At 42.0% G+C, this 62,045-nt stretch overlaps 2 protein-coding genes and 1 pseudogene across 2 annotated transcripts in view; 2 read left to right on the top strand and 1 right to left on the bottom strand.

Moving 5' to 3' along the window:
• The first annotated feature begins 7,937 nt into the window (after window positions 1-7,937).
• LOC125343135 lies at window positions 7,938-26,180 on the top strand (annotated as a pseudogene).
• Window positions 26,181-35,211: 9,031 nt separating this feature from the next.
• LOC125343134 (chromobox protein homolog 3-like) lies at window positions 35,212-35,727 on the bottom strand. Its single transcript, XM_048335406.1, has one exon. It carries the CDS (start codon window positions 35,725-35,727, stop codon window positions 35,212-35,214), a length of 516 nt encoding a protein of 171 aa, XP_048191363.1.
• A 15,376-nt stretch (window positions 35,728-51,103) lies between these two features.
• Jade3 (jade family PHD finger 3) overlaps window positions 51,104-62,045 on the top strand; it is a 91,207-nt gene continuing 80,265 nt past the window's right edge. Inside the window, exon 1 of the mRNA XM_048336288.1 lies at window positions 51,104-51,157. The gene's annotated coding sequence lies outside the window, so the exon portion shown is untranslated. The remainder of the gene's footprint in view (window positions 51,158-62,045) is intronic.

Below are 62,045 nucleotides of genomic sequence, written 5' to 3'. Positions count from 1 at the left end.
GTCTGGATTCAACTGTCAGCACCGTCAAAAATTAAGAACCATAAAGCTTTGCATAAGCCCAAAAATTCTGTTCAGGTTAAATGCTCAAAATAAATGCATGAGAAGATATTCACAAAATATTTTTAAGCATCTATAGGAAAGATGCTCTTCCACGTGAGCTGTGCTCTCAGTCCAGAAAATAAGTCTTTTACTAAGTAGTATTTCCCCAGGTGCCAGTGGCTTACACCTATAATTCTAGATACTCAGGAGGCTGAGATCTGCAGATCATGCCTCAAAGCCAGCTAAGCAGGGAAGTCCAGGAGACTCTTATCTCCAATTAGCAAACAGAAAACCGGAAGTGGCACTGTGGCTCAAGTGGTAAAGTGCTAACCTTGAGCAGAAGAGCTCAGAGACAGCAACCAAACCCAACGACCTATCAAAAAAAAAAAAGAAAGAAAGAAAAGAAATGAAGTATGTTCTCTCTATAGAGGAATAATAGCGCAGATATTTAAAGTATTGATTAGGCAGAGGGCTTGGAATATGGCTTAGTGGCAAGAGTGCTTGCCTCATATACATGAAGCCCAGGGCTCAATTCCTCACCACCACATATATATAGAAAACGACCAGAAGTAGCGCTGTGGCTCAAGTGGCAGAGTGCTAGCCTTGAGCAAAAAGAAGCCAGGGACAATGCTCAGGCCCTGAGTCCAAGGCCTAGGACTGGTAAAAAAAAAAAAAATCCAACTACCACTAAGATGAAAAATAATAAAGTTGTTTTTTTTTTTAAAAAAGAAAGGCAGAGAACAGTATAATATACAAATCTGCATTTTCAAAAGCAGGAATAACTAAATATTAATATCTGATTTCCATGATGCCTCTCCAAGTAGAGTCACTTAGGAAGTGTGATTCCTACAGCAGCAAGTCCTAACAACACGAGTGAAATGTTGTCTATCAGAGAAGCTTGCTGGAAATTCAGTTCCTGAGACATTATTGGGGATTGGTCACATGGGCACACCTGCCAATCATTTTGCAAATTGTCAGACTCCTAATAGGAAACCACAGCAGAGCCACACTGTTTGTACACATGGCTGGAGAACCACTGAACAGTCCTTAAGTCCTACTCAGATTTGCTGCTAACATTCTCCAAATCTAAGTTCCACACCCATACAGAGATTTGTGTTGCTATGGGGCTTTTCAAAGTAGAGCTGGCAAGCCTGCTGTGTCAGCCTGTCTGTGCACAGCCTGGAAATCAGGAGACTTCTTATCCCAGGATGCACATTTGTGCAAAAAAGTTATGCAGAGTGAGCCCCTCTGACCAGTTCTGCAAATGGGGAGCCTCTCTGAAAATTCAAGTTCCTAAATGTTCACAGAGGTTTTGCTATCTTACCCTTAGTTTACATAACTTCCCACATAATTTTATGACTGCGAAATTATCCTAACAGCAACATGAGACAAAGACAAACTGCAGCTTTTTATCTTCCACCAACATTGTTTTTGCCAGTCTTCCAGCAGCTTGAAATCAATGCCTGGGCACTGTCCATGAGCTTCTCTTGCTCAAGGATAGAGTTCCACCACTTGAGCCAGAGAGCCACATCTGGCTTTTTCTATTTATGTGGTACTGAGGAATCCAACCCACAGCTTCATTGGTGCTAAGCAAGTGCACTGTCACTAAGACACATTCCCAGCCCACCTTCCATCAACTTTCACACAAAAGTTTGCAGCATAGAATCTGTCAAGGCCCAAAAATCAGTCTGGCCATCAGCACACAGATTGTATTCCATCTATGCAAAGTTGATTCCAAAGCTAATATTTCATCAATACAATTAAAACTGTTTTAAGATATTACACTTCAGAAAATTCAACATTCAATTCTGATTTTAAAAATGACTCTCAAGGGCTAGGAATGTGGCTTGGTGGTTGAGTTCTTGCCTAGCATGCATGAAGCCCTGGGTTTGATTCCTCAGCACCACATACACAGAAAAAGCCAGAAGTGGCACTTTGTGTCAAGAGGTAGAGTGCTAGCCTTGAACAAAAAGAAGGCAGGGACAGTGCTCAGGCCCTGAGTTCAAGCCTCAGGACTTGCAAAAATATATGACTCTCAGAAAACAATAACTCAAAAAAGAAAACTATGAATAGAGAATTACTTCCTCAATTTAAGAGACTTCACAGTTAGGCCATCCTAACTATAGTTAGAATGGAGAATGAGTAAAAGAATAAGTAGAGACAGTTGCCTTGCCTTTCATTTTTGATGTGGTAAATACTCTACACCCACCTCCCAGAGTGCTTGTAGGGAGGGAGTCCCTCAGGTGCCAGGGTCTGCCATATGTACCTATTTCCTCACAGCCAGTGAAATTTTGGAGACCCTGGTGATTGCTTGGAGATAAAGCCTGCTGACTTTGTACTTGCATTCCAAATTCCTTGAGTGTATTTCTAGAGAGAAGATCAGATGTGGCTTCCTCATCTTCTGTGCACCACCTCACCCCTCCTCATCTCATCAGCCTCCCCGAATTGTCTACTGCAACATTTCAAGTGTTCTGCACTACAAATGGCCAGAGGTGGACAATGTCTGCCAGACAGAAGACTCTCCCACTCTGTGCTGACCTGGAACTGCTTCCAAACTCAAGGGCTCTCTCTCCTCCCCCTTTATGAGGGAGAAGTGCCTGGCCCTGAGTTTTTTGTCACTGTACCAGCACACACACAGACATACACAGACACACACACACACACACACAAACACACGTCCACACATCACTTCTTATACTTACACTGCAGAGAATGAAATACATAGATGCTGAAGAAAATATATACAGTATGTGTATGCTGAAAATTCCAAAGTGATGATGGAATGTAAGATGGCTTAAATTCAAAGAATTTAGATGCACTTTGCTTGTGAATTAGAAAACCATACAGTAAAGGTATAAATTCTTCCCTAATTGACCACTGGTTTCATATAATTCCCCTTCAATAGTCAAAGAAGATTAAATAGATCAAATGCCTATAGGCAAAAATATGAACCTCTATGGTGAAGTTTATTACAAAAACTAATTCAAAAGGGGGCTGGGAATGTTGTTTAGCAGTAGAATGCTTGCGTGGCATGCATGAAGCCTTGGATTCAATTCCTCAGCACCACATAAACAGAAAATGGCAGAAGTTTCTCTGTGGATAAAGAGGTAGAGTGCTAGCCTTGAGCTAAAAGAAGCCAGGGACAGTGCTCAGGACCTGAAACCAGGTACCAGAACTGGCAAAAAAATTAATTCACAAAGGAGTGAGGTAAAATTTACTTTATCTTGTTATAAAAATGTCAAGATGAATCTTACTGAAATCTGTCTAAAGGAGAGAAGAGAGGGTTAAGAAAGAATAATATCAGTGAGATCTAAGACAGATTTTTTAGAAGAGAAACACAAAGCCTCAGTGCTCTGTGCCTCTGATCATATAAAATGATCTTTATCAAAATGAACCCCAAGAAATGGAAACATGGGGATTTTTTTCCAGTCTTATATCTTGTTAGTTCCATTTTCTATCTCTATTGAAGGTGAGAGGGACACAGAAATGGAGAGAAAAAGTGTGAACAAATGAAGCAGTGGTACTCAGTATTCACTATGTTGATAATGAGCTATACAACTTGAGGGTGGGAGGGAGACAAAAACTGGGAGAAGGCAATGGAAGGGGTGAAACTGTCCCAAAAGAAATGCACTCATTGCTTGACTTGTGAAACAATAACTACTCCGCACATCACCTTTATAATAACAATGAACAATAATTTCGAGAAGAAAGAATAATATAAGCCAGGTGTTCATGGTTCATACCTATAATCTTTGTTGCTCAGGAAGGACAAATCTGGAAAAATGCAGCCTCCAACAAGGCCTGGGCAGAAAACTACTATACTCTATCTCTTTAACAAAAATCCCTCAGAAAGCAAGTCTGGAAATTTTGGTCAAGAAGCAGAGCTCCAGCCTAGTGAATGTGATGCCCTTAACTTGATATGTGTACTACCAAAACTAAATACATACATAAATAGAAACAAAAGGAAATGGAATTTGAGCAGAGTAAATCCATCACGTGTATGTATGTCAATGGCATGATTGTACAATTCATTTAAACTAATAAAAAATTTAAAAATATTTATTTTATTATAAAAGCCAAAATGAGTTATAAAACTATAAATTAAAACATTATAATTTATTAAACTAGAAAAGTTCAATATTTCTAGAAGAAAGCAGTAGACAAAATCTTCAGATTAATTAAGTGTAGATTTGTAGATAAGTCACCAAAACACAACATAACAACATAAAACTTGATCATTGAGGTATCTGAAAAATGAACATTTTTGTTCTGAAAAACATCTTTGGTAAGTAAATAGATAGACCAACTACAGAACAAGAAAATAGTTTCACATCTCACAGACAACTTGCAAAGATGTTTAACATCACTGGACATAATCGAAAAGCCATTTTAAACGTCACCACACATCTATCAGTATGACTCCATGAGGAGAATATCAAACACCGAGAGAGATGTGATGAAGCTGATCTCGCATTCACTGCTAGTGGGAAAACAAAGGGGAACTGTCTGAAAAGGTTTGTCAGTTTTTCTTATTCTTTTTTTCTACTTTTTCCTTTGTTTGCTTGTGTTTGGTTTTGGTTTTGGTTTTTGTTACTGCACCTGGAGCTTCAACTCCAGGCCTGAGCCTCTGAGTCTTTTTTCCCAAGGCTGGTGCTCTACCCCTTCAGCCGCAGCTCCACTTCCAGAGCTTTAGTGGTCAGTTGGAAACAAGAGGGAACCCTAACTGAGATGGTCAAATCTCAGTCTCCTGGGTATTTAGTATTACAGGTGTGAGCCACTGGCGCCTGGATTTGCTATTTGCTTTTGTTTTCATTTTGTTTTTGTTTGTTTGTTAAAAGATAAGTCTTGATTCCTGTCCAGGGGTGCACTTGTGCTGTGCTCTATTTTAGGCTCCCCTACACACTGAGGATAACAGCATTTGGCCACTAGGTGGCGGCTTTCAGTTGAATTCTCTGAAAATTTTCTACACTGACTGGCCTTGAACCATAATTCCTCATCTTGGCTTTCCAAGTAGTTTGTGTCTCTGTGTGTGGGGAGTGTGGTGTGTGTGTGTGTGTGTGTGTGTGTGTGTGTGTGCAGGACTTTAAGTGCTCACTCAGCTCTTTTGTTAATGGAACTACACCTCTAGTCTGGTTGGAGGGGGCAGTTAATTAGAGCTGGGATTCATGCTGAGTTTTCTTCCCCAGCGAGCTTCCAATCTCCATCCTCTATGTCTCAGCCTTCTGAATAGTTAAGATTACAGGCGTGAGTCACCAGTACCTAGCTCATTTTATTTGTAGGAGATTAAAATGAGAAGCATATTTGAGAGGTGGTGGCTCCCACCTGCAATCCTAGCTAGCTCCACAGCAGGCCAAAATCTGAGACTCCCATTTTGAAACCAGCTAGGAATGAATGTCTATGACACTCTTATTTCTACCTAACCAGCGAAAAGCCAGAAGTGGAACTGTGGCTCAAATGGTAGAGCATTTGCCTGAGCAAAACATTAAAGAGACGGTGTCCTGCTTCTGGGTTCAAGGTCCAGTATTAGCAAAAAAAGAAAAGAAAGGAAAAAAGTAAAGGAAGGAAGCAAGAAACAAATTGAATGGGAACAGTGAAAATGTGCTTTAATGGGCAAAGAGTTGAGCTGATACATCCATACTACTGAATGCCATCTAGGAGTAAACAGGTAAAAGCTGATGTACTTAAGCAAATATCAAAGAAATGTTGCTCACTGAGTAAAAGGATATAAAGCAGTATGATTCCAGTTGTCTAATCTTTCCACATGAGAATATTACAGAGATGGTGAACATGTTAGGATTGCCAGGTGACTGTGAACCTAACTGTAGCAAAAATGATTGTGTTGAGAGCCCAATAGCTATACCCTTATGATCACATAAGATGATGCTAAGTGAAATGAACTCCATGTTATGGAAATGATTGTTATATCACAGTTGTAACTACTTTCAACGTCCCATGTGTATCTGTAGCTTCTACTATTGATGATGTTCTTGTATCACCTTCCTGTGGTTGTACCTACACTATCTCTGTAATCTTATCCGAGTATATTGGAAACCGTCTATACTGGTATTAGAACTAGGAAACTGAAAGGGAATACCAAAATCGAGAGACACAGGATAAAAAAAGACAAACAACTACAAAAGCAATACTTGCAAAACTGTTTGGTGTAAGTGAACTGAACACCTCAGGGGGGGAAGGGAAAGGGGGAGGAAGGAGGGGGGAATGAGGGACGAGGTAACTAACAGTACAAGGAATGTATCCAATGCCTAACGTATGAAACTGTAACCTCTCTGTACATCAGTTTGATAATAAAAATTTGAAGAAAAAAAGAATGATTGTGTTGGAAGCTACAAATGAAGAAAAATGAGTAGAAGTATGTACACAGATGCATATAGTATTGAGTGAATTCTAAATAAGCTCTGTGAATTGTCCCAATGTCACTATCTTGAATTTGATATTTTATTCTAACTATATAAGATATGCCCTTTGGGGAAAACTAGGTGAAGTCAATGTGGTACCTGTCTGTAATAAACGTTTTGTTTTGGTTTTTTTTACAACTCCTTCCGAAATAAATTCAATATAATGAAGTGAGGTAAGTCTAAAATACTACAAATACTTTAGCATGCACCTAGCAGCATATTATGAAATAGAACTATTATCTTTAATATGAAAAATAGGCAAAAGACAAAAGAGCCTCCATTCATGTTTATTGAGAAATGGTTAATGAAATCGAGTATATGTGAGTTCATCATACTTCCATAAACTACATTTACAAACCTCTCTCTCTCTTTTCTCTCCCCCCTTTCCTTGCTCTCTCTCTTATCCTCTCTCTCTCCCCCTTCCTCCCTCTCCCTTAGGTTTGAATGAAAATTTTTCCAAGTGATTCTGATAGTTCCTATAAGATAATCCAACCTAATCTCTCCTCTTTTAATCAACCGATTAGGATTTTGTTTTCTAATATCAACAACATATCCACATTTCAACATCTGCATCAGTGACTCACTGGGAGAAGACTGACAAACTGACACAGAAAATCACTCCCATGGTCAAGCAGTTTGCTTGCAAAGGGACCCTTGGGTTGCTAATTGTCCCTTGGCTTTATTATAGGCTCTCCAAGCCTAAAGGTCCTCAGTCAAGAGTGCGCTTCGAGATTTTATGCACCCACCAGCCTTCTCCCTACCTTTCGAGTCGGCCAGTAGCAGGTGGAGCGAGGTTGGAATTCCACACTGGGGAGGAATCTCCACTTCGTGGAGTCCCATGCCTGTCGCAGCTGGCGGCTCCTCAGGAAAGTCGCCCACCCCCGCCCCTCAGGAGGAGAGGAAGAACTCACCTGAAGCAAAGTGAGCAGCTGTGGCCTTGACGAAGTGGGCGGAGCCTGGAAGCTGGAGCCACTGGGGACCCAATTCAACCCTCCAGGAGAGCTGGAAGCCTACAGTGCTGATGGCGGCCGGCAGGCGGCGTGCGAGTACGTTGTAAGCAGCGGGCTGGCGTGGGGGCGGCGTGCAGGCGGCAGGTGTGCAGTGGGCAGGTGTGCAAACAAGGGCACGCGGCAAGCAGACCTGCGGGCGGAGGGAGAGCGGGAGGTGCAGTTAGTCAGGTAGCAGTGAGCAGGGTCGGCAGCAGATAGTGGCGTGATCATGGGGGTGTGTGTGTGTGTGTGTGTGTGTGTGTGTGTGTGTGTGTGTGTGTGTGTGTGTGTGTGTGTGTGTGTGTGTGTGTGTGTGTGTGTGTGTGTGTGTGTGTGTGTGTGTGTGTGTGTGTGTGTGTGTGTGTGTGTGTGTGTGTGTGTGTGTGTGTGTGTGTTGTGGAAGTAAGTGTGGAGGCCAAGGAAGGAGATGGAACAGATGGAACTTGGAAGCCCATAGGGACCAGTGATACCTTTGATTTCGCTTGAGCCCCTGATGTTTCCTTTTCTGCTGCAGCTGCTTCTGCTGCTGTCACCTGCCAAATCCTGCCAACAACTGACAGAACGACAGTCACACTGGGAAGGCAATCAAGAAGTCAAGCGAGAACGGAATATGAGCGGGTACTGGAGTGTGTGTGTGTGTGTGTGTGTGTGTGTGTGTGTGTATCAGTGGTATCTAGGTGGATCTAAGGAATAGGTAGGGGCGAGGGGGGAATATTAGGGGACAGGTGCAGGGAAGGAGGTAAAGTATATGGGCACCACAGGGTTTGTCTATCAGTCCTGAGTGGACCTGCAGTGCAGGTTGCTGTGGAATTCCATGAGGAACTCTGAAAGGCTCCAGGACTCATTCTGGGGAGGTACACATCACAGAGGGTGGGCATGGCATGGGTGTGGTTGGGGGGCCTATCAATGGGCCAGGAAATTGGGGGACTGTGGGAAGACAATTCTGAAAGTCACTTACCTTCTCTTAGCCAGCAAAAAGCTGGAAGTGGGGGTGTGGCTCTGGTGGTGGAGCCCCACACTTCAGTTAAAACAGCAAGTAAGAGCACAGGCCCTGAGTTCAAGCCCCAGTACTGGCACAAAATAAAGAAGACCACTACCTTACAACATTAATATACCCTTTTTAAAAACCTTATTTTGCATTATAAATGGTGAAATCATTTGGCATGGGTTCCATAGAAAATCTAGAGATTGGGGCTGAGAATATGGCCTAGTGTTAGAGTTCATGCCTCGCAAACATGAGCCCTGGGTTCGATTCCTCAGCACCATATATATAGAAAAGGCCAGAAGTGGTGATGTAGCTCAAGTGGTAAAGTGCTAACCTTGAGCAAATAGAAGCCAGGGACAGTGCTCAGGCCCTGAGTTCAAGCCCCAGGACTGGCAAAAGAAAAGAAAATCTAGAGATTCACATTCAAGGAAATGTGCACATGTTACATATATCCGCAAACATAACAATCTACAGATAAAGAACAAAACTACAGGACTACTTACAAGAAGGGAATGGGGGCAGGCAAAAGATAGAAGATGAGTAATTTTGAATAATATGGCAAATACACATAGAAACAGCATAAAGAATTTCAATGAAAGTTGTTATCACTAGTTGGCAGGGTGAGGAAGACAAAAATTAATTTATTAAAATACATCTTACAGACAATAGTATAAATAATGTATTTAAATTTTGTTTCATAAGAAACTGGTAATTTCCTTTGGTCCTAGAGCCATGTGTTTCAGCATTTTCAGGTCACAGGATTTAGTGTTTTGTTTGATTTCTAACAATAATAATTGTGAAGAAAAGAAGGACACAGCATGTGGAGATATAGGCAGCTTCCACAACTTCCAAGATTTTTCTGATCGAGAGTGAAGCAATGGGACCAAGGACCAGCTGTTTTCAACTTTTATATGCTGGATTTAATTGTAGGTTTTTGTGCACATGGTTTTTTATGAATGCCAAAGGTATTAAATTCTATTTAAAATAACTTGTTGAATACTGAATTGTTGAAACCATAGTTCATTTAAATTCAGTAATTTTAATCACCTTTATAGCTATTGCATTCTCTTCCAGTAAGCTTGAAGTTTTCTTGCACTTCATAGAACATTCTTCTTAGAAAAGCCAAATGACAGCCACATCATGATTTAATCCTAATTAAATGTTCTTTCAAATCTAAAAATTTCAAGTATGCAGCTTTCCTCAGTTCTCCACAATAATTGTTTGAGAATATATCCCATTGCTTATTTATGACTTCGATGGATAACTGGCTACTTAATAAATTAGAAAGAAACTTAGGCCCTTTCCTCAAGAATACATGATTGTTGCTTCCTAATTGACTTATTATATGGCTAATGAGATCATAGATATGGAGTTGGCATAATGCTTTGTAAATCTAATTTTGGGGAACTATACTTGGTATTCAACTCAGGATCTCATGTGTGCCAGACAGACACTTTTATCACATGACCCACATGTCACACCATTAATCCAGTCAGGGGAGAGAGTGCTACATGCTCCAAACTGTCTATTCTTGGACCTGCTTCCTAGGCTGCCCACACTCATTCTGCAAGGGAAACTGTCTAACAGGGGATCAGATGATCCTAAGTAATCACTTTAGAAAGTGTCACGGGGCTGGGGATATAGCCTAGTGGCAAGAGTGCCTGCCTCGGATACACGAGGCCCTAGGTTTGATTCCCCAGCACCACATATACAGAAAACGGCCAGAAGCGGCGCTGTGGCTCAAGTGGCAGAGTGCTAGCCTTGAGCGGGAAGAAGCCAGGGACAGTGCTCAGGCCCTGAGTCCAAGGCCCAGGACTGGCCAAAAAAAAAAAAAGAAAGTGTCACTAGGTTGATCATGTGAGCATGTACTGAGTAAGCTATCCATAGCCATATGGCAGCTAATAGGGAAAACAGTTATCAGAGACTGTTTTGTGTTGTTTGTTTGTTTTTTCCAGTCCTGGGGGGACTCGGGGCCTGAGCACTGTTCCTGGCTTCTTTTTGCTCAAGGCTAGCACTCTGCCACTTGAGCCACAGCACCACCTCTGGCCGTTCTCTATATATGTGGTGCTGAGAAATCGAACCCAGGGCTTCATGTATATGAGGCAAGCACTCTTGCCACTAGGCCATATTTCCAGCCTCAGTAATACCTATATTGAACATATATATAGCCAGTCCTGGGGCTTGAACTCAGGGCCTGAGCATAGTTCTTGAGCTTCTCTTGCTCAAGCCTAGCACTCTAACACTCGAGCCACAACGCCAGTTCCAGCTTTTTCTGTATATGTGGTGCTAAGGAATTGGACCCAGGGCTTCATGCATACTAGGCAAGCACTCTACCAGTAAGCCACATTCCCAGCCCTATATTGAATATATTTATTGAACGATTCACAATCCAGTCCTTTGTTATATTTAACCAGACTTTGATCTCATGTGTCAGTTCTTCCTTCCAGTGTTGTCCTTATTGGTTTTGGAACAGAAAAAGAAATCCCTAAACATGAAGCTTCTTTTTCTTTATTTTCTGTTAACTTAGATACTTGTCAGTAATGCTCCTAGGAAATTTATGAATATCCATGGTGGTCAATGGAATTAAGTATAAATGCAGAATTCTTTTCTGACTTAAATTCTCATCTGATCTGTTTTCATATTCAAGACTGATTTTATTCACTTGGGAATCGCAATGCACTAAGCCAAGATTTGTTCATGCAAGGACAAATGTAAAATAAAAGAAGTCCACTGCTCCTGTTGGACTTGTAGGGGGGGGGAAGAATGTGAGCCATTTGAGCTCCCCCACCACCACTATCCTGTATGTATCACCCTTGTTTTACATGTGACCACTTCAAACCTAGGCATCACCAGAACCTAGGCATCTGTCCAGAATTGGCCCAAAACATGTTCATTATGGCTTCACGTAACTTTGGCAGTGCTTTTTTGGGGGGAGGTGGGGCACATTGGGTAGTAACGTCTTTTGTCTTTCCAGAAAGATAAATCTAAAATTTGAAATCAAAATACTAAATTCACCCTCTTCATTTAGATTTTCTTTCTGTTTCTTCAGAAACATTGATATCTCCTTTGGTTGGCAGTGATGTGCTTTTGAACTCAGGATTCTATGCTTCTTGGCAGGTACTCTACTGTTGAACCATCCCCTCCAGCCCCCTCGTGTCCTAGTTCTCTTTCAGTCAGGTCCCTGAAGCACAATGAATCTTAGACTTCTCTCTATTGAGATGAAATATCACACTTTTCCTTTTGGGCTGACCCCTAACTGCCATCTTCCTAAATTCAGCTACTAACCCACCACAGGATGACAGACACACCATTGTACCCAGATATATGTTACAAGGAGTTATGCACTCTCTGGGGGTGGATACTGGCCTTGACCCATGATTCTCCAATTCTCAGCCTCCCAAGTATCTGTGTGAACCACTAGCACTCAATTACATTGGTATCTTTAGATGTAACTTATTTATTTTTATCCTAGAAAGTCACTCTTGGCATTTAGTCAATAGCAGAAGAACAGGATTCTGGTGGCATATGACCATTCCCTTTCCCTTTACAAAATGAATAGTAGCAGAAACAGGCTAGTGACTCATATTTGTAATCATAGTTACTCAGGAGGCTGAGATCTGAGGATCACAGTTCAAAACCAGCCTGGGCAGGAAAGTCTGTGAGACTCTTATCTCCAATTACCCACCAGAAAACCAGAAGTGGTGCTGTGGCTAAAGTGGTAGAGCTCAAGTCTTGAGTACAAAGAGCTCAGGGACAGTGCCAAGGCCTCTGAGTTCAAGCTCCACAACTGACAAAAAAAGTAAAAAAAAAAGAAAAAGAGAAGCGAAAAGGAGAGGGGAGGGGATGAGAGGGGAGGGGAGGGGAGGGGAGAAGAGAGGAGAGGAGAGGAGAGGAGAGGAGAGGAGAGGAGAGAGAGGAGAGGAGAGGAGAGGAGAGGAGAGGAGAGGAGAGGAAGAGGAAGAGGAGAGGAGAGGAGAGGGGCTGAGAATGTGGCTTAGTGATAGAGTGCTTGCCTCGTATACATGAAGCCCTGGGTTCGATTCCTCAGCACCACATATATAGAAAAAGCTGGAAGAGGCACTGCAGCTCAAGTGGTAGAGTCCTAGCCTTGAGCAAAAGGAAGCTAGGGATAGCGCTCAGGCCTTGAGTTCAAACCCCAGGACTGGCAAAAAGAAAAGAAAAGAAAACCATGTGTATAAATGTGTTTAGATTTGCAGGCTCAGATGTTTTTTAACTGATCCAAGGATCAAGTCTTCAAATGAAAACAAAACTGTGCTAAGCTTTCTTTATCTGTTTTGGGTGAGGATGTGTTAGTAAATTTCTTAAAATTAACATACATATGCAGGACAAATGAAACTAATTGGAATGCTGTAGATAGGGCAGTATTTGAGGCCTATATGGTACCCTTCATACTAAATGTGACATCACTGTGGTAAGTGCTGTTCTGATTGTTTTTCTATTAGCATCAAATATAAGGAAAAACGTCAGCCATAAGACATATATCAGGTGCTCAGACTGTTATAAAGCCTTTCTTCTCCTTTGTACAATTTGTGTCTATACATGTAGTTTTGTATGTGTGCACTGGTCCTGGGTCATGAACTCAGAATCTGAGCACTGTCATTGAGATTTTTCACTCAAGGCTAGTGCTCTACCACTTGAGCCACAGCTCCAATTATGGCATTTTGGTTGTTAACTGTAAATAAGAGTCCCATGGACTTCCTTGCTCAGAATGACTTTGAACAGATATCTTCAGATCTCAGCACCTGAACTCAAAGTAGAGGCATGAACTACCAGCACCTGGCATAGGAATATAATTTATTTTCTTTTTTTTGCCAGTCCTGGGGCTTAGACTCAGGGCCTGATCACTGTCCCTGGCTTCTTTTTGCTCAAGGCTAGCACTCTGCCACTTGAGCCACAGCGCCACTTCTGGATTTTTCTGTTTATGTGGTGCTGGGGAATCAATCAAACCCAGGGCTTCCTGCACTCTAGGCAAGCACTCTACCACTAGGCCCCCAGGAGTGTAATTTTTAAATTGTAATAATACAAACACAAGTTCCATTATCAACATATATTTTAAAATTTAAGTCATTTCTTAAAATGAATGCGAAATTAACGGCACAGGAATTTCACTGCACACATACTTCATACACCCATTACATTTATTCATCCTCCATTTGCTATGACCTTCCTACCCCTTTCCAGCCATATTACATGTTCCCTAGTAATCTCTCTTCAAATATACACTCAGAACTGGGTGCTAGTGGCTCAGGCCTGTAATCCTCGCTGATGGATTGTGGTTCAAAGTCAGCCTGGGCAAGAAAGTCTGTGAGACTCTTATCTCTAATTAACCACCAAAAAAATCCAGAAGCAGCAGTGTGGCTCAAAGTGGTAGAGAGCTAGCCTTGAGCATGAAGAGTTCAGGCACAGTGAGTGCCCAGGCCCCTAGTTTAAGCCCCATGGCCCACAAAAAAAAACCCAGGAAAATACACACACACACACACACACACACACACACACACACACACACACACTCAGGACTAGAGTGGCTGGAACATAATATACTTTTTATTTAAAAGACTTAACTGATATATACATATATAATCCAATATCTACCCAATTGACCAAACATATGTTATTTGGCAGTTTAGAATTATACCCTGCCTCTTTGGCTAGTGCTCCATTATGTGAGTCATGTATCCAACTTGGCTTTTTTTTTTTTTTTTGCCAGTCCTGGGCCTTGGACTCAGGGCCTGAGCACTGTCCCTGGCTTCTTCCCGCTCAAGGCTAGCACTCTGCCACTTGAGCCACAGCACCGCTTCTGGCCGTTTTCTGTATATGTGGTGCTGGGGAATCGAACCTAGGGCCTCGTGTATCCGAGGCAGGCACTCTTGCCACTAGGCCATATCCCCAGCCCCCAACTTGGCTTTTTAATGGTTACATTAGAGATAGAATCTAGTGAACTTTTCTACCCAAATTGGGCTCAACTCACAATCTTCCAGAGCTCAGCGCCTCTGCAGCTAGAATTATGAGCTAGAGCCTCCAGCATCCCTCAACTACATAACAAATTTTAAAACCTGAACTCATACACACCAGTTTTTGACTACAATAACTTTGTAATAAAACACACACACACCACCACCACCACCACTACCACCAGCAGCAGCAGCAGCAGCAGCACACCCATTCAAAAATATATAAAACATTCAAAGCTTACATTTATTCCTAGGATATGTTCTCTGATGAGCAGTACCACTTTCCCCTGAAACTGTTCCCACAGATTGCACTGGGAATTCTCAAGGAAAGTGTGATTATTACTGAAGGCTTTTTTTCCCCAATTTTTATTATCATACTGTTGTACAGAGAGGTTACAGTTTCATACGTTAGGCATTGGATACATTTCTTGTACTGTTTGTTACCTTGTCCCTCATACCCTCCTCCTTCCTCCCCCTTTCCCTTCCCCCCCCCCCGGAGGTGTTCAGTTCACTTACACCAAACAGTTTTGCAAGTATTGCTTTTGTAGTTGTTTGCCTTTTTTTACCCTGTGTCTGTCAAATTTGGTATTCCCTTTGAATTTCCTAGTTCCAATACCAGTATAGACGGTTTCCTATATACTCAGATAAGATTACAGAGATAGTGTAGGTACAACCACAGGAAGGTGATACAAGAACATCATCAATAGTAGAAGCTACAGATACACATGGGACGTTGAAAGTAGTTACAACTGTGATATAACAATCATTTCCATAACATGGAGTTCATTTCACTTAGCATCATCTTATGTGATCATAAGGGTATAGCTATTGGGCCTTGTGATGCTCTGCTATGACTTGCCTAAACCTGTACTAATTATTCCCAATAAGGGAGACCATAGAGTCCATGTTTCTTTGGGTCTGGCTCACTTCACTTAGTATAATTTTTTCCAAGTCACTGAAGGCTTTGTTTCCCTGTGAGGCACAAGATTCCTGAACACATGCATACTTTTACACTTTTTCATTCTGATGGATTTCCTGTCACAAGTACTGCTCACATATAAAGGGCTTTTCTCCAGGATGAATGTTTAGGTATCCTTTAAGATGGCAGTGTTCCCTGCAGGATTTCTAATAGCAAGGGCTGTAATAGACCACTTACGTGGTCTCTATTCAGTGTGATGTTTTGTGTGTACAACAAGACTATTCTTCATTCTATAGGATTTCTCACAATTATCACACTTCAAAGGTGTTTCTCCCCTTGTGTATTCTCAGGTGAGTCTTAAAATTAAACAGTCTGCTAAAATTGTTTCCACATTGGCTATATAAAGTAGTTTCTCTGTCTCATCTGTCTTTTCTTATGTTTGTTCATGTAGTCAACAGTTTTGAAAAGTTTAGCACACACATTGCAGGAATGCACCTTTTCTCCAGTATTTGTTAGTTTATAGCTGGTAAGATGAACATGCCTATGAAAAGCTTTGCCACATTCATTTTGTTTGGTTCCGAATAAATTAGTTTGTGTTATTTCAGAAGACATCTATCTCTAAATGTTTTTTCCTACACTCAGGGCATTTAGAAGGTTTCTCCCTGTATGAATCCTTATAGGTCATTTAAGGTAAGACCTTGAGATGAAACATTTTCCACAATTTTTACATTTTTGTTGCTTTTCCCTCCTGTGGTTGCTTATATGCAACTTAAAAGGTGAGTTAGAAAGGAATGATGTCTCCCACTGATTACACTGTAATTTCATTCTAGTAGAGATTTCTTATGCTCCCTAATTTGTCTGAAAGAAACTAAGAGTTTCCCACAGTCACTATATTCATAACATTTTGCTCCTGTCTAGTTTCTATCCTACTCAGCTACAAAAGTGCTCATGCCAGAAGGATCTGTATTTCCTTCATTCTCTTCAGATCCTTCCTCATTATGAATTATATTATGTGGCCCACCATGGGAAGATTCTCCAGGATCAATCTCAGAGTCATCCCATGAATGGCATTGTCCTCCACTACCCATTTTTCTACTCTGAGCAATGGTAGATTCTGTCGACAGGGCTTCCCCAAAAAGGTTACATTCAGGAGAATTGTGTCCATGTGTTGACTCTTCATTGCTGTTCAGTGTTTCTGGTTGCAAACTATTTTGAGTAAGTTGTGCTTGTTGGGATGTAAGGGGAGTCATCCTACCTGAACAGAAACCTAGAGGAATGTCTCTTTCCATTTTGTCCTGTTCTTCTTCAGTCTGGCTAAGCATGATGGGTGTTGGCTGAAGTAAAATACTACATGATACAAATTCTCATAATTTCTCAACATCACATTCCTATCCATGTTTGTCTGTTCTGGACTCAAACCCACTTGTCTTTGGTAAAATCTAGGGCCCATGCTGAAAACATATTGAGTTGCATGAGCACAAAGGCATGGTTTCTCCTTCTGTGACCATCACCTGCTTTATATTAACAGGTTCAGCAGACAGAGAAAATGCAGTGGGTGGAGGGATGTCTGCCATTTTTTTGAGTCAGAAAGAAATACACTCACACAGCAGCTAGGACAGCTAGGACACTAATACTATATGCTTTGTATGGTCCATTGTGGTAAAGTCCCAAATGCAGAAAGCCAGTGGGCATCAAGGGCAGGGCTCAGCTCAAGCTGCTGCTTGTATATATTCCAGGGTGTTTGCCTTTGGGAAAAGGAGGCTCTCAGCACATGTGCAGGTGTATTGTGCTGTGAGTGCACTTTTCTGAGTGAGTGTGCACCCCCTAAATATGAAGACATACCTCCCACCTTAGCTGCAGAATCAGAAAACATTTAAAGATATTTGGGTTTAGGTTTTAAAATGCTGTTAAAATACAGTAGCTGCATACATGTCAGCCTCTCTGTTAAGCGTTGTATATTTGCAATCTCTCACCATTTAAAAAAGACATTACTAATCTCCATGTTATTATGAAGAAATTGAAGTTTGGACCAGTTAGCTAAGATACCTGTGGCCAAAAAGATGCTAAGCTGAAAGTCTGGATCCAATGCCAGAGTGAGCAGTTTCACTCCAAAACACCCACCTGCAACTACTCTGCTATACTTCTGAGCAGTAACAAGACTCAAATCTCGGGGCTGGGAATATGGCAAAAGTGCTTGCCTTATATACCTGGAGCCCTAGGTTCGATTCCTCAGCACTACATGTATAGAAAAGACCAGAAGTGGCGTTGTGGCTCAAGTTGGCAGAGTGCTAGCTTTGAGCAAAAAGAATCCAGGGACAGTGCGCAGGCCCTGAGTATAAGCACCAGGACTTGCAAAAAAAAATAAAGACTCAAATCCCATCTGTGTACTAAGCACCTGCGAGTATTCTAGCAGGGACTCTCTTAGTACTTTACATATACTGTCACTCAACTTCCATATCAAAAGTGTGAAAGCCATAGTGGCTGTCCCACTATACTAGTTAAAGAAGCAGAAACTTCGGTCAAGAATCTCCTTTGGAAACAACTCTGAGATTTCATCTCACCCCAGTTAGATTGGCCATCATCGTGCATTTAAACAACAAACATTGGCAGGGATGTGAGGGAAAAGGACCACTATTACAATGTTGGTGGGAATGTAAACTAGCATAAACACTCTGGATAGCATTCTGGAGGTTCCTCAAAAAAAACTACACATAGGTCTTCCCTACAATTCAGCCATGCCACTCCTGGGCATCTACCCAGAACATCACAAGCCAGGATGCCATAGAGACACTGGTACATCGATATTCACTGCTGCACCATTCACAATAGCCAAGTTATTGTAACAGCCAGGATGTCCTACACTAGATGAGTGGATCCAAAAAATGTTATACCTATACACAATGGAATTCTACACAGCCATTGGAAAGAATACTATTATGCTGTTTGCCAGGAAATAGCTGGACCTGAAATAAATCATGTTAAGTGATATAAGCCAATATCAGAGACACACGATGTATATTTTCTCTCACTTGTAGAAACTAAATTCTAAATATACTGGGACATAATAACTTATACAGGACTCTAGGCATTCACATACAGTGAGATCAAATGAGAACATTCTTAGGACAGGAACACAAAAGCGTGATGTCAATGTGCATCTGATCATATAAAATAATGTTTGTCGCTGGGAATATGGCCTAGTGGCAAGAGTGCTTGCCTCGTATACATGAAGCCCTGGGTTCGATTCCCCAGCACCACATATATAGAAAATGGCCAGAAGTGGTGCTGTGGCTCAAGTGGCAGAGTGCTAGCCTTGAGCAAAAAGAAGCCAGGGACAGTGCTCAGGACCTGAGTCCAAGCCCCAGGACTGAAAAAAAAAAGTGTTTGGGCTGGGAATGTGGCCTAGTGGTAGAGTGCTTGCCTCGTAAAATAATGTTTATCAAAATGAACTCCAAGAAATGGAAACAAGATTTTTTCTTTATTGCTCTTTTCTTTTCTTTTTTTATTATTTATTCAATATTCATTTATCTGTCTTTAGGAGGGTAAGGGGGCACAGAAATGGAAGGGCAGAGGGTGAACAAATGCAGCAGTGATACTCACTAAAATGAACTATACAACTTGTGGGTGAGGACAAGAAGGAAAAACTGGGAGAGAGTGAGGGAAGGGGTGACATTGTCCAAAAAGAAATGTACTCATTACCTGATACATTTAACTGTAACCCTTTTGTATATCACCTTTATTTATTTTTTTATTTATTTTTTATTTTTGGCCAGTCCTGGGCCGTGAACTCAGGGCCTGAGCACTGTCCCTGGCTTTTTTTTTTTTTTGCTCAAGGATAGCACTCTGCCACTTGAGCCACAGCACCACTTCTAGCCATCTTCTGTACATGTGGTGCTGAGGAATCGAACCCAGGGCCTCATGTATACGAGGCAAGCACTCTTGCCACTAGGCCATATTCCCAGCCCCTGTATATCACCTTTATAATAACAAGAAAAACTGGAGAAAAAAAAGAACCTTGTTGTTCGGAGTCACATGTTTGAAGTGAGGCATTGGGGAATCTATTAAAGAAAGAAATCAACTTGACTTAGGATATATTTGACTAGGGTTTTGTGGGCCAGTATGAATCCTGCCCAGATAACCCCTTTCCATGAGGCCTCAGGAAGAGGCTCTTGATCATTATCTAGAGCTTTGACCTCAAACTCCAGTAGACACCCATGGGGACTAAGAATGGTGATAGCTATCTCCTATGCTGGAGAAGCCTGAGGCCAGCGAAGCCCACATTCTAAGTTTGAATCCTCCTTTATGAAGGTGATGAGAACAATGAGTGCTAGAGAAAGAGAAAGAAATGCAAAGAACACTTATCCTGAAGCATGAATGCTTCTGCTTCCAGGCATACTGACTACAAAGGGAAGGCTGAGCAAGAGGGCATTTCCAGACAGTAAGTGGAGACAGTCCCTCATCCTTTATTCCTCTCAAAGTTATACCTTCTATGACTGATTCAGCTGGCTGCTGTGGAATGTTCCCAGCCCAGTTGAACAGTCCTTTTGGGCAAGGAGCTGGGGAGAAGAGAAAAGAACTCCTCAGCTACATTTAGCACCAAAGACCAGCAGTATCAGAGTTTGTAAGTATGTGGGGTGTGGGGCTCCCCAAATTCTGCCCTCTTCATCACTACTACAAAGGGAGAAAGGTACCAAATGCTCTTGGGAGTTTATATCTAAATCAGGAAATTACAAAGCCTACAGATGTTGAATATAAGAAGTATTGAAGGTGAAGGAACAGACCAAAGATGGGAACAATAACACTAAAATAAGCATAAGGTTCAAAACCAGACACCCAAATTTATCTCTGCAAACGGAAGAGAAATGTTGTAGGTTACAACTCCAAGAGAAAGCCATAGCCTGGGCTGGAGATACAGTCTAGTGGCAAGAGTGCTTGCCTCATGAACATAAAGCCCTGGGTTCAATTCCCCAGCACCACATATACAGACAATGGCCAGAAGTGGCACTGTGGCTAAAGTGGCAGAGTGCTAGCCTTGAGCAAAAAAAAAAAAAAAAAAAAAAAAAAAAAAAAGCCAGGAACAGTGCTCAGGCCCTGAGTCCAAGCCCCAGGACTGGCCAAAATTAAAAAAATTTAAAAAAGAAAGCCATAGCCTGTGGGTCACACCAAAATCCTAGCTACCGAGGAGTCTGAGATCTGAGGACAGAAGATGGAAGTCTGCCTGAGCAGCAAATACCCAGAGACTCTCACCTCCAATAACCAGAAAGAAGTAGGAAGTGAAGGTGTAGTCCAAAGGGTAGAGTGGCAGTCTTAAGTTAAAAAGCTAAATGTGAGCTTGAGGCTCTGAGTTCAAGTATTAGTACCAGCACGCACATGCACATGTGTGTGCACATACACACACACACACACAAATGAGAGTGGAACAGTGTGCAAACTGCAGAAAAGTACAGAGAATAAGTATATGTGCAATTAATTTTGTTCTGTGGCAATGCAAAAGAGAAGTTCCTTTTCATAGACTTACGCATTTTGTATCCCATGCATCCTTCCCCGGCTCCATGTAGCTACTGAGGAGGCCGCTATCTGAAGATTGAAGTTCAAAGTCAGCTCCAGCAGGAAAGTCTATGAGACTTTTATCTTCAGTTAACCACCAAAAAGTCAGACGTATGCTGTGGCTAGAAGTGGAAGAGAACAAAGCTCAGGAATAGTGCCTTGGCCCTGAGATCAAGCCCCAGGGCTGGCACAAAAACAAAAACAGGAAAAAGCTGAGAGTGGCGTTGGTTCACCCTTGTAATCCCAGCTACACTAGAGGCAATCTTGGGAGAAATGAGGTTTGAAACTAGCAAAAAAGAAAAAAAAGGAAGAAAGTTATAAAGGCTACATCTTAATGAAAAATGATGGATGTAGGGGAACACATCCCAGCTACATGACAGGCCATAAATAGGGAGATGATAGTCAAGGCCAGCCCTAGGCAAAACATAAGAGATGCAGTCTGAAAATTAACTAAAGAAAAAGGGCTGGAAGGCTTGGACAAGTGGCAAAACACTAGGCTAGAAAGTGCAAGGCCTTAAGTGTAAACCCAGTGCCAATAATAATATCAATACAAATAATGGGTAGTATAATTATGAAAGATATGTGGCTTGAAAGTTCTCCAGCAGTTAGAAAAAAATAATCAATTATACATTTCAAAGGTCCAGTAGAAAAAACCACATGAACTGTTTAAAGGAATTAAAATATTTTTATAAGTATTGGCATTTCCCTTACACACATGCCCACAATATGCTATAGCATTTGTATGAGGATGGGGCACAGTCCTACTGCTTGAACTTGGTGCTGGAGCATTGTTGCTGAGCTAGTGTTCTACCACATGAACTGCAGCTCCACTCCCTCCTACTTGGTGGTTAATTGGTGATAAGAATTTCAAGGACTTTCCTGGCCAGGCTAACTTTGAACTGAAATCCTCAGATATCAGCCTACTGAGTAGTTAGTATTACAGACATGATCTACCAGTCTATAAGCCTAGCTTCTTTACTGGCTATTGGATATGGAGTCTCATAGGCTTATATCTGGAAACCTTCGAACTTCAACTCTCTAGTTCCCAGCCACGGAAGTAGGTAAGATTCCATTTCATTTTATATCCCACACATCTTACTCTGGGTGCTGAAGAGCTTGTAATCTCAAAACACAAATTAACACTAGACAACAAAACAAATACAATAAAAGAAAACAAGTCCAAGGAAAACTCTTGATTATGGCCAAAGGAATAATACTTTCCCCCAAAGTAAGGAAAAACAGCCCAGAGAAAGAAATTCCTGTTTGTTCTTCTTGATGCCTTTACAAAAGGAACTCAGAAGTAAGCTCTCTACCACTAACATCAGGTATGTAGTACTATTTGCTATACTTTTTTTTTTCCAATTTACTCTCTAATTTTCCCCAGGTTACCTTAGATATGCTGATTGTATTTGTAACTCTACATTGTGATTCTTTTAGATTAAGACAAGGTCTGAAATATCTTTACCTCAAGAGTAGGTATGATAGCAGAGTAAGTAAGCCAGAAAAATATAAGGCTAAAACCATAGAGGCCCTAAGGAAGCATAAATCCATATCACCACAGATTAAGTATGGTATAGAAACATCCATCCCATTTGGAGGCTGTATCCAGGTAGAATTGTGACTCCTCTTTTCAGATGGCCCTGATCTTAATTCAGATGAGAGACCCAGTAGCACCAAGAAGCCTGGAATCATATTTTCCTAATGCTATTATCAACCAAGAAACAGCCTGAACCCCAATTATACCATATATGGGGGGTATATACTACACATCTGCTCTAATCAGATTGCACAAGAGGAACCCAGACTGCTTGATCCCAGACACTACAGAAGCAGGTAACCAAAGTTAGCACTTTAAACCTGCTCCCAAAGATGGACTTGGCATCCCCCACATACCAACTTGTAGGCATCACCAGAGACCAACACATGATCAGACCTCCACACTCAAGGGTGGGGGTGACAGCTGCAAACTGAGGCAATTCCCTCCGCCTCAATGGTCGCAGAGCAGAACTCCTACCTGGTTAAGACCTCTAGCGCCCCTGGTGGTAGACTACAGAAAATGCAGGCCGGTTCGGAGAGGAACACAAAAGCACAATGCCTAGGTACATCTGATCATATAAAATAATGTATACCCAAATGAACTACGGGAAATGGTAAATGGCAAAGATTGTTTTTCATCCTTGCACTTTTTGGTTTCTTTTTGTCATGTTTTTCCTGTTTATCTATCTTTGGAAGGTTAAAGGGGGGGCACAGAAATGGAGGGACAAAGGGTGAACAAATGCAGCAGTGGTACACACAAGATACTATTTTGAAAATGAACTACATAACTTGCTGATGGGGACAAAAGGGAAAAACAGAGCAAGGGAAGGGGTGACATTGTCCAAAAAGAAATGTACTATTGGTCAGGCACTGGTGACTGACAGCTTTTGTCCTAGCTACCCAGGAGACTGAGATGGAGAATCATGGTTCAATGACAGCCTGGGCAGGAAAGTCCATGAGACTCTTATTTCCAATTAACCACCAAAACCAGAAGTGGAACTGTGGCTTGAAGTAGTAGAGCATTAATTAGCCTTGAGCATAAAAACTCAGGGACAGTGCCCAGGCCCTCAATTTAAGCCCTACAACAACAAAAAAGGAATGTACCCTTTACCTGATGTGTGATGTAATTGTAATTCCTCTGTGCATCACTTTTGTAATAATTAATAAAATAAAATGCATGCAAGGACTCACAATCCCCAGTACAAATCCTTTTCCCTTCCCCCTAGGAAGAATTCAGAAGCCTGGATTTGAACACAATCTACCATCAGCGGCTCCTGCCTCTCACTTTCCCAATTAGAATGAGGAACCAAACATAGACAGAAGGATAGGAAAACTGGTGCTTTAGGGTTCGTACTCATGAGCCAGCACTGAAGCAATTGACCTGTAAACTACTAATACTTATAAGTTGCAATACACTTTGAATAAGATCTCACCATTTCCTCAAGCAGCCTTGGGCTTCTAGTCTAGCAAGAGGCACAACAGCACATTGTGCATATGTGTCTGTCTGTCTGTCTGTGTCTGTGTCTCTGCTGGTCTGGGTAGTGGATCCAGGGATTCTCTCACTCTCACTTATCTTTCTTCCTCTTGGTGGTTGTTCTATTACTTGGGCTAGGACTGCAGGACCACAGCCACTTTTCTGGAGATGATGAAGCTGTGCCTCTGCCTGGATTGGCCTCAAACAAATATCAATCCATGGTAACTTTGGTCCCCAAATAGCTAGAATAACACGAGTTGGTCATCACAGCCACCAGAAACACAGGCCTTACTGAAACATAATGCCACCCTGTTACTACCCACTCAACAAGAGTTCAGCTTTCTTTAATAACACCACTGGATCACAACGGTCTAGGAGAGACTAGAATCTTCCATCCTTTTTTGGAGGCTGAAGCCTGGTAGAGGAACCTTGTTCCCGGCCTCAGAGTTCATTAGCTGGGATTCAGTAAAATTAATAGCAATTATGATGACAACAATAATAATAATAATGACCCAGTGGCACCAGGAGACCTGGGGCCATACTTTTCCCCTCCACTGCTTGGCAGCAGCACCCATAAGCAAACTGTAGCCTCAACTGCAACAGTATGAAGGGGGGGGGGATGTATTCTGCCCAAATGCTGACATCACTGGAAACTTCAGGAGGAATACTGTTCTCCTGAATACTGTTCTCCTGACAAGAGGATCTCACAGAAGACCAAGGAAGGTACAGTTAGTACCTTAAAGCTGTTTTCCAAGAAGCACTTCTCATACCCCTTTTCTCTGCCTAATGGTGTCATCAATAAACTAACCTGAGGATCAGAGTCCTAGACCTGGCCATGCTGGAAAGTTTGGGGTGGAATTTCATCTCTGCCAGTGAAGAAGAACTCGTGGATGGTTAGCACTTCTATTGCTACCAGCAAGCATCAAGAGACAATGCAGGAGGAGACTCACCACCATCACTGCTAACCTGCTCCCCCACCTTCCTGATACTGCAGAGGATTTAGAAGTCTGCACTTTCACAGTTTGCCAACAACATCTTGTGCCCCTTGCCAATTAGAATAACAGAGCCAGGGTCCGGTGTCTCACGCCTGTAATCCTAGCTACTCAGAGGTTGAGATCTGGGAATCCGGCTTCAAAGCCAGCCTGGGCAGGGAAGTCCATGAAACTCTTTTATCTCCAATTAACCACCCAAAATCCGGAAGTGGTGCTGTAGCTCAAGTGCTAGGGCACTTGCCATGAGCTGAAGAGCTCAGGGCAGGGCCCAGGCCCCGAGTTCAAGCCCCACGACTGACCAAAAAAAAAAAAAAAAAGAGAGAGATTTGTAGGTCACGGCAAGCACCTGGTCTCCTGGTTGTTGCCAAGGAAGCTCATCTTCCTGCGTGTGTGACCGCAAGGGCAAGTGGAATGAGCCCTTGCTGCTGGGCTGTCCAAAGATTCAAGGCGTCACCAGCTGCTGCAGAAGTGGAGGAGCACATGGAGCTCTTCCTGCGGGGAGGCGGCTTGGAGAAAGTGCCACAGGACGGGGCATAGCAAGCCCAGGCGGTGGCTGAGAACATCGCTGGTGTTCCGGTGCTCCGCTCGGCGACTCGCTGGGGTGACCTGCCAGGAAGACACCAACTGCATCCAGTTGCGCTGTTTCCTGTAATGTTTCTGTGGATATGGAACAGAAATTATCCAAATGCAACAATAAAGATGGGAGCTGGGAATATGGCTTCCCAGAGTGCTTACCTTGCATTCATGAAGCCCTGGGTTCGATTCCTCAGCGCCACATACACAGAAAAAGGCGGAAGTGGTGTTCTTGCATAGAGTGCTAGCCTTAAGCATAAAAGGAGCCAGGGACAGTGCCCAGGCCCTGAGTTCAAGCCCCAGGACTGGCAAAAAAAAAAAAAAAAGAAGAAGATGGTTGCCTTCTGGAGACTGTACTGTTCAGGCTGCTACATATACAGATGCACTCCCAAGAACCTAGATTACAAGAGGTACTTGTTTTGTCTTAGTGCTGAAGCCAGTGAAAGTTATACTTTAGGGTCCTCTGAAAAGCAAATGATGCCAGAGGATAAAAGAGCTTTTTAATCTTGAAAGCAGAGTTGAAATAGAAAAGTCTCTAAAGCAGATGGAAGATGTCTTGGTAGCGGTGCAAAGGAAGCTGTGGGAGGTAGAGTCAAAGTTGGCCTTTATCAGTTCTAACAGATGAGCTTTTCCTCCCACCCCACCACACTCACTTCTCTCTCTTCTTTTTTGATTTTCTTTTGGTCCTTCTTAAATGAGAAGAGTTGTAAAATTATTTCCGCAGTTGTATTGTATGCTAAAGAGGAATTTTCACCCTCATTTAAATTTTAAAGCCATTTTATGATATTTGCTAGGGTTGGAACTTAGAAGTTTTTATTTTGATAAAAGGCTGTGATGACTTTCCGGATTATTTTGTTCTGTGTTAAAATTCATTATTTTTGACTTAAAAAAAACAAAATTATACCACTTTTAATACTTTGGAAAATATTTAATATTGAATTGTAAGAAGATCTTAAACATTCCCCCCACTCTTCCCCCCTCCCCCGCCCCCTTACTATGTGGTTCAGTCTTTGAAAACTAATGCTTACCCACACCACTCCGGAAAAGCTGCTCAGTTGAATTATGTATTAGAACTATTTGAAAACTTGCACAAGAGCAAGAGATCATTCTGCAGCCATCTGCCGCAAGACACCTACATCTCCAGGGAGAAGCTACGGGAAGCAGATACAGAGCCTGCCCTGTGGGCCTCCGAGAGTGCTTCCGGGGCAACAGGTGTGTGCAGAGCATTCTCCTAGCCTCTCCTTGCAGCGTGGGAACAGCGTCAGGGAGTCCGGTCCCGTTGAAGCATTTTCCAGCCGGAGAGTCCTGTGGGCATCAGTGCCTGGGTACGGCATGCTTGTCCCACATGGTCCCTGTGGTCCAGTCAAGAGAGAGGCATTTTAACATGGTTTAAGCCAGGACAGTGCCTCTTTGGGTCTGGTCTAGCACAGTGGGAACTTCATCAAAGGAGTTCTGAACAGAGCCTCCCTCCCGCTGTTTTCAAGAAAGTATCTGGGAGCAGAATCCTAGGGTTACTTTTATTAGCCCTGTAACCTGGGAGCCAATCATTTTGAACCTCTGTTTCCTCGGCTGTATTCCTTGCATCAAGGATGATGAAACCAGGTAATATATAGGGGTAGGAAGGGACTACAAAAAAATGATTGAGATTCAACTTTCTGATTCAGTCTAGCCAGCCTACCCCTGAAAAGAAAGTAAAAGAACGCCCAAATAGGCAAGTGCTTACCACTGAGCTACATCCTCAGTCCGTGTTTTCTTTGTTTTAGTGGCAAGTTCTAGAGCCCTTGTTTCATTGTTGGAAATTCCTGTTTTGCTTACAGTACTACAGTTCTGATATTATTGTCAAAAAGCTAGTTTTGATGTTCATTTTATATCTCGATCAGCTCCAAGAATGAGTATTTTTTAATATAAACAATAAATAATAAACATACTTCCTATAAAAAAAAGAATGCCCAAGTAAAAGAGGAATAATGTATGTACATGGGGACACACTGAACCACAGTGGATCTGGTTCCGTTCCAAGTATATGACCATGGAGGATATTAGGAAAAGAAACTAAAACCTCTTAACTTCGAGATTATCCTGTATATAATTGATTTCATTTAAGGTCTTCCTTCAGTGTGTTAGTTCTAAAGCATTAGAGGTTGAGCATCCCTACTATGAAAATCCAAAATTCAAATGCTCCAGAAAGGGGGAAAAAAAAACAGACTCTGAACCCTGATAAAATTCTAAGCATTTTGGACAAGGTATTCCTCAACGAAGAGTCTTTCACAACTTGAGTTTTAATGAGGAGCTAAGATCAGATCCCCATATTTAAAAACTTATTTATTTTATTATTTATTTTTGCCAGTCTTGGGGCTTGAACTCAGGGCCTGAGCACTGTCCATGGCTTCTTTGCTCAAGGCTAGCACTCTACCACTTGAGCCACAGCACCACTTCTGGCTTTTTCTATATATGTGGTGCTGAGGAATCGAACCCAGGGCTTCATGCATGCTAGGCAAGCACTCTACCACTAGTCCACATTCCCAGCCCTTAAAAACTTATTTAAATGTGTTAATATGGCATGTTAGCATTTGATTACTGAAATAAATACTTGAAATTAAAAAAAACAATTAGAATGACAGATTACACAACAGCACAGGGAGGAATGTAGTTTTTTTATTTTTGTTTTGTTTTGTTTTTTAATGATGGAAAAGGTGTATTAGGGTGTGACATTAGCTGGAAATATACCAGTGGAGCTACATCCCCAAGCCTTTATGGTTTCAGTAGAGTTTGAACAAGGTCTCACATTTTTCTCTAAGGCTCCTTGAGCTTCCAGTCTGGGGAGAGATGAATTGCCACAACAGGCCGCCTTGGGTATGTGCTGGTCCTGGGTCATGGATTCAGGGATTCACTGGTTCTCACTTGGTTTTCTAGGGGTATTGGGGGGGAGGCGGGGCAGTTGGGTGGGGAGTGCATTCTAACAAGTGGGCCATGCTATGAGTACCATGGCTAAATTTCTTTTGAAACCTGAAGCTGTACTAACTTTTACATAGGTTGCCTTCAAATAAAGATCCACTCGCAACCACCTTTGCTCCCCAATTAGGATAATAGGAATGGGCCACTATAGCCACCGGAGGCATCATTTTAACACCACAGGCCCTGCTGAAACATAATGCCACTGGGTAACCACATCATAAATAGGGATAGAGACTTCGAATCTCTTCTTGAAGCTGAAGGCAGGTGGAAGATTGTGTTCCCCCTCTCAGGATACATTAGCTGACATTTAGAGGGGAGGATTAGTAGCACCACATGTCTGAGGACACTTCCTCTTTCTATGACAGCAAGAAGGATGGAGCAGGAATGCCCATTAGACAGGGCAGGAAGTAGAGGTACTCTGCCAACTGCTGGCATTAATGGAAACCCAAGGAGAACCAGATTACCTGACCCTGGATGCCATATCAGAAGAATTAACCACAGTTAGCACTTAAAACCTGTTCCCAAACAGGCATTTGTCATCCTATCTTCTCTACCTGATGAGGACTTCAAAAGACCAGCTGATGACCAGACTCAGCAAGGCCAAACAGCCAGGCAACAATGTAGTCCATGCCAGTATTCCAGGGGAGCCCTCAGGGACTTTGTGCCTGCAAGCTAGCAGTGGCTGCAGCATCTGTGAATGACAAAAGCAGAGAATTAGCATCCATGCCATGTCTCTATTCCCTCCCCCTGCCCCACATCTTTGTTCCTCTCAGAGTGCATTTGCTGAGGTGGCCCAGGGTCCCCACATGGCCTTGGGACATACTTTCCTTCTCCACTGCCCATGCCAAATACTAGGAGGCAACTTCCTCTGTACTAGTCATGTCAGAGAGCTCCTGCATGTTTGGTACCTAGAACACCTCTACCAGGTGTGTGGCGGCAGTGCCAGCAAACCCTCCTGGCCCCTACACTTGCCCCTATAGAATCTTTAGTAGCCTGGATTTTGCATAGCCTAGAACCAGGGACATGTGTCCCTCACCCTCACAATTAGATTAGGGACCAGTCACACATAGAAGAACAGGGAGAAATAAAGTTTTGGGCTTCTTTGTTTTTATGGGGGTAGGGTGGAGATGTTCAGGTTTATACTCCTAAGTCAGCATTATACCACCGAAGCTATGCCACTGTTCTTTTTAGGTTTAGCTATATTTTGGATAAGTACTCAGAATTTTCCCTAGACTAATTTTTGCTTCCATTCAAGCAAAACATGCATCGCCATACTGATATCCTTTGTATGCATATGTGTGTGTTGTGATGAGACATGGGTTTAGAGATTTGCACAGTGTTGCTTCACTTTCTAGCTTTTGGGGACTGATCCATCACTTGTGGCATGCCTCCAACCAATTTGACCAGTGGCTTTTTTGTTGAGATTGAAGCCATGCCAACACTTTTGCTGTTCAAATGAAGAATTTGATTTTGTTCCCTAAATAACTAGGATAACCAGACTGAACCACCATACCTAGAAGGAAACATATTTTGACAGCACTGGCCCTACAGAACAATAATGCCACTGTATCATCACAAACAAAATGAGGTCTCTAGACTTTGGGCACTTTGTCTGGCTACAGCCATTGAGGGAACAATAGAGGGGAACCTTGACTCTCCCCTTCACAATCAAGGAGCTACAATTGGGTGGGGAATCCCAGGGACATAAAGCAGCCTAGGGAAGTATTTTCTTCAGGTGGCATCATCCAAGAGGGAGGCTGAAGCAGAGTACAGAGGTGTACTCTATCAACTACTCTCATTATTACATATTCAGAGAGGATCACAGCCTGCCTCTGCCTCACCCGCACCCCACCGCACAGCAGAATCACATAGACAGATTTAGCACTTGAAACCTGCTCCCAAACAAGTCTCCCAGATCTCTAGCTAACAATCTACCTAACAATCACCAGACCAAATAAGGATCCAACTTCTTAACTCTGACTTGAGGCCATCGGCTAGGAGTCAAATTTCTGTGCCACAATGGTGGCAGAAACTGGTGGGCAGTTAGGACTTCTATCTTGTGTAGATGATGCAAGTGGGTGTCGTGCTTCTGCCCACATTGCCCTGCACATAGAGTGCTTAGAAAGCAAGATGAAGACACTGTGTGCCTGCATTATCTCATGCCCCTTAGCCTTCCAGTTATAGTGAGGTAACTATCACAGATTGGATGACAAAGAGAGATCAGTGAGTTCTGGGGAGTGGCAAGATGATATATTGTAGGTTGTACTCATAGGCTGCACTAGACCTATTGGAGGTATACTCTAAGTCCCTTTTCATTTAGTTACAGTTTGGGTAAATTCTCCCAAGTTTCCCTAGGCAACTTCTAGTTGATCAAGAGGTACAACACACTAGTAGCTGAGTGTGTTCATGTGTTGGTCATAGGACTTATGTTCAAGCATTCTCCTACTCTCTTGCTTTCAAGAGGCATTCAGTCACTTGAGCCACACCTCTTCTCTGAACAGATGCTTTACATTGTTGAGAGTATTAATGCCAAATATTCTTGTCTGGGCTGAACTCAATCTACAATCCACCATCACCCACCTTTGCTCTACAATTAGCTAGAACATCAAGAGTGAGCCAGGATAAATACTATTTTAACAGCACAGGCACTACTAAAACATAATTCCCTCACATGAGAGGAACTAGACTTCAGTCTTTTTTTGGAAGCTGCAGCCAGGGAGAGGAACTGCATTCTCCCTCTCAGAGTATATTAGCTCAGGTTCAGTAGGGAGGCCCAGCAGCACTGAACATCTTGCATATATACTTCCCTCCTCTCCACTGCCCAGAAGCATAGTCCAAGAGCATGCAGGGACCCAATTGTACTAGACTGTAGGATGTGAGATATTCTACCCAACTTCTGGCATCAGTGAATACCCAGAGAAGAACCCAGAACATTGGAGCCTGGACCCCACAGCATAAGAAAGTAACCACAACACTTTAAATTTGATTCCCAAGAAACACTTGTTATCTCATTTTTTATACCTGAAGATGTCTTCAAAGGACCAATTTAAGACAAGACCTTTGCACCTGGCCATTCAGCAAACAGCTAGGTAGCAATTTCCTCAACCCCAGTACTGCCAGTGGAGATTTCATAGGCCTTACAGACTTTAGAGCCCCCAACCAGCATCTGAAGATGATGCAGATGGAAGATCACTGCCATACATTGTCCTGAACCTGCAGAGGATTTAGAAGTCCAGATTTTTACAAAGTTGGCCAGTAGCAACTCCTCCCCCCATAAAGTGATGGACCAATCACAGACAAAAAGACAAAAAGACAAAAAGAAATGATTTATTTTTTCTGTTGTGGGAGGAAGGGTAATCAAGATTTTGCTCATTTGAGGAGTATAAGTGAGTCTATAACCCATCCTTTTAAGTTTCCTTTTTGTCTAAATAAAATCACAATTTTCACTAGACTACCTTCTGCTTCCAGGTCGGCCAGAGGGATCTACCAGGACATGCTGCTCTGTGTGCGCAGGTCATGCTGCTCTGTGTGCGCAGGTCGTGAGACCTGGATGCAGGGATTTGCCTCTCTCTTAGGTTTCTTGCTTTGGGGTGTGTGTGTGTGTGTGTGTGTGTGTGTGTGTGTGTGTGTGTAACATCACTTGGGCCATGCCACCATTACACACATCTGTTATTTCCTCTGCCCCAGTGGTACACAAGGGAACTCCTACATAGTTAGTTCCAATCATAACCCCACTGAAATCTGCAGATGATACAGGCAGAGGCTGACCCTCTGTCTCTCCCTACTGCCCTGTCTCTGGAGTCTTCGGTAACTCAGAGTTTCACAGTCTATCAGCAGCAACTCATGTCCCTCACCTATTCAATTAAAGTGAAGGGCCAATTACAGACAGGATGAGGGAAGATGGATTTTGGGGGCAAATGGGGTATTGAGATTTTGGATACCTTTTCTGCCTGCAACCAGCAAGGGAATAGTGGAGAGGAATCTTGCCTCTCCCCTTAGGAATCAGTAGCTGAGATTGAGAGAGGAATCCCAGTGACACAGAAAATATTTTCCTCCATGGTTGGTGGCATCATCCAAGAGAGAGGTTGAGTGCAGAGGTGTACTCTACCAACTACTCTCATCAATACATATCCAGAGAGGATCACAGCCTGTTGTTAAGACTGTGGGCAGGAAATCCTTTTGCCTGGGCTAGACTCAAGCTGAGACCTGCCTAGACCCATCTTTGCTCCCCCATTTGTTAGAGCAGGAATGGGCTACTGCAGCCATTAGAAATACCATTTTAACCACATAAGCCCTAGTGCCACCTGGGTCACCACAGACTAACTTTTATCTTTTTGGTACAGAGCCAGCTAAGGGGACCTTGCTCCACCCCTCAGGGAGCAGTTACTATGCTTTAGTGGGACACCCAATAGCACCAGTCAACCTAGGGCCATACTTTTCCTTTTCTATTTTCTAGCATCCTCAACAAAGAAGAGAATGGAGCCTCACCTGCACTAGTCATATAGGAAAAGTGACTTTTCTCCAAGTCCTGGCATCAGCACATTCCTGGAGTGACCCCAGGCGCTCTGATCCTATGACTTCACCAGAGCAGCAACAGGTAGCTAGAGTTGGCACTTTAACCCTTCTCCCAACTAGTGCACCTATGCAGGCCTAATCAGCAGTTTTTACCCCCCTTTGCTGTTGGTACCTTCATCATGCTGAATAAGCATCAGACTCCATACCTGAGTCTCCAGGTACACAGCTAAGAGGTAACTTCTTCCTCCACAGTGTTGTCAGCATTTAGCTGGTTGGTGGGGAGATAGCACAAAAGAATCCTGTAGAGGATGCACACAGGGCTTCCTTCCTCTTATCATTGGTACCATGCCAGGAGACACCATAAAAGCAAGGATTTTACACAGTCTTCCAGGAGCCACATGTGCTTCTCATCCTTCCAAGCAGAGGGAAAGAATGGTTGCAAAGAGCAAAGCCTGGAGAAAGTTATTTTTTTTTTCTTTCAGTGGCACCAGACTTGAGGCTTAAACTCAGGTAATGGGCCCTGTCCCTTAGCTTTTCTACTCAAGTCTAAGCACTCTATCACTTGAGCCACAGCTCTACTTCCTGCTTTTTTGGGGGGGAGGGGTAATTGGAGATAAGAGTCTCACGGACTTCCCTCCCCAGGCTGGCTTCGAATGGCAATCTTCATATCTTAGCTTTCTGAACAGCTAGAATGGCAGGCATGAGCCGCGGTGCCTGCCTCTTAAAATTTATTCAAAGGAATCTAAAACTATGCATTGACCACTGTTCACCAGTCTTTACAATAAAATGAAAAGTACATAGGTAACATTCTAAGTACTAAACAGTTGTTTTTCTGGCTTTTGTAGAACCAGTAAACCAGTATTTAAAAGACTGAGAGTATAGGTAAGGAATGGGTTGAGGTTAAAAAAAAGGCATCCAGGCAAGGAATGTGGCTTAATGATAGAGTGGCTTGCCTAGCATGCATGAGGCACTGGGTTCAATTACTTGGTACCACTTAAACACAAAAAATAAATAAAATTATTTTTTTAAAAGCATCAAAATCAGGGGCTGGGAATATGGCCTAGTGGCAAGAGTGCTTATCTCGTATACATGAAGCCCTAGGTTGGATTCCCCAGCACCACATATATAGAAAAAGGCCAGAAGTGGCGCTGTGGCTTAAGTGGCAGAGTGCTAGCCTTGAGCAAAAGGAAGCCAGGGACAGTGCTCAGGCCCTGAGTCCAAGGCCCAGGACTGGCAAAAAAAAAAAGTCAGGACAGTGCTCACTGAGTCCAAGCCCCAGGACTGGCAAAAACAGAAAAAGCATCAAAATCAGTAATTATTAAATTGTGTCTGTTCATTTAGGCCAACAGGTCCTAAATTGTTAAAATCTCTAACCACTTGATTACATTTCCACACACCGAGTTTTAGTCCCAGGATTCATGAGCTTTCAGTATACAGATTCCAATATTCTGTACAGGATTAGTTCACTACAGAAACCTTCCAATATACACTGAGTTTTGCATAGCTAATTAGAGGATATCTATTTGTCTTAATTTTCCCATCTGGGTTGGAGGAAGTTTTTGGTAGTGATAAATATTTTTCATTCAGGACACTTTGCAAATAACCTATTGCATTTAGATATCTATAGCAGAGGCAGGAGAACTTAAAGTTTGAGGCCAGCTTGGCTACCTAACAAGTTCAATTCACTAAGGGATGCCTAGTAAACCTGCCTCAAAAACAACCCCAAAAAATAAACACAAAAACAAAACAAGAAAATATACCCCCTCAAAAAAAGGTCAGGGTTGTCACTCAGTGATACATCATTTGCCTAGTGTATGCGAGGACCTGCGTTTGGTGCCTAGCACCTCTAAGCAAGCAAAATGTCACAAGGGAAAAAACTACCACTGTATTTATATATATACACACAAAAATAAACAAAAATTCAGGATGGTTCTTCAACACTGCAGTTAAAGACAAGTTGTTCTGATTAATGACCAAAAACTTGCCTAATATTTGGAGAAACTTGTTATCAAAAGAAAAGGAAATATACCATGGAAGCAAATATTCTTTTCTGATATAGGAAGCAACTACAAAAAAGCCTTTATTGTACTTGTTCAAAATAACCAGTGGTATTGATGCAAAAACAGTATCTCAACATGTTCAATATTACTTTGAAAACCAACATATCAAAAATAGAAAACTGAACATATAAAACTTGAAGTTATTATTCCACACATTTAGTTCAAAAAGTAAGACTCAGAAAAACATATCTATATATAGAAAATATACATACATGTATGTATATAAACAACTCAAACAATTACTGATCTTCATCTTCTGAATCCCAAATGATTCTCCCCTCATAAAAAGCAATTACAATCTGAGGACACATCACATTTGCCTCTTTTGCTGGCACCAACTCAGCTTTATCTAACTCTTTCCACTTCATGAGGAACATCAATCCTTCTCTATTTTCTGTGACAGCAATTATTTGTTCAGGCTCAAGACCCCTAGCAAAGCCGGTTGGGCTGTCACCAGCATCTCTTTTATTTTCTGATGTGCTATTATTGAATTCACTGTCAGATAAACCAGGTTTTTGAGAATTTAGAAAAACCTCCATTAACTCTGAACAATTTAAAGATTCTTCCCATTCCCAGGTATTATCAGCATCTGAATATCCCTTCCATTTTACAAGATATTCCACCTGGCCAGCTACTACACGTTGGCCTACTATTTTTTCCACTTCAAGTTCTTCAAGTTCTGCTTCTTCAACTCTTTCCGACTTTCTATTCTGCTTCTTTCTTCCTTTTGGTACTGTAGTTTCCTTGGAGGTCATTTTTTAATTGCAGGTGTGAAGAGCTGTTATTAACACCTCAGATGCTCCCAGTCACAATCCTGCAGCAGGTCTGGCTCCACGCACCTCAAGTTCCAGTCACCTGGATATTTGTCAAATTTTTATAGTAAGTCCTAGAAAAACAAAAACCAACAGGCTGACTCAAATGTGAAACTTCCTAAATCACCATACCTGCAGATCAATAAAAACCATCCATCTGTATGACACATTCCTTAGCGCCAAGCTGGCTTCTGAGTAATAGACAAAGCAGACCAGACAATCACTGCTGGGGTGTTGAAAGCTAAACTGTCATTCGAACCACAACCACAAAAGTAGGCCAGGCAACCTTCCAAAATATGCATGCTGAGACACATCATAAGCAACTTCTGAAAATTAAGATTAAAAAAAAAATAGGGGCTGGAATATGGCCTAGTGGTAGAGTGTTTGCCTCGTATACAGGAAGCCCTCCCTGGGTTCGATTCCCCAGCACCACATATACAGAAAACGGCCAGAAGTGGCGCTGTGGCTCAAGTGGCATAGTGCTAGCCTTGAGCAAAAAGAAGCCAGGGACAGTGCCCAGGCACTGAGTCCAGGCCCCAGGACTGGCAAAATAAAAATAAAAAAATAATCTCCTCAGGGACATACTGAGAGTGAAGAAAGGGTTGATGTAAAAAAAAAAAATCTACTCATTACCTGACATATGATACTGTCACCTACCGGGTGCTTGTGGCTTATGCCTGTAATCCTAACTACTCAGGAAGCTGAGATCTAAGGTCCGAAGTTCAAAACCAGCCTGGGCAGGAAAGTCCAGGGGACTTTTATCTTCAATAAACCACTCAGAAAAGGCTAGGAGTGGCACTGTGTCTCAAATGATAGAGTACTAGCTTTGAGCCAAAGATGTTCAGGGACAGTGCCCAGGCCCTGAGTTCAAGCCTTAGGACCAGCACAAAAAAAAAAAAAAAGGTAACCTTCTGTACATTACTTTTATAATTACAAAAAAAAAAAAAAAACGCTAAATAAATTTTTTTAAAAAGCTCCCACCTGGCTAGAGAGAAATACTCATAATCACCAGGAGGGGAACACTGATTTAAATGGTAACACATTTCTCCTATGAATCCAGAAAGTCTGGAAGGAAGTAGTAGTACATTGTTCAGATGGTAAAAGTAAAGAACTGCCAACTCTGAATTCTAGGTTCAGGAAAAGTATCCTTCAAAAATTGTGGAAAAGCTGAACAACTCATGGGGAGAGAGAGAAAGGGAGGCGGGAGGAGGGAGTGAGGGATGAGGTAACGAATAGTACAAGAAATGTACCCATGGCCTTACATATGAAACTGTAACCCCTCTGTACATCACTTTGACAATCAATATTATTATTGACAATAAATAATTATTATTTAAAATTTTGTGGAAAAATAAAGATATTCTCAGATGACCAAAATTTTAGAAAAGTTTCACTTAGCAGATTGTATCAATAATGAAAGTCTAAAATGAAACAATACCAGAAGGAGACTTGGAACTTTAGAAAGAAAATTAAGAAATATATTAAAAGTCAGGGTGAATATAATAGACACACTTTTCCTTGTACAATTGTAAATCAGGTTGAATTGTTGAAGGAAAATTATACCATCTGATGTTGGGTTCCATGAACATAAAAGAGATAGATGATAGCTGTAACCACTCTGTATATCACCTTTATAATAACAAATTACTTTACAGCTGGGAATCTGGCTTAGTGGTAGTGTTTGCCTTGCATCAGGAAGCCCTGGGTTCAATTCCTCAGTGCCACATAAACAGAAAAAGCCAGGAGTGGCGCTGTGGTTCAAGAGGTGGGGTGGGGGCTGGGAATATGGCCTAGTGGCAAGAGTGCTTGCCTCATATACATGAAGCCCTAGGTTCGATTCCCCAGCACCACATATATAGAAAACAGCCAGAAGTAGCACTCTGGCTCAAGTGGCAGAGTGCTAGCCTTGAGCAAAAAGAAGCCAGGGATAGTGCCCAGGCCCTGAGTTCAAGGCCCAGGACTGGCAAAAAAAAAAAAAAAGAATTGCACAAAAGAGGTGGGGTGCTAGCCTTGAGCAAAAAGAAACTCAGAGACAGTGTTCAGGTCCTGAATCCTGAGCCCCAGGACTGGCAAAAAAAATTTAAATTAAAAAATAAAAGCACTAACAGTTTGTGAATATAAGGAACTTTAGAAAGAAATTTCCGCCTTAAAAAAAAAAGAGAAATAGGGCTGGGGATATAGCCTAGTGGCAAGAGTGCCTGCCTCGGATACACGAGGCCCTAGGTTCGATTCCCCAGCACCACATATACAGAAAACGGCCAGAAGCGGCACTGTGGCTCAAGTGGCAGAGTGCTAGCCTTGAGCGGGAAGAAGCCAGGGACAGTGCTCAGGCCTGAGTCCAAGGCCCACGACTGGCCAAAAAAATAAAAAAAAAAAGAGAAATAGATGAAAAATTTATATTCCAAGAGCTGGATGTGTGGATGTAAGCATAGAACTGCCTGTGAAACAAAAAGCTCTAAGTTCAAATGTCAATACCACCAAAATAAATCACATTCTCAAAGTAAGAGGATAAAAGGACAACCTAAATGAATATAAGTTCTCTACCCTTTAGTAGACTTCAAAAATACTGACAAAGCTGGTTGCAGGTGACTGACTAACTTTGAATCCTAGCTGTTCTGGAGGCTGAGTTCTTAGGATCTCAGTTCAAAGTCAGCATGAACAGGAAAGTCTGGAACACTCTTATCTTCAATTAACCATCAAAAAGCTGCAAGTGAAGCTGTGGCTCACATGGTAGTGTGCTAGCCTTCAGCAAAAGAAGCTTAGTGGATCACCCCTATAAGTTTAGCTTCTCAGGAGGCCGAGATCTGGTGACTCTCAGTTTGAGGCAAGCCTAGAGAGAAAAGTTCTCTATATGCCATCTCCATAACAAAAAAAAAAACAAGACAAGAAGAGTGGCTCAAGTGGTAAAGCACCAGCCAAGCAAGCATGAGGGTCTGGATTCAAACCCCAGTAATGCCAAAAAAAAGTAATACATAAGCCAAATAATTACATTCAGATTAAATTGTCAAAATTAATGGATGAAAAGATATTCACAAAATAGTCTATGCTAGCCAGGCGCTGGTGGCTCATGTTTGCAATCCTGGATACTCAGGAGGCTCAGATCTGAGGATCAAGGTTTGAAGCCAGCCCGAGCAGGAAAGTCTATGAAACTCTTATTTCTAATTAACCACCAGAAAACCAGAAGAGGTGCTGTGGCTTAAAGCAGTAGAGCACTAGCCTTGAGCAGAAAAGCTCAGTGACAGTGCCCCACACCCAGAAAAAGTAAAGAAACAATATTTTCTGTCTCCAAGAAACTGGGTTCAGGTAAAATAATACAGAAATAAAAAATGAAAAGGTAGAAAACAATGTACTATAAAAACCTTAATTTTTCAAAACCAAGAGTGGCTGTATATTAATATCAGATTTCCAAGAGGCCTTACCCAATAGAGTCACCTATAAGGTGCTTTTCCTTCAGCCAACAAATCCTAACAACATTAATGAAATGTCTATCAGAGAAGCTTGTTAGAAATTCAGGCACTGGTGGCTCACACCTGTAATCTACACAGGAGGCTGAGATCTGAGGATCATGGTTCCAAGATGGTACAGGAAAGTACATAAGATTATCTCCAATTAATCACAGAAAAAAGTCAGAAGTAGTGCTGCGGTTCAAGTGGTAGAGTGCTATCCTTGGGCAAAAGTGGCTCAGGGACAGTGCCCGGGCTCAGAGTTCAAGCCCTAGGACCCGCAATGAAAGAAAGGAGGGAGACGGGAGGGGGGAGGCAAGGAAGGAGGGAAAGAGAGAAGAGGAAAGGAAAGGAAAAGAAAATAGAAATTCAGTTCCTGAGACATTACTGGGAGTTGTTATATGGACACCCTTGCCTAACACTACAAAATTTCAGACTCCCAGTAGGAAACCACAAATGGCTTAAGCACAGATGATGAGTGTTAGAAGTCCTAGTCAGAATTGGTAGGAATATTCTCCAAATATAAGTTCTACATCCATCGAGAGGTTTGCTTTCCAAGGAGGCTTTTTAAAAATAGAACTGTCTGAGCTGGGAACATAGCTTAGTGGTAGAATGCTTGCCTGGCATGCATGAAGATCTGGGTTCAATTCCTCATTACCACAGAAACTAGAAGTGGTGCTGCAGCTCAAGTGGCAGAGTACTAACCTCGAGCAAAAGAAAGCTCAAGGACAGTGCACAGGTCCTGAGTTCAAGCCCTAGGAATGAAAAAAAAAAAAAGTTTAAATAGAACTGTCAGACCTGCTATGTTATCTCTTTTCTGCCCAACTTGGAAATCAGAAGACTTTCCAGGATAAACCACATTTGTGCTAACATATTATGTACAGTGAGCCACTCTAACCAGATCTGCAAATGGTGAGACTCTACTAAAATTCAAGTTCCTAAATGCCCGCAGAGGCATTGCTCTTGGATTGAATCACTTCCCACATTATTTTATGATTGCAGAATTATCCTAACACTGATACTAGACCGATACAGACTTTTAACTTTCATCAAATTTCACACAAAAATCTGCAACAAAAGATTAGTAGAAGGGCTGGGGATATAGCCTAGTGGCAAGAGTGCCTGCCTTGGATACACGAGGCCCTAGGTTCGATTCCCCAGCACCACATATACAGAAAACGGCCAGAAGCGGCGCTGTGGCTCAAGTGGCAGAGTGCTAGCCTTGAGCGAGAAGAAGCCAGGGACAGTGCTCAGGCCCTGAGTCCAAGGCCCAGGACTGGCCAAAAAAAAAAAGATTAGTAGAAGAGAATCTGTCAAGGTCTAAAATTAAATTTGACCACTTCTATATGGGTTGCATTGTATCTATGCAACGTTGATTCAAAAATCAATGCTTATATTCTCTCTGATATGTGGAAATTAGATCTAAAATACACTGGGATATGATAAACTATACAAGGTTCTAGATACTCACACCCAGTGAGAACAAAAGAGGATAATCTTAGGAGAGAAAAACAAAGGTGTAATGCCTAAGTGCATCTTCATATTTATATAAAATAATATACACACTGAAATGAATTCCGAGATATGGAAGCAAGAGACCTCTTTTTTCTTTCTTGCTTTCCTTTTTTTTTTTTAGTTTCCAGTTTTTGATGATTATGCCTTCTTTACCTTATGTATGGTGTTTTCAAATGTACATCTTGGAAAGGGTTGGGGTAGGATACAGAACTCTAGGGAAAAGGGGTGGAAAAGTACAGCAGTGGAGCTCACTGGACATTGACAAACGTGATCTATAAAACTTGTGGGTAGAGACAGGAGGAAGGGACTGGAAGTGAATAAGGGAACAAAAAATACTGTATGAGAGGAAATTTACACACTACCTGACTCATGTAATTGTAATCACTCTATATATCACCTCTAAAATAACAATAAATAAATTAATTTTTTGAAAAATCAAATTTTATCCAGGGGCTGGTGGCTCATGCCTGTAATCCTAACTACTCAGGAGGCTGAGATCTGAGGATCTCAGTTGGAAGCTAGCCCAAGCAGGAAAGTCTGTAAGACTCTCGTCACCAATAAATTACTCAGAAAAAGCCAAAACGTGGCACTATGGCTCAAGCGGTAGAGTGCTAGCATTAAACACAAAGAGACTCAGGGACAGCACCCAAGCCCAAGGTTTAGGCCCCAGGACCAGAAAAAAAAATCAATGTTTACGCAGTGCAATCTACCAGAGCTTAAAGAAATTACACGTGATCAAATTCAGCATTCACATAAAACACTGTACCAAAGGAAATGTACCCATTACCTGACTCGTAATTGTAATCCCTCAGCACATCGCTTCTATAATAAAGCAAATTTTTAGTGGAATTTTTTATAAAAGCAAAAGAAAAACTCAAGAAACTACGGATAGGGGTCTTCTTTCTCATGTTAAGAGAATATAAGAAAAGCTATAGTTAGAGTGAAGAACTTGGGTCAGAGAATAAGTAGAGAATGCCCAGTATTGCTGTTGTTGTTGTTTTTTAAAGTAGGTGAAGAGCTATCTTCCAATAATAAATACTAGACACCTCCCAGAGTGCATGTAGAGAGGGGATAGGCACCAAGGTCTGACTGACACCAGTTACATTTGGGGGACCCTAGTGATTGCATGGATCCATAGCCCTGACCTTTGGTACATGCTGAGCTTAAACCTTGCAGTCCAAACTTTTTTTATTTTTTTTTGTCAGTTGTGGGGCTTGAACTCTGGGCCTGCGCACTGTCCCTGAGCTCTTTAGCTCAAGGCTAGTGCTCTACCACTTGAGCTACAGCACCACTTTTGGTTTTCTGGTGGTTAATTGGAGATAAGAGTATCATGGACTTTCCTGCCTAGGCTGGCTTTGAACCACAATCCTCAGATTTCTGCCTCTTTTGATTTACAAGCATGAGCCACCAGCACCCAGCTAGTTCAAACTTTTGAGTATATACATAGAAAAAGGTCAGATGTGGTTCCCTGTTCCCCCTGGGCCATTCAGCCCACTTGTTACAAGCTTCCTTTTCTGTAGCAAAAATTCCTTCTTGCTCCACTAGGAATCGCTAGCAATGGAGCTAGCAATGGACCATGTCTGCCAGGCAGGAGACTCAATCTGGATGAGCTGAAGCTGCTTCCAAACTCAAAGCCCCTCTCTCCACACTTGCTACTTCCTCATACACCTCTGGGTTTTTTTTCTTTGTCAGTTGTAGGGCTTGAACTCAGGGCCTCGGTGCTGTTCCTCCGCTTTCTCGCTCAAAGATAGCACTCTACCATTTGAGCCACAGCTCCACATCTAGCTTTCTGGTGGTTAAATGGAGATAAAAGAGTCTCATGCTTTTCCTGCCCAGGCTGGCTTTGAATTGCAATCCTGAGATCTCAGTCTCTAGGATTACAGGCCTGAGGCACCGGTGCCCAGAACCTCCAGAGGTTTTCTTTTGGGGCTGTAAAGCTGGGATGGGGCAATAATTTGAAAATAAATTACAGTGGTACTGTGGCTCAAGTGGCAATCTTAAACTGAAGAGCTCCAGGATAGCTCCCAGGCCCAGAGTTCAAGCACAACGAAAGGAAGGAAGGAAGGGAGGGAGGGAGGGAGGGAGGGAGGGAGGGAGGGAGGGAGGGAGGGAGGAAGGAAAGAAGGAAGGAGAGAAAAAAAGAAAGAAAAGAAAATTGCTTCCTTGAGAACTAATAATATGTGTTAGCTCTAAGTGTTTACCATATATACACCTTTAATGAATTTATATACAGTAAGTTTTCCCAGAGAAAGCATTTGGCTAAATATCAGGTTTACATCTGGCTAAATCCTGAGGCCACTGTGAATTTCCTGTTTATCCAACTCAGCTAAGTTATTTTAAGGTTTTCTTTTTTTTTCTTTTTTTTTTTTCTGCTTTTACTGGAGCTTGAACTCAGAGCCTAGGTTCTCCCTCGGCTTTTTTGTTCAAGAGGGAAAAATATACCACTTTAGCAACACTTCCTGTTCCAAGTTTACCAAATCTTGTATGGCATATATAAATACCAAAATATATGAATACATACACATAGGTATTTATATACATGTATTTATATCGAGTATTTATAAATATTTGTAAAAGTGTGAACATATAAACATATGTCCCATATATGAGATCAGATGTGATCTACAATAGAACTGAATTTCATCCAGCCTTATTACTAAGACCAACCTAGTCAGTGAGTTCATGTTTGATGTTCTTCCTTATCATATTCAGAATTGACAAAAATTGGTTCATTCCAGAAAGCTTTTGTTTTCTAGTTTTTCATTGTCAGATTAACAACACATTAACATTTATCCAATGGTACTGCCAAATAGTTAACTGTATAAAAGCAAGAGCAGTTAAGTTGTCCTAAGTAGAAAAAAATCCAGTGTACCTTCTATTTAAAAAAATATATTGTGGGGCTGGGAACAATGGCCTAGTGGTAAAGTGCTTGCCTCGTATACATGAAGCCCTGGGTTTGATTCCTCAGTACCACATATATAGAAAAGGCCGGAAGTGGCACTGTGGCTCAAGTGGCAGAGTGCTAGCCTTGAGCAAAAAGAAGCCAGGGACAGTGCTCAGGCCCTGAGTCCAAGCCCCAGGACTGGCCAAAAAAAAATTTAAAAAAATAATATATATATATATATATATATATATATTGTGTTTAAAAGCAGTTGCTGGTGTCTCATGCTTGTAATTCTAGCTACTGAAGAGGCTGAGATCTGAGGATCTCAGTTTGAAGCCGGCCAGGACAGAAAATTCTGTGAGACTCTGAGACTCTTATCTCCAATTAACTTCCAAAAACAGCTGCAAGTGAATTGTGGCTCAAGTGTTAGAGCACTAGCTTCGAGCAAAAAAAGCTGTGGGACAATGCCTAGGCCCCAAGTTGAAGCCCTAGAACCAGGACCAAAATAAAATACTGTTTAAAAATGGGAATGGAATATACCATGACTACATTATATTTTTGTTTGCCTATTACAGTATGTGATTGCTGTGACTGTGATTGTTAGAAATTATTAATTTAAAAGCAGTTACTTTTCAGTTGACTTCTAAGTTGAAATCTTGAGAGATGATGTTTTAAAAAATATTTAAGTATCTTCCCTTCTTTAAAAGAAATCTGTGGCTAACATCATACCGGTGAAAAATAAAATGTTTTGCCCTATTATTGGGACAAAGAAAGGATGCTTGCTCTATCACTTATGCTCAACAGAGCCCAAGTGCTTTAGCCAGCACAGAAAGGCAAGCAAAAAAAACTTAAAATAAAAGTCATAGGATTGGAAATGAAAAAATAAAATTATCCTTATTCACAAACAACATGATTGTCTACATAGACAATTCCATAGAGTCTATCTAGACACTTATATACCTAATTGAATTCAGCAGACTACAAAACATAAGACCAGCAAACCATTTGTTAAAGAACACTGTATATATGGAAATAACAGAATGAAATCCCTTTGTCCAATTAACGTATGCTAATAAAAATTAAAAATCAACGGAATCTGAGAAAAAGGGTCAACACACAAAAATGCAAATGAAAGTTCTATATACTAGCAAGTAACAAAAATATGGAAGCCAAAATTTAAATCACAACACTTACCAGTGCTAGTGATCCATGCCTGTAATCCTAGTTTGTCAGGAGGCTGAGCTCTGAGGATCAAGGTTCAAAGCCAGCCCGAGGAGGAAAGTCCATGACACTCTTATCTCAAACTAACAGCAAAAGCCAGTAGAGCTGTGGCTCAAGTGGTAGAGCACCAGCCTCAAGTAGAAAAACCAAAGAAATAGTGCCCAGACGCTAAATTGAAGTTTCTGTACACACACACACACACACACACTACCATTTAGAATTACTCTGAAGAAAATGAAATATTTAGGTGCTGAACAAAATCTATATAGAATGTGTATGCTGGAATTTCCAAAGTGCTAATGAAGAAGGCCTAAATAAACAGAATTTGGACATACTATGTTTGTGATTAGGAAACCATATAGTAAAGATAGCAATTCTTCACAAATTGATCTATAGGTTTGGTGCAATTCCTCCTCAGAATTCAAATAAGATTTAACAGATAAAATGCCTATAAGCAAAAAATAAGGACCTCCATCTTAGGTTGGAGTTTATTAGAAAAAATAATTCAAAATAAAACATGGATTGAAGTTGATTTTATATCTTACAAAAATAGTATAATGAAACTCACTAAAACCTTTTTAAAAGGAGGAGAAAAGAGGGTTAAAAAAAGAACAGTATCAGTCAGGGGTCCATGGCTCATATCTATAATCTTGGCTACTAAGGAAGCTGAAATCTGGAGAACTGAAAAACGCCTGAACAGAAAAGTCTACTAGACTCCATTCTTTTAAAAAAAATCAGTGCCAAGAGCCAGCAGTTCATACCTGCAATCCTAGCTACTCAGAAAGGCTTTTAAAGCCAGCTCAGTCAGGGAAATCCATGACATTCTTATCTCCAATTTATCACCAAAAAAAGTAAGAAGTGGAGTGAGTTGTGGCTCAAGTGGTAAGAGTCCTAATTCTGAGCAAAAAAAAAGCTCAAGGACAGAACCCAGACCCTGAGTTCAAGCCCTAGAAATGGCACAAAAAATTAAAACTAAAAGAATCAGTAAAAACACAGGACTGTAAATGTATCTTAAGCGATAAGAGTACCAGTCAAGTATGAATCTCTTGAGTCCAAACCCTCATATCACCAAAAAAAGGAGAAAAATGAAAGAATAATATAGACTTAATTTGATCAAATTATATCACCTTACACTCCTGAGTCTAAAAAACACAATGAAACTCATTGTACAATTCATTTATACTAATAAAAAATTAAAAATTAAACCAGATTTAATCATTCTATCTTATAAAAACCAGAATGAATTATAAAACTATAAATTTTAAAAAGATAACAAACTATAAGTTATTAGCCTATAAAACTGTAATACTTCTGGAAGAATCCATAAGAAAAAGTCTTCAGCATCTAGGACTAACTAGGTATAGATTTCTTAGACAAATCACACAACATACACAAATTTGAAAATTTAAATATCTGAAAAATTAAAATTTTTGTTCTGAAAAACATCTTCTGTTAAGTAAATGTAAAGACCAGCTGCAGAATAAAGAAACATTTTCACATCTGACAGAGGACTTGCAAAGATGTGCAACACAACTGGCCATTAAGGAAAAGCCATTTTTAACAAGCTCTAACCACAAATCTATCAAAATGGCTACATGGTGAGAAAGATATTATAAAACTGACCTCTTGTTCATTGCTGGTGGGAATACAAAATGGTATAGACAGTCTGGAAAAGTTTTGACAGTTTCATTTATTTTATTTTTTGCTGATCTGGAAGCTTTAACTCTGAGCTGTTTTCACTCAAGGCTAGTGCTCTACCACTTGATCCCCAGCTCCACTTTTGGCTTTTTGGTGGTTAACTGGAAACAAGAGAGTCTCTTTCCTGCCTAGGCTGACTTCAAACCAGGATCCTTGGTTCTCAACCTCCCAAGTAGCAAGGATTTCAGGCGTGAGCCTCCAGTACCTGGCATTGTTTTGTTTTGTTTGCTTGTTTTTGGTGTTGGTACTGGGAGCCTAAACAGAAAAAGCTGGAAGTGGCGCTGTGGCTCAATTGGTAGAATGTTAACCTTGAGTACAGATAGCCTAGGCTCTGAGTTCAAGCCCCAGGACTGGCAAACAACAACAACAAATTTTAATGATTTTCCCCTTTTTTATTGAGTTTGTTTTTTGTTTATGTGGTGCTGAGGAATTGAATCTAGAACCTCAAGCATGCTAGGCAAACCCTCTCCCACTAAGCTACATTCCCTTCCCAAATAGAGGTGGCGTGTGAGTGTGTGTGTATGTGTGTGTGTGTGTGTGTGTGTGTGTTATGGGGCTTGAACACAGGGCCTGGGTACTGTCTTTGAGCTTTTTGCGCTCAAGTCTAGTGCTCTACCACTTTGAGTCACAGCGCCACTTCCCCTGGCAGTTTCTTTTAGCACTAAAAATATATTTATAATCCAACCCAGACAACACCGAACATACACTTAACATCTCGCCCACCAATTACACTTCTGGGTATTTAGCACGAGGAAATGAATTTGTTAGCACAGAAAACTCTATGTGATATTCACAGCTCTGTTTTCTTTTGTTATTTTTGCAATACTTGGGCTTGAACTCAAAATGCCTCAGGCTTGTTATACAGACTCTACTGCAACTAAGCCACAACTTTGTTCCTTTTTTGTGCTTTTTTTATGCCAATCCTGGGGCTTGAACTTAGAGCCTGGGCACTGTCCCTGATCTTTTTTTGATCCAGGCTAGCACTCTACTACTTATGCCACAGCTCTACTTCTGGCTTTTTGGTATTTAATTGAATAGTTTTATGGAGTTTACTATCCAGTCTGGCTTCTCGCTTCCAACCACAATTCTTAGATCGCAGCCTCTTGAGAAGGTAGGATTACAGATATGTGTCACCAGTGCCTCGCTGTGCAATTCCTGTCCAGAGGTGCACTTGCACTGTGATGGGTGATTTTAGGCTTCCCATTATAATTAGAGTAACAGGAGTGCGCCACCAAGTGGCAGCTCTCAATTGAGGTCTCTAAAACTTTTCTACACTGGCTGGCCTTGAACCACAATTCCCATCTCAGCATTCCAAGTAGCTAGGATTATACATGTGAGCCACTGGCATCTAGCTAGCAGTTTTATCTTGTGTGTGTGCGTGTGTGTGTGCGTGTATGTGTGTGTGCATGTGTGTGCATGACTCAGCTCTTTTGCTTAAGGCTGATGGTCTATTCCTTGGACCACACTTCTAGTCTAGCTTTTGACACTTAGTTGGAAATGGGAGTCTTGTAGCCTATCAGCCCTTGCTAGCTTTGAGTCTTTCTCCTCTAGGTCTCAGCCTCCTAAGTAGTTAGGATTACAGGCATAAACCCCCAGCACCTAGCTCACTTTTATTTTATTTTTTGACAGTCCTGAGGCTTGAACTCAGGGCCTGAGCACTGTCCCTGGCTTCTTTTTGCTCAAGGTTAGCATTCTACCACTTGAGCCACAGTGCCACTTCTGGCTTTTTCTATATATGTGGTGCTGAGGAATCGAACCCAGGGCTTCATGCATGCTAGGCAAGCACTCTACCACTAACCCACATTCCCAGCCCCTCACTTTTATTTTTAATAGATTAAAATGGGAAATATATCAGGGACTGGTGGGTCAGGCCTATAATCCTAGCCACATAGGTGGCGGGGATCTGAGGGTCACAGTTCAAAGCCAGCCTGGATGGAAAGTCTATGAGACTCATATTTTCAGTCAACCAGAAGTGGAGCTATGACTCAAGTGGTGGAGCACTAGCCTTGAGCAAAATGCTTTGGGACAGAATCTAGCTCTGAGTTTATGCTCCAGTAACAGCACAAACAACACAAAACAAATCTGAAACAATCCAAATGTCCTTTAGTGGGTAGACAGTTAAACTGGTACATCTATACTATAGAATGTCACTCAGAAGTAAAAAGATATGAACTATTGAACTTGGGTAAATCTCAAAGAAATGATGCTCAGTTTAAAAAAAAACTCAAAAAAGGTATGATTCCATTTCTACAATATTCCCCGAAGTGGTGAACATGTTAAGGGTTGCTAGGGACTGGAAAAGTAGGTAACTGTGACTCTAAAGTTTAGCAAGAATGATTGTGGTAGAGAATCTACACAAGAGAGAAAATTGCATAGAACTATATATGTAAATCCAGAAATGAATACATGTAAAATTACTGAAATCTTGTAGGGCACCTACAGATCACGCCTGTAATCCTAACTACTCAGGAGGCTGGAATCTGAGGATGAGGGTTCCAAGCCAGCCTAGGCAGAAAAGTCTCTGTGGGACTCTTAGCTCCAATAAACTACTCAAAAAGCCAGAAGGGGTGCTGTGGCTAGAGTGGTGGAGCTATATCCATGGGCATAAAGAGGCTCAGGGACAGCACCCAGGCCCTGAGTTCAAGGTCCAAGATGGGCAAAAAATTAAAACAAAAAAAAAGTACTGAAATCTAAGTAAGCTCTGTAGATTGTACTAATGTCAGTGTCTTGGTTTTTATATTATATTCTAAATATATAAGACATAGCCATTGGGGAAAACTAGGTGATAGCTATGTGAGACCTCTCTGTAATACTTTCGTTTTACAACTCCCTTCAAAATGAAGTATTTATGAATTACTACAAATATTTTAGAATTTACACATTTGCATATTATAAGATGGAAATACGTCTTTAATGTAGAAAATAGCCAAATACAAAAGAGCCTAAATTATTGTTTATTCTGAAATTATTATAGGTGAATTCATTATAATTACATATAGTTGCAAACCTAGAGAAGTAAAAAAAGTTTGCTATTAAACATCTGTATCACTCAATTCATCTAAAGGGTAAGAATTAGTAATATAAACACATCTTTCCAAATATAATATATAATATCTACAGATATTTCCCACTCAATTCAAAACTATTGTCTTAACGAATTGTGGTGCTGACTAAGCAAATACACAATCTGCAGGGCAGTCAGGGAGACTGGAAGCTGTGGGCTCAAACCTATGCACTCACCATAGGCAATCGCTATAGCCATTACTGTCTCCATCTCCATAACAAACAGGATGGAGATTCATTCTCCCTCTCTCCCGGTCATTCTCTCTGTGTAACTCTGTGTCTATCGGCCTGCCTCCTCCCACCCCTTTTTCACCTCAGCCCCGAATTAAAGTGTTTTTTTTTTCAAGTGATTTGGACAGTTTCATTTAAATGATCCGAGACCATCTCTCCCCTGCTTATTCACTGATTAGGAGTTGTTTTTTAATGTCATCAACACCTCTGTACAGCAACACGTGCATCAGTGACTCACTGGGAGAAGACTGACAAACTGACACGGAAAATCATTTGCATGGTCAAGCAGTTTGCTTGCAAAGGGACACTTGGGTTGCTAATTGTCCCTTGACTTTATTATAGGCTCTCCAAGCCTAAAGGGCCTCAGTCAAGAGTGCGCTTCCAATTAGGAATGGTGAAATATTGTTATTCGCAGGGAAATGGTCAGAACTCGAACAAATAATGTTGAGCGAGACAAGCCTAGAACACAGAAAACAAAGGGGCATGATCTCCCTGATATATGACTGTTAAGAAAGGGAGACGGAGAGACAGTAGAGACCAGGTCTGTGAAACCAAAAACTGCTTGTCAAATGGTATTTCCCACAGGATTGGGGCAGTGACCCAACAGTATGTAACGAAAAGCAAACAACTACTCAACATATAAAGGTCAAAAATCGACCTCTCAGTGGAATACAATAGCTCAAAAGCTATGTATGTACGTTCATATAAGTCTACTGTCGACATATTGTCTAATATCGACATTACATTTAAAGCCCTAGGTGAATTTTCTTGGGCTTGGCCACGTGGCTACTGTATATGTTCTTGATAAATTGTATATTGTATATATGTCTACCTGACCTAGAGAAGGGAAAGAAAAACAGGGCGTAAGATATCACAAGAAATGTACACACTGCCCTACTATGTAACTGTACCCTTTTTCCACAACAATTTGTTCAATAAATAAATTAATTAAATTTTTTTAAAAAAGAGTGCGCTTCGAGATTTTATAGAAGCCCTCTCCCTACCTTTCGAGTTGGCCGGGAGCAAGTGGAGCAGGGTTGGGTTTCCGCACCGGGGTAGTGTCTCCACCTCGTGGTGTCCAGTGCCCGCAAGCGGGACTCGCAGCTAGATCCTCAGGGAAGTCGCACGCCCGCCCGCCCAGCAGGAGGAGCGGTAGAACCCACCTGAAGCACAGCGCGCGGCTGTGGGCGGGGCGAAGTGGGCGGAGCCTGGAAGCGGGAGGCGCTCGCGTTCCAGCTCAGCCCGCCAGAAGAGCGCGCGGCGGGCAGGCGTGCAGTCGGCGAGCCGGGTTGCAGGCGGCGGCCGGCCAGCTAGCCGAGTAAGAGTGAGCCGGGTCTTGGAGACGGGGAGGTGTGTGTGAGTGTGTGCGTGCGCGTGTGTGTGTATGTGAGGGAGAGAGAGAAAGAAAGAGTGTCTGTGTCGTGTGGTGGGGGGGGACTGTAAAGGGGGGTGGGGGGGGAGGAAGGAAAGGGAAGAGGCGGAGCGTGGGAGCGCACAGTGTCAGGATACAATAGTGCTCGGCGCCGCCTTAGCCTCAGCCACTGCTGCGGCTGTTGCTGCGGCGGCCGGCCAGAGCCTCCTTCGGACTGTGAGGCTTGATGGGCAGCAGGGCGAGCGAGGGCGCCGTGGGGAGCAAAGGCGAGTATGTGAGGTGCGGGGGCGGCCGAGTAGATATCAGCGGGAGTCCAGAAGGAGGGGCCGAGGGGAGTATTTGGGGGCAGGTGCGAGAAAGGGAAGTGAAGAAAGCGGGCGGCGTGGGGGGGCGGTTACCACGCCCACCCCCCAACCCGTGATTGGCCTCGCCAGGCACGTTGCGGGGGGCCCCTGTTAGGGACGCGGCGAGAGGAGCCACGAGCTCATTGCGCCAAGGTAGGCGTCACAGAGGGCGGACCCTGCGCGAGCATGGTTGGGGGCTTCGGAGTGAGTAAGCTTGCGGAGTGGCGGCCTCGCTGAGGAGCGGGTGGGCGCGGGGCAAAGCCTCCGGACTCCGCCTCGCCGGAGCTGAGAAGCGCTCCGGCTCCACGTAGCGGTGCCTTGGGTGTCCCCAGAGCCGGTGAGTCACGAGCTTGTGCGAACCTAGGTGTAAAGTGTTTGGTGGCTCTCTACTGACTTGTGTGACCTAGAGGAGCGGGTGCCTGGGAGTGGGGCGTGGGTGCGAGGAGTCGGGCTCTGGGGCAAGGAGTGGGGAATGGGGACGAGGAGTGGGGTTCTGGGGCGAGGAGTGGGGTTCTGGGGCAAGGAGTGGGGATCAGGGATGAGTAGGGCTCCGGGGCAAGGAGTGCGGCTCGGGGGCGAGGAATGGGGCGCGGGGGCGGAGTGCGGCACGGGGACTGGAAGTCGGGGCGAGAGCAGGACCTGGGTTCAGCTACTGATTGTGAGGAATTGAACCCAGTAGGTCGAAACAGCGGTTCCTTGGGGTGTCATTTTCTCGGCGTTCCCTTCTCATTGCAGTCCTCGGCATGGTGGGGGGGGGGGCTCAAGGCCTCTAGCCAGGTGGTGGGAGGGTGTCCTCTGTAGGCCCCAGGTTGCTGGATATTCTATGGAGAGGAGTGAGGGTGCACCTTGGCTACTACAGAGTGGATGGGTGGGCAGAAGCGAGTGTGGGGCCAAAGGAGTATTAGATATTGCAGGAGAGCTAGGAGGCACCCCCACTGAGCAGGAGCTTAGATCCCCTGCTGACTGGCACGCTTTTCTCTTTACATTGTTGCAAGTTGCAAGTTTGCAGGCACCTGGAGCCCTCCTGGGGGTGGGAAAAAACGTGTGGGCTTTGCAAGTTGCAAGGAAAGTTTCCCACACACCCCCTCCCCCCACCACTGGCGATTGCGGAGTAGAGAACTGTTTGGGCGTTCGTTTTTATTTTTTTGCGCTCTGCAGGGGTGGGAAAGAAGTCATAATAGATACATTCTTGAAACTTTTAAATCTTTTTTCCCTCCCATTTTTCAGAGCATAGCCCAAGGACAGCTTCTGTGAAGCCTGCACTGGGAAACCTGCATTTTATTTGGAAGAGGAGTGGGATCTCAAGTGAGTGACCTATTAAGGTTGGTGTGTGGAGGCATGTTTAAATTTATGGGTTTGTTTTTTTTTTAGCTGTGCTGGGCACACATGTAGCTTATAGAGGTTTGGCGAAAACTTTGGCCCCTCCTAAATCAGTGACCGTAGTTGTGCACTGGGATTTTTTCTCCCTTACCCTGAGACGCATTTATCTGTGAAGCTGAGGATGGAAATCCTGCCCTTATCCCCCCACAATCTGGTTGTATGGGAAATCAAAACCATGTTAATGGTAATTCCAATGGCCTGGAGTAAAGGGGCCACTTCATTCCCCTTTATTCAGTATGATAGTTAACTAACTCTAAACTCAGAAAGTAATGGAAAAACATTTAGGTAAAAACTGGTTGCACAACCTCATCGCTGACAAACCAGAATCCACTTTCCCAGAGTAGTTCTCCTAAATACCTACCCTGCAGCCACTTGTCAGCTAGGAGGGGAGGAGGAGCAGAGGAGAGTGGGAATGAGAGCAAATCTACTCAGGAGCTTGAGATCTGAGGATTGCTGTTGGGAGCCAGCCCTGGTTGGACAATCTCTGAGATTCTTATCTCCAATTAGTCACCAAAAAGCTGGTACTGGAGCTGTGGCTCAAGTAGTAGAGTACTACCCTTAAGAAAAAAAAACTAAGGGTCATTACTCAGGCCCTGAGTTCAAGCCCCAATACAGGTACAATACACACACAAGATCTAGGCATAAGTACTTGAATTATGAAAGGATAATAAAATATCTTCAAAGATTACCTGAGATGTTTAAGAAGTGCTATTAAATGCCCAGTATGCATTAAATTCTCAATCAGTGTTAGGTATTATTGCCACTTTTTTGTCATTCGGCAGTGTTGGTACCTAGAAAAGAGCTCTTAGCCTGTTGTTGATGCCTTCAAAAAGTTTTTGAAATTTTTTGGTCAGCTCTGATATAATCAATTATGCTACTCTGCTTCTAGAATCCGCACATTGTCTCCTCTCTGTTCTGAGTCATATTGCTAGGCCTTGGAAGTGTGGTGTGCCTATTGGTCACAGGTAGTGCAGGGTAAAGAAAGACTTCCTACCTGAAAGTGCTTGTGATCAGCTAGGAGCCAAGAGTAAGTGACTTGGAAAGTAGCCTTTGGGCACTACTGAGTCACCTCTTGGCCTGCAGAGGTTTACAGGGCTACATCAGGTGATGGTGTGGGACATTCATCAAAACTGGTATGAATTGGTAAAATTAAAAATCAAGAATGTGGAAGCTGTGTGTTTATTATAATGCTTGTCTTTTCTGTCTCTTGCATTTCAGTAACTGTAATTCCCATCCCTGCCTCAGGATACACAAAAGATATATCTCAGTTTTCCTTAAAGAATTAGCTGGAACTAAGTATTTGGGGAGTGGTGAGAGCAGTATAGGAGGCATCAAGTATTTGTACAGACATAACATTACAGAGGTCTCTTACAAACTGATCAGAGATACACAGAGCAAGATTTAAAATGAGGTTAAACATTATCATAGAACATAATGTACCTACCTCTTCATAGAGTTTGTACAGGAGTTAAGGAAGATTGAAGTTGTATGTTGGCTTCCATTAAGAAAACTTCTCATGAGGTAATTTACCATGACCTTTACTAGCCCTGCTTTATTATAAATGTGAGGTTGGTATTGGCATTGTCGTAACAATTTTTTTTCAGGGCTTGGGGCTTGAACTTTGGGCCTGGGCTCTGTCCTTGTGCTTTTGCTCATGACTAATGCTCTAACCACAGCTCCACTTCTGACTTATTCTGAGTAGCTTATTGGAAATAAAGAGTATCACAGACTTTCCTGCCTGTGCTGGCTTTGAATTGCAATCCTCAGATCTCAGCCTCCTGAATAGCTAGGATTTCAGGTATGAGCCACCACTCAAGTGATTTGTTAGTGTGCTGCTAAGGATCAAATCTAGGGCCTTGGGCTGGGAATGTGGCTAAGTGGTAGAATATTGCCTAGTATGCTTGAAGCCCTGGGTTTGATTCCTCAGTACCACATAAAAAGAAAAGGCCGGAAGTGGCGCTGTCACTCAAGAGGTAAAGTGTTAACTAGCCTTGAACACAGGCTCAGGGACTGTGCCTAGACCATGAGTTCAAGTTCCAGGATTGGCAGAGAAACAAACAGGCACTGGTGGCCCACGCCTGTAATCCTAACTGCTCAGGAGGTTGATATCTGAGGATTGTGTTTCAAAGTCAGCTTGGGCAGGAAAGTCCATGAAACTTTTAACAATTAACTACCAGAAAACCGGAAGTGGTGCTGTGGCTCAAGTGGTAGAACACTAGCCTTGAGCTGAAGAGCTCAGGGACAGTGCCCAGGCCCAGAGTTCAACTGCCAGGACTGACAAAACAAAAAACTAGGGCATTAAACTGAAATGTCAGCTGTGACATTTGCCTAAAATGGAGACACTTTAATAGCTTCAAAAGTTTCTGGTGGTATAGTGAGTAGGAAAGCTGGAAACATCCTGTGCAATGTGGGGAAGGAATAAGGATGAGTGGTTAGGAATGATGAATGAATATAAGAGTGCTAGCATTTGGTCATTGAAGACTAACTACTGTCTTGAGTTTTCTGGAATCTTTGTGAATCCCCCATGTTATTGCCTCCTTCCTGTAAGTCTCCATAAACAGTAGTGGCAGCACACCACCAGAACTCTCTTTTTGCTGGGTACTAGGAAAAACTTGCTTAATCCTTTAGTTAAGCTTTGGAAAAGGAAGATCAGAATTTAGATCACTTACCCCTCTGAGCATGAAGACAGGACCCTGAAGGTTATGGTTTGTACTAGGCTTTAGATAGGAGACACCTATAAATTCATGAATATTCCTTAAATAAGTAATTTTGTTTCTACCCTGAACCAAAAGCCATGACTATTCCCTGCTACCCAAGAAGCTCATTTTTATATAGCTGATAAGCAAGAAAACCTGAGCCTGGGATGTATATTAGGAACAGCGAGCAATGAATATGGTACCAGTATGACCAGTACACTAGACCTTATTGTTCAAATCTTCTGGGAAGCTTTCTAATAGTATTCTTTCCAAAAAGTTAGTTTTGATAAAATATCATGAGTACAAAAACATTGCAAGATTGGTACAAAAAGCTCACTGTATTCCCTTTACCCAAGGTCACCAATTATCAGCAGTTTGTTTTCATTTATTTTATCATTTGTTCTTTCTGTTTCATTTTCCAAATCATTTCAGCATAATTAATGAGAGATTGGCACTTGTCAAGGCTATCCTATCTTTAAGTGTTTCATATGTAGCCACTAGTGTAGCAGAGCATTGATGGTGGGGCCTGACCCCAGCGATAAAGCCTTAAGTATATCTATGAAGCACACATTTATAAATCATGTGGAGCCTCTGGTGCTAGATAAAGAAATCCATTGCTGTAAATGTATTTAAGATAAACCTCCCTTTTTCTCACCATCCTTGTTAAGTTTGTTCCTGCTTATGTCAAACTTTATTGTTAGCAAAGAAATTTTACTCCCCAACTTAGCATGATAATATTCTTTAACATTTTTATTTATTCTAGCAAATGTGTGCTACTTCTGTTTACTGAAAGAAAAAAAGCTCCATATTCAGTGGAAAAGAGGTAGTATTTTGCTGAAGGGACAGACTATCTTGAGAGCAAGGAATGGGGACACCGGGCTGGTTAAGGACCTGAGGAAGAGATGTCTGTGAGTTACATATATGAATCTCCATCTTTTCCAAAGCTTTGCTGCTCATAGATGATGTTCATGATTTAGGGAAACCTTTGGTGTCAAACGTACCACAGGAATCGTACCAGGCCAATTTGAGTTTGAATCCTGGCTCTTTCCCTTGATCTAGCCTAGCCAGTTACTTAACTTTGTGCCTCAGTTTCTTCATCTACCAAACCACATTTGTAGATTGTATTGAAAATGTAATTGAGATAATAGTTGCTCTGTAAATATTCACTTTATCTTCTACAAAAATGCAGTGGGGGGGAGAGCATGAAAAATATTAGGTATTAAAATGAGAACCAACTGGGCTTATTTTTTTTTCAACAAATAACTAATTAGTTGAATTAAGAAACATGATAGAGGGCTGGGAACGTGTCTTAGTTTTAGAGTGCTTGCCTAGCATGCAAGAAGTCCTGGGTTTGATTCCTCTGTGGCTCAAGTGGTAGAGTGCTATCCTTGAGCAAAAGAAGCTCGGGGACAGTGCCCAGGCTCTGAGTTCAAGCCCCTGCACTGGAAAAAAAAGGAAACATGATAGAAATTACCATATGGGATAATAAAAACAACAGCAATGATTTATTAACCATTTTTTTCTTTACTAGGCACTAGATATTTCTCTTAGTTGAGGATATCTCTCCTGGGGTGTAAGGTTTAAAACAGTTAAACAGCTAACTTGTCCAAGGTCATACAGAAAAGAAGAGGTAGAATTTCTCTGTGAGGGAGACCAGAATGGTGCTCTTGGAGCCTCAAGAATGAGTAGGAATAAACAAGGTAAAAAGTAGAGAGAAGGGATTGCCAGGAAGAGGGAACAGCAGGTGTTGTGAGGGCATAGAGGTGGGAAAGAGATTTGAAAAGAATCCAGAGATTTAGCTAGGATCTGGGCAAGAGGTGAGTTAGGCAGGAAAAGAATGACAAGACCTTATGGGACCTCATTAAGGATCTTGAGTTTTTTTCCAAGGACAATGGGATGCTGTTGGAAGATGTTTTTAACCTTTTCTTAAACCGTGTGTGTGTGTGTGTGTGTGTGTGTGTGTGTGTGTGTGTAAAATCCAGGAATATGTGTAGTATTGTCTGAACAAAAATGGTTTAGGAACGTCTTTAGTGTCAGACTTTGTAATGTAATAGAAGCAGTGTGTCTGGCCCAGATGTGTAGGTCTTAGCAGTTTTTACTGTCTACCATGAACATTTCCTAATGATGCTGCAAAAAGCTAGATTCAGAATGCTCCTAGAAACAGGTTTAATCAGACTTATGTATCTGGTAGATCTTTCAGCTTTTACTTAGTCTTCTCGAATGCATTAAAAAATTGGAGTTTTAAGGAAACAAAATTCCAGATTTCCACCCACCCTTGAAACCTGGGTTGATATTCATTGTTAGAAATGAAACTGTGAGAGTTGGGAGCATGTGGCTCATGACGGTAACCCTAACCTACTCAGGAGGCTGAAATCTGAAGATCCCCGTTTAAAGCCAGCCCTGACAGGAAAGTATAGATTCTTTATCTTTTAATCACCAAAAAACTGGAAGTGGAGCTGTGGTTTAAGTGGTAGAGTGCTAAACTTGAGTAAAAAAAAAAGCCCAAGGACAGCACTTAGGCTTTGAGTTCAAGCCCCAGGACCAGTACAAAAATAAACAAACAAGAAAGAAATGAAATTTTCAAGTGTAAGCCTGATTTAAGCATAGCATCATGAATATACTTCACTGACTAACTGAAAAGTTATGGGTTTTTTTGTATGTCTTTGTTATCTGTGATGGCAGACAGTACACATTTGAGGATTTGGGAAGACTTACACATTTTTTTTCAATGCGTATGCATTTATGTTCATCCAGGTATTGGAAGTTTTTATGTTATAATTTTTTTTCCAGTCATGGGGTTTGAATTCAGGGCCTGGGCTCTGTCTCTGAGCCTAGCCTCTCTGTGCTCAAAACTAGCACTCTACCACTTGAGCCACAGCAACACTTTCGGCCTTTTCTGTTTTATGTGGTACTGAGGAATCGAACCCAGGGCTTCACCCTTGCTAGGCAAGCACCCTACCACTAAGCCACATTCCCAGCCCTCAATTATTTCTTGTGTGCATAGTAAATCTTATGGGAGGAAAACCAGTGTTAAGTAGTAGCTGATACAAGATTTTGCAGGGGATGAGGGTGGTTAGTGGTGACTGAATCATCTAAATTAGTTTTGCTCAGACATTTAGTGATTGGCAGATTGGTTAGCTTATGTTGGAGGACCTAAACTAAGATGGATCACTCCATTTGTTCTTTTCTATGGCTGGCAGGTCTACACTTGTTAGTATGGTGGTCTCAAAGAGTAGCAAGTGAGAGCAAGCACTATGCCACAAGCACTTTTCAAGTGTCTGTTTATGTCACACTTGCTATTGTTCCATCAGCTAAATCACACACATGCTTCCATGGCCAACCCAGAGTCATTGTGGGAGGGGACCATTCAATGGGATGAATGCAAAGAAATGTGAAAAACTGGAGGTATTTAATGAGTCTAATAATTAGTAATGAACATTAGCACTCAGACTGGGGATGTAGCTCAGTGGTAACTTCCTGGCTAGCATGTGTAAGGCCATGGATTCTATCTTCAGCAATTTAAAAGTGCTTTGTCATTCCTGAAATTTTGGAAATTCAAGGATTGTTTCTTTGTATTTAACATACAAAGACATTACCATAGCTTTATTGTGTTAAGTATTCTTTTGTTTTTTTCTTTTGTGGGTCCTATGCTGAGTTTCTTTGTGCTCAAGGCTATGAGTTTCTTTGTGCTCAAGGCTATTGCTCTAGCACTTAAGCCACAGCACCACTTCCTGTGTTAGGTATTCTTTTTATCTTAATACTTTGTGCTTGTGCAATACTGTTTTTTGCCAGTCCCTGAGCTTCTTTTTACTCTACCACTTGAACCACAGTGCCATTTCTGGCTTTTTCTGTTTTTGTGGTACTGAGGAATCAAAACCTCTACCACTAAGCCATATCCCCAGCCAGTGCTATATGTTAAAATTGTACTTCTTGCTTTCTTTTTCATTTGCATATTTTTTTGGTTGGTCAAAGGGCTTGAACTCAGTGCCTGGGCACTATCTCTGAGCCTTTTTGCTCATGGCTAGTGTTCTACCACTTTGAGACACAGTGCCTCTTCACATGTTTAATAAATATTTGTTCTTTGTCCCTTAAAAAAAAAAACTTCTCTGTTAACACTTCTGGCAAATCTTGCTAAAACCCATTTCTGACTATAGTATATTCTAGAGACTAATATGAGTAAACGTATTAGGATCACCTTCTCTTCTACCATGTGTGAAATAGAGTGATGGTTTCTCTAAAAGGAAACCAAAAAGTGACTGGGTTCGGGTATAAGTATTCTTGTAAGTGGCTTATATGCTCACTGATGTTGTGTAACTATTATTTATTTAAAGGAGGCCATGGATTTCCTCAACCCCTGTTCAAGCTTTATCACAAAAAAAAACCTAGTGTACTACATTGTATTCTACATTTTACAATTAAACAGTAAGATTTACTTGGGAATCTACTACCACCAGAGAAATGAGAAAAACATTAATAACCTCTTCTTGGAACTTTTGTGTATTTTATAATTTTTACCTAAGAGAAGAAATTCTTTCTTGGGCATAAGAATAATGACAAGATTCTCTGTAGGTATGTTTTATTTGATCAGGATTTAAAAATCTTCCTGCGGTTTCTGAAGAATCGAGCATTGCACTGTGAGGTATTCAGTGGCCAGTAACAACCAATTTGAGACACTGGCTTTTGATCTTTGCTCTAGGAGATCTCAGATAACATTCTTTACATAACTAACATTGGCTTTACTACTACAGCTTACGGACTAAAATTATTACATAAAAATGCAACTAGAAAAATGAGGGAGGAGGTAACAAGTTTGATAAATGAACTTATCGCCTTACATATGAAACTGGAACCCCTCTGTATATCACTTTAACAAATAAACATTTTTTAAAAGGTGACCAAAAAAGAAAATGTACTCATCCAGAAAATAAAATAGAGAAATTTTTAAAAAGACAACTAGATGCTGTGAGGTACATGTGGAAAACTGTACATGGGTCACTTTGGGCATCTCAAAAGTATACATTCCTCTGGAAAATTACATGGTGATAGAATCTTAGCTTCTCTTTCCTCCAAGAATAAAAAATTAAAAATCTCTTAACATTTTAAAAGTCAGTGACTTAAAAAGCGATCAGAATGGTGTTTTGTTGGTCAGGCACTGGTGACTCACACCTGTAATCTTAGCTGCTCAGGAGGCAGAGATTAGGAGGATCACAGGTCAAGGCCACCTGGACAAAAAGCAAGATCTCTTAAAACCAATAATTGAGCATGATGGTGCATTTGTTATCCTAGTTATTGAGAAGTGTAAATAGGAGGATCAGGTTCCTGGCTGGCATGGGCATAAAAGTTCATCCCTAGCCAGGTGCTGGTGGCTCATGCCTGTTTTCCTAGTTATTCAGGAGGCTGAAGTCTGAGGATCCTAGTTTGAAGCCAACCTGGGCCAGAAAGTCCATGAGACTCGTTGCTAGTTAACCAGCAATAACCCTGGAAGTAGAGCTGTGGCTCAAATGGTAGCTTGCTCCACTTCTGGCCTTTTCTGGTAGTAAATTGTAGCTTTTCTGCCCTGGCTAGTTTCAAACTGTGACTCTCAGGTCTCAGCCTCCTGAGTAGCTAGGATTGACTATAGGTTTGAGCCACCAACACCCAGCAATATTTACATTCTTGCTGACAAACTATTTCTGGAAGGCTGTTCAAGACACTGATAGGCTTGGCCATGCATTGCTATGTAAATTTCCCTGTCTCAAAAATAAAATATGTATGATGATGATGGGAATTTTAATAAGCTCCTTTCCAAATTGACCTGTTCAGATCTATTCTGGTTCAAGAAATATAATCCAGTCATATTTTTCCCCAGGAATGCCTTCGTAGTGGCGTACATTTGATTTTTATAGTACTGGTAGTTGGGGCCAGGGCTTTGTGTATGCTATATACACAAAAATCTTTATAGTCCTGCCTTTTCCAGAATGCCATATGAATGGAATCATACAAAATACAGCCTTTCGGAGCTGGGAATATGGCAAGAGTGCTTGCCTCCTACACATGAAGCTCTCTGTTTGATTCCCCAGCACCACATATATGGAAAACGGCCAGAAGGGGCACTGTGGCTCAGGTGGCAGAGTGCTAGCCTTGAGCGGGAAGAAGCCAGGGATGGTGCTCAGGCCCTGAGTCCAAGGCCCAGGACTGGCAAAATAAATAAATAAATACAGCCTTTCATGGTCTGAATTGTTTTACTTAATACATCCATATTATGCAAGTTAAGAGCCTTTTAAATTTCCTTTTTAGTCGTTGAATAATACTCTATTCTATGTACTAACTTGTTCATTCTTTTTTTTTTTTTTTTTTTTGGCAACTCCTGGGTCTTGAAGTCAGGGCCTGAGCACGGTCCCTGGTTTCTTTTTGCTCAAGGCTAACACTCTTACC

Source organism: Perognathus longimembris, chromosome 28, assembly GCF_023159225.1.
Source record: "Perognathus longimembris pacificus isolate PPM17 chromosome 28, ASM2315922v1, whole genome shotgun sequence".
In the NCBI taxonomy this organism is placed as follows: Eukaryota; Metazoa; Chordata; class Mammalia; order Rodentia; family Heteromyidae; genus Perognathus; species Perognathus longimembris.
This window is presented reverse-complemented; position numbering and strand designations above follow the sequence as displayed.

Excerpts from the sequence above, each read along its gene's own strand:
- LOC125343134 (XM_048335406.1), bottom strand. The coding sequence starts at position 35,727 with ATGACCTCCAAGGAAACTACAGTACCAAAAGGAAGAAAGAAGCAGAAT.